The sequence below is a fragment of the Magnolia sinica genome, chromosome 4 (genome assembly GCF_029962835.1).
Source record: "Magnolia sinica isolate HGM2019 chromosome 4, MsV1, whole genome shotgun sequence".
In the NCBI taxonomy this organism is placed as follows: domain Eukaryota; kingdom Viridiplantae; phylum Streptophyta; class Magnoliopsida; order Magnoliales; family Magnoliaceae; genus Magnolia; species Magnolia sinica.
This window is the reverse complement of record NC_080576.1, coordinates 12,180,634-12,252,722: the sequence shown is the minus strand read 5'-3', so window position 1 is coordinate 12,252,722 and position 72,089 is coordinate 12,180,634. Positions and strand designations below refer to the sequence as shown.

Below are 72,089 nucleotides of genomic sequence, written 5' to 3'. Positions count from 1 at the left end.
ATTTGTTTTTTCACTTCATCTATGTCTGCATGACCTAATCAACAGATTGGATGTCAAATAAACAGAACAGTGGGCCTTAAGAGGATTCTAACGGTGGATATACAATCACTATTGTTTTCCTATGGTGTGGTCCACCTGAGATTTATATCCCTTTCATTTTTGGGATAAAGCCATAACATGATATGTAAAAATGAATAAATGACATGGATGAAACACATACATCATGGTGGGGCACATAGAGTATCGACCATCACCACCCGGCTAGTGGCAGGGGAATAGCCAATTCGTTTCCGGCCGTTTCGCATTGACACAAAAGAAAGAGGACAGGGAATGCGTCCTACTCGGTAATCTATCTGGCAGGGTTCTGTGGGGCCCAACGTGATGTAATTGTTTTATTCATGTCGTTCATTGCTTTTCTCATATTATTTTAAGTTATGATCCTAAAAATGAAGTAGGTCCACAGCTCTAATGGACCACACCAAATGAAGCTGCAGTGATAATGACACCCACCGTTGAAATCTTTTTAAGGGCCACCGTGATGTTTTTTTTACCATCCAACCTATTCAAAAGGTCATGTAGATGTGGATAAAGTGAAAACACAAATATCAGATTGATCTGAAAATTCTTCATCTCCTAAGAAGTTTTTAATGGTGGATGTTTAATCCCTAACTTGTGGTCCACTTGATCCCTGGACCTGACTCATTTTTTGGATCAAAACTTAAAATGATATGAGAAAAATGGATGGACGGGGTGGATTTTTCAAAAAACCCCACGGTAAGCCCTACATAGGTTTCTAGGGCAGGACCTTCATGCGGAGGCTTTTCGTAGGAAATATACGTGAGAGAGAGCCGGTTTCATCGGTTTTGTTTCTCCACTCACCTATAAAATCTCACTGTTCCTTTGAAACTTTCGCCATCCGATTGCTAGCATAGTGTCGGCTCTCAACCATATGGAAGGTAACATACGGTCAAGCGTATAGTACCTTTTCCTATATATATATATATATAGGGAATTTAGAACCTTTGCTTCCAATTAACACAAATTTTCTATTTCACGTGTCCTGATTGATTCATGTTATCTTATCTTCGGTGTTGTCGGCATTTCTGCATTAAATATAGTGTGTGATAATGTAGCCCAATGAGATTGCAAAAAATATAAACTTTTAGTTTATGGTAAGCAGACAGGATCGTTTGTACCGGAAATGGGTGAATTTATTTATTTTTAAATCCCCATACAAGTATGCAAGTTCTTGCATATTGGGGTAAGCAAACAATCCCACCAGAGAGTTTTTAAGCATGTCTTAGAATACAAATCCCAAGTAAACAGCCACTAAGAAATATTTGCCTTTTCTGATTCCATTGGATGCCATCTACCAAAATCCGCTTGTCTGCCTCCATATGCGCGTCTACCTAGTATTTGTCTTCTCTACTTAATGAAGCCAATCTCCTTGGCGTTGCTGCGGAAACACTGCCTGCAGCACGTAAGTCCATGCTTCCTGATCAACCCACGTGGGTTTTCACAAACTTGGCAAGTGTATGATCCAGGGCCATAGTTCTTCGAATGATAATTTCAGACATTGATGTGACCCCTCTTCCTCTCTTCAAAAACCCTATTGGAATCGTAATTTGAAAGCACAGCTGTTGAGGGTGAAAATTTGTTAATATGATCCCACACGTGACCCATGACTATGGCCCAACCTATAAGAAATTATTGCATGATGAACGGTCACATGAACACACATGGGTTATCACATGGCTAAATTATTGAAGACAGGCTCCACCCCATCAATAGCCATGCAAAAATCACTTTAATTCAATCATAACCATTGGATTAGTGGTTTGGGAAATGGATGGTCCATATTGTATGGACTGTCCATCATATAGGGCCTACATTTAATTGTCATCCCTCCCAGAACACTTTGCTCGGACGATCCTAACAGCTGGATTAGTAGTTAGGAAATTGGATTACCCATATTGAGTGTATTTGAGAGGTCAAAGCAGCGATGTGGATTGTCCATCAAGTGGGCCCCACCTTTGATTGCCCATCCTTCTCACATCGCTCCGATTGATTATTGTAATCATTTAATTATTGGATGCGGATTGTGTGGTGGTCCTGCTACCATAGACATCTGTGATGACTTCATAGACCACGTGTTGCTGCTAGAGATGGGTTCGGTTGAGTACATACTAATTCCGGTTACCTTAAAAAATAGTTTGTATGGGCTTCATCTCCAACATTGGCACATGGCCCATTCAAATCATGTCATTTCCGGTCACCACGCACCCCTAATTAGTGGTTTGGAAAATGTACAGTTCATGTTAAGTATACTAGAGTGATTTAAGTATTGATTTAAATCATCCATCACATAGGACCCATTTATGATTGGCCGTCCCTCTCAAATTACTTTAATTTGATGATTCTAATCACCTGATGAATGGTTTAGAAAATAGTCTGTAAACATCAAGTATACTAAAGATGTTTAAGCATTGACCTAGACCATCCATCATGTGGCCCAACTTTGATTGACCATCCATCTCAAATCACTTTGATCAGATGACATAACCATCCATTTGTTGGTTTAGAAAATAGGTGGTTCATCTTAAGGTGGTAAAACCAAAGAAGGAAATCTACCTCTTTTAGCACCTTTTCATGGGGAGAAGTGTGAAAATATTTTAACCATTTAAACATATGTAAATGAGTAGGAGTGAAAACCCGTTCTATCCATATAAGTGGGAGCAAACAAATATGCAAAGATCCCAGTTTCATATGTAAATGCGTTCAAACGGAAATTTTCCAAATTCAAAAAGAGATGCTTCGGTTGAGCTGCAAAAAGGTGGAGCATTAAAGACACACGGCATGCCACATTTAAAATCAATTCCAAATTTTCTATTTGAATTTTTTGCTTTTAAGGTATGGAATTAATGCATTTGTTGGGACGTTCTGTTCCACAACTGTATCATTTCTCACCTTTAAAATGGCAAGGACGTACGCATGCATCTATCTACCGTCTACAACAACCTGAACCATTCATTCTCTAGGCCCATTTTAATAGACCATTGCCTGTTGTGGTATTTTGTGACCTTCTTAAAGGAAAAGAAAAAGTTGGTTGGATGGAAATCTCTCTTTGGACGGCCCTCGGATCACCTATCACGCTATGCAAGCGCATCATAGTCATGCTCACCTGCGCACCTGTGCTCGTGCGCACTTTTGTACACGTGTCATAGGCGTCAAATCCGAACGGTCCATGTGATGCGGCATCCCATGAAACACCCAAGGGACCAATTTTCCCCGTGATCTAAAACTCTGGTTGGCCATATCAAAGATAGATGCACATTAAGAGAAGAAACTGTTTTCTTTTTCTACAGCCCACCAAAGTTTTGGATCAAAGTAAAAGTTACGTCCTGGAGGTTTCATGGGGTGATGCATCCCGTGGACCATTCAAATTTTGGACTCACATGACGTATTATGAGTTCTCAAAATATTCACACGAGTTCCGTGCGTAGTGCGCGCCGAGCATTTGGCAGCGCATCAAAGTCTGTTGTGCTTTCGGTCAAATGCGTTCTCTTCGCATCGGAAAATGACTTAGACGTGATTGGCACTTGAGATTCCGTCTAAATTTCTATTACATATGACACCGGCAGCTTTGGACACGCAAGTAACCTTCGCAACATTGGTTAACATACAGAGGATAAATCAATTAGGTTCATGAAAATCTTTTGTTGACTTTGAAGATGCTAACGTGCAGGAGGGTGCACGAGTTCTATGAATTCACCTTCCCATGGCCCACACCAATTCTTTCTAGTCCAAGGCATGCGGTTCCATTCCACCTAAAATCTTGAAATATGGGAATGAAGTAGCATTGGATTGCCTGTCACCCCGGGCACGGATTTATACCTATGCCGAAGGTTGTGTGGGATCCACAGAGATGTATGTGACAAATCCACTCCGTCCATCTGTTTTTAAAGACCACAATAATACATAAATTTAAAAATCAGGAAGATTCAAAATCAGGTGGGCCACACCAACCAAACAGTAGGAACGGAAACATCCCCTGTTGAAACCTTTCTGGATCTAACCATGATGTTTATATGCCATCCAAACCGTTCATAGGGTTATTACCACTCAGATAAAATTGGACACAAATATCATCCTGATAGAAAACTTCTGTCACTCCACACGTTCAATCCCCACTGTTTTGCGTGGTATGGCCCACATGAGTTTTGGATCTTCCTGATTTTTAGAATCCTGTTCTATTATGGTCTTCCAAAACAGATAGACGGCGAGGATTTTTCACGGATATCTCTGTATGCCCCACGCAGAAATATCTTGCACCCAGGGTCACACCATCCGACTTCCAATATTTTTAAAGTAGTTCAAATGGATCCTGTGGTTCACCGTTCATTGACTTTTCTAGAACCGTTAGGCTTGAAAGAATGCTATTCTTGCGTGATCTCAGGAAAGAAAGGGACTGAACTATGATAGCCATCCAGTCATTAGCCTGAGAAGGAAGGGGCATATAGTCGGTCCACATCAATCCCAGAATATCTCACAGATGGACGGTCAGATTTGTTGAATCAATGATGCTTCTCTCCTATGGGCCATCGATATAGTGGCCCAACAGTTACTATCATCTGACATAATGACAAGTATAGTACGAGGTGGTAGCTGCATGCAACTCCAACGTAGCAACTCAGTGATCATCACTTCTGGTAGCGGATTGCGTGGGACCCCCGGCGCTGTGCAAGGGGATGTGTGGGGCCCATAGAGATGTCCGTGAAAAATCCACTCCATCCCTCTGATTTGAAAGGCTACGCGAAATCAAATCAAATCATGTAGATCCAAAACTAATGTGGGCCATGCTACACGAAAAAGTGGGGATTGAACGTCGGCAGTGACAGAAGTTTTGTATCCGGATGATATTTGTTTCCGCAGTTTATCTGAGCGGTACTAATTCTATGAACGGTTTGGATGGCATGTAAACATCATGGTCAGCTCCAGTATCGTCGAGCTCGTGCAAGTGGCCAAGTAAGGAGGAGAGAGAGAGCGCTTGGGTGTTAAGAAATGGAAAGGTGAGAAAGGGACGAGTGGAGTAAGAAAAGGATGCGTAGGGCAAGTGGGTTTTTTATTTTGTTTATATATATATATATATATATATATATATATATATATATATATATATATATATAAAGGGACGAGTGGGGTAAGAAAAGGATGCGTTGGGCAAGTGGTTTTTTTTTGTTTTGTTTATATATATATATATATATATATACTCTGTTCGATGTTGGCTCGTTTTCAAAATGAGCTGAGTTATATAAAGTTTGACTCGCTGCAAGTCAAGCCGAGACAAACTAATCTAAATAAGCAGTTGTGTGAGCTTTGCGGACTATATCTCATCCTGTACAACCAGGACAGTTTTTAATGATCAATAATATTCGGTGTTTCCTATGGTGTGGTCTACCTTATAATTGTATCTCTTCATTTTTTAGGGCCATGCTCTAAAATAAGTGGCAAAATGGATGGATGGGTTTTGGGGTAGCATCCAACAGACGGGTTTGGATGACACTCATACATCAAGGTGGGCCCACACAGCTCAAACAACCGGTAATATTAATTATCATTTACCAGTTACGTTTGGACGTATGTGATTCTATTATGTAAAAGAACTGGTCGAGCCGAGTCCATTTCTCCGGCATCAGATAATCTAAAGTGTCCAAAATTGGTGGGCCCAACCACGAGTGAACCCTTGCGGAAAAGTCAGACCATTGGACTAAACCTTTCCGTCTTCTTTTAACTTTGAAAATGAACGTTTGACCAGGTTTACTATTAAACATCCAATTGAAGGGTAGCTGATTGCATACTTATTAAAATACATGGAGCCCACAGTCATGTATGTGTCTTATCCATGCCATCTATCCTTTTTACTAGATCATTTTAGGGTATGAACCCAAAATTAAAGCATATCCAAAGATCAAATGGACCACACTGTAGGAAAAAGTGTGAATTGAGCACCTATAATTGAAAACTTATTGAGGCCACAGGAATTTAAATCAACCTGATATTTGTGTTTTCCCTTCATCTATGTGGGGCCTAAGAAGGTTTCAATGGTGGACATCATTATCTTCACTGTTTCCCTTGGTGTGGTTCACTTGTGATTTGGATATAGTTCAATTTTGAGCTCATGCCATAAAATGACCTGGAAAAATGGATGGACGGCGTGGATAAGACACATACATCCTCTGTGGGCCCCGCAGAGTTTATACTCAGTAAGTAAAGCAATCCGCTTACCAATTGAAATCCCTCAACTCGACGGATATGCTTGTAGGCCCACCAAATTAATGATCATAATTCCTAATCATAAACCTTGCATCAAAGTGGGCCTATCGTGTTTTGCGCTTCTAGAAGTGGACCTAACCGTGAAGCGGGACGCACCGAGAGGATGAACAACACAATCACAGGTCCCACCGAAGAACTTCGGCCATTTATCTGGCGACAGAGAAGCACCCAACAATCAGATATGGAAGTTTGTTCCAACACAGATCAGACAAAGAGAAGCACCCGACAATCTGACATGGAAGTTTGTTCCAATACAGATCAGGAAATGCCAAGCACAAGCGCTACTGACACCGGAGCGGATTGAATGCGACGGAGGCCTCACCCAAGACGGTGCGATCCTCACCGATGGGCCCACTTTTGATGTATTTATTCTATATCCAGCCCGTCCACCCATTTTACCACAACATTTTATAGCATGATCCTAACAATGAATGAGATCCAAATCTCAGGTAGACCAAACTATACGAAACAGGTGATTGAACGCCCTATCATTAAAAACTTCCTAGGCCCCACCGTAATGCTTTCGTAGTGTTTATTTGACATCCAATCTGTTGATATGGTCAGATAAACCTGAATGAAGCGAAAAACAAATATTAGCTTGATCCGTAACTTTTGTTACCCGTCACGGGTCAATCACCACTTTTTCTCAGGGCATGGTCCACCTGAGAATTTGATCTAATTTATTTTTGGCTTCATGCCATCAAGTGATCTAGGAAAATGGATGGACAGCTGGGTATAGAATACACACATCAAGGTGGACCCACAGTAATGGCCGCACCTGCAACTGCTGCCTCACTCAAAACAGTGCGACCCTTACCTTGGGGCCTACCTTAATGCATGCATTGTATATTCATGTTGTCCATCTGGTTTTTCCGTATGATTTTAGAGTACGTGGCAAAAAATGAAGTAGACCCAATTCTCATGGAGCGATTGGTCATTAAAAACTTCATGTGGGCTACAAAGGTTTTGGATCAAGCTAATATATATTTGATTTATTATTATTATTTTTAAAAAAATTGGTTTCCTTTATCGAAGTATACATGACCATATTAACAGTTTGGATGGCGAGCAAGTCCTATGTCTCATTCTTGTATAAAGAATTCATCTCGTTATACATGACCACCATCCACTTCTCAACATCAATACCTTTCAATGCTTCCTGGAAGGACGACGGATCATCCTCATCCATAACGAGAGTAAATGTAGCGTTCAAATCATCTTTATATTTACCTAGGAATCCGCGACCTCTCAACGAATTTCTTTTTAGAATTGGCTACTCTACCTGCTCTTGTACTTCTAATTGCGGCTTAGGCTTTGCTTGTGTATCAACATTTTAAATCTTAATATCAATAACCAGTGATTTCTTCGATTTTTTGTGGTTGTCCCTGCGAAACAAGGAATTTTTATTAAATCTGATATCTTGACTAATTATAATTTTCCATGTGACCCGGTTATACAACTTATATCCCTTTCACTCCATTACCATAACCCACAAAGTATATTTTTTCGCTATTTGGTTTAACTTATCACTTACAACTGACGATACATGCGAGTAAGCATTATAACTAAATATACGCAATTGTGAGTAGACAACTCCACACTTCTTATGGAAACTTACAGTTTATCACTGTATATGATGACTAATTCACAAGATAGCAAGTCGTATTAACAGCTTAAATTCATAATTCCTTGCCCAAGTCAGCATTATTCAACATGCTTCGGGCTTTTCCCAAGAGAGTCTGATTCATTCGTTATGCCACATCATTCTGTTATGCAGCGTGTCTTACTGTATTGTGACTCACAATCCTCTCATCTTTACAAAATTGGTTGAATTCATTAGAAGTGAATTCACCTATATTGTCTATTCTCATGATATTCAATTTTCACCCTAACTGTTTTTCAACCATAGCCTTTCACATCTTAAATGAGGCGAAAATGTCAAATTTATACTTTATAAGGTAAATCCAGAACTTTTTAGAGTAATCATATATGAATGAGACAAAAAATGATGATCCCCCAGCAGAAACAAGAAGCGACGGGTCCCATATATCTGAATGCATATACTTCAGTACACCCTTACATATATACTTTCTAGTCTTAAAAGTTAACTGTGATGGTTTACCATATATACAATGTTCACATACATTAAAATCAACACTTTTAAAGGCATAAATTAAGCAATGATAAAAAAGTACATTCATGCCGTGCTCGCTCATGTGGCCTATGCACGCATGCCAAAATAGTGCCGATGTGGATTCTACTACAGACGTTGCAACTTCACCCAATACAGTATTCCCAATCAACTTGTAAAACTTATCTCTCCATTGTGTTTTTATTACTATAAGTATCTCCTTTAAAACTTTTAGAATACGATCAAAATCAGTGAATTAACACTAAAGTGACTCAAGTGCTCCAAGAGATATTAGATTTTTCTTTAGGCTACAAACGTATCTTATATCCGTCAAGATACGCTCCACCCATCAAACATCTTGATGCACATCAATCCGATATTAACAACCTTACAAGCAATGTCATTACCCATAAACACCTGCCCACCATCGCACTCATTGTGATTGGTGAATCAATCTCGCTGAAAAATTATGTGGTATGAGGTCCTCATCTAAAATCCACTCGTTGCCAAGATACCCGGATTTGAATGCAGTCAGAACATCACCACCATCAACTTCCTCACTGGATTCCGCTGTGTTGGCCTCTTTCAGCATATTATCTGAATTCTCTCCCTTGTGAGCTTTGGGATTCTAACAGTCTTTCATATGTCTCATCATCCCATACTTTCAACACTTCATCCTACTTTTATTCTTCGATTTGGATCTTGATCGCGAGTTACCCTTTTCCCGATCAGAATTCTTTCCCCTAGCGACCAACACATCTGTAGAAGAACCATCGCTACTGTCATTCTTTCTAAACTATTTCGCATTAAGGGCCGAGATGATAGTTTCGACGTCTACAGTCTCCCTACCGTAGAACATAATGTTTACGAGATTCTCGTAGAATGGTGAAAGATAGTTCACCATGATTAGGGCTTGATCTTCCTATTCGATCTTCACCTCTGCATTCGTCAACTTGTAAAGCAATTCATTGAATGCACTAATGTGTTCATTAACATCAGTAGGGGTGTACACAAACCGAGCTAGCTCGGTTAGCTCGCTCGACTTGACTCGAAAAAGCTTGATTTGACTCGGTTTGAAGCTGAGTTCGAGCCGAGTCGAGCTGATTTTTTGAGCTCGAAAATGAGTTTGAGCCGAGTTCGATCAGGCCCCAGCTCGACTCGACTTGACTCGGATCGAATCCAGCTTGAATCGAACTTAGATCGAACTAGTTTGGTGAATCGGTTACTTTGCCATTGATGTTGCTCACCAACTGTTTGATAAAATGACTCAACGAGATGTGGTTGGTGGCAAGGAAGGTTTGGCTAGTGGCAAGGAAGGTTTGGCTGGTGGCAAGCAAGGTATGTACATTAAACAAATACCTTTTTTCTCTCTCTCTCTCTCTCTCTTTGGTTTTTATGTTACTTAGAAGGTGTTTGATAAAACACCTGTAAAACCATTGCCTCTGTTTGTAAAACAGTGAGTTTTTGAAGTTGCAGTTCAGGTGTTTATGGAAATGCCTCAATGGAGAACTCAGCTCGATCTTGGCTCGAACTTGGCCCGAGCTGGCCCGAGCTACTGACCGAACCGAGTTGAGCTGGCCAGTCAGGCTCGAGGACCAAGCCGAGCCGAGTTCGAGCTGAGGTTAGCCAGTGTTCGAGTCGAGTCGAGTTAAGGCCAGCTCAACTCGGTTCGACTCGATGTACAGCCCTGAATATTAGACCCTTTCCGCCATCTTAAGATTATGTAACTATTTCTTAAAATATAAATGATTGCCTAGAGATTTCTTCATGTACAAATTATCTAGTTTCGTACAAATCTCTGTGGTAGTCTTTTGATTAAGGACATTATAGAAAACATTGTCCGCTATACATAATTGATTGAAGTAGTCGCTCTCTCATCAAGTTCATCCTACTCTTCATCGCTCATAGACACATGACGCTTCACCTTACTAAGGAGAGCGTGTTGCAATCCTTATTAAATTACAAGGCCTCTTATCTTCACATTCTATAGTTTAAACTTATTTCTACTGGTAAAATTCTCCGTTTCGTACTTCACATTTAATATCTTCGATAGTATATTTTAGATTCAAACATAAAACCCAACGTTAGCTCTAATACTAGTTGTTGAGGATTTGCAAAAGCAAACCCTGAATTTGAATCAAATAAGAGAGGGTAAACGCAAACAAGCTTTATAGAGAACATACAAATTTATGTGAAAAAACCCTTGTGGAAAAAAAAAAAATGGTATAAAGCGACAATGAATCCACTATAAAAAATGAATTACAAGAGATGGATGAACTTATCGATCCGAAAACCTCAAAATCTTGATCACGAAATCCTAGCTTTGCTCTCCCTTACGCTCAAAACAGTCATTACATGTTATTCACACTAATTCCTCCAATTACAAGCCCTTGTATAGAGTTACAGTCAAATTAGGAAACAAAACCCATACTTTTGTAAAATTGCACAATTCCATTGATGGGACCTTTAATAAGATCGAGTGGCATCGACAACTTGTCAATAGGATCAAAGCTCTCATCGATAGGATCGAAGAATGCCCTAAAATCTGTCTAGTGAGCATAGGGAAAAAATCAAAAATTTCTCGATGGGATCGAGCGGTTTGTTAATCCCATTGACAAATCCATGTTTAACATAGATTAAAGGTACTTGATTACAACATCCCACACCTGCGACTATCTTGCCACGAAGCTTAACTTGCTCTAAGCAACAAACGAACTCTCCAATTTATCTCGAACTGATTATAAGTGTGCTTATTAAATAATCATTAGTAAATTTATTATTTAGTAACCTTTTTTAAAAAAATTTCTATTTGATTATATTTTCTTTTTATACTGTTTTGTTGTTGAACTAAAATCACTAACACATACTTAATTGAAAGTTCTTTCAATTAATACGTAAAAAGAGCTCATATAAAGAAAGAACTCTCTTTTTTATTGACCCTCCCTTTATAATTTGCTTGGTCTATTATGGTCGGTGACTAAATAGGGACGTGGACTGCGCCCTACCCCACCCGTCTCTAGCCCTGAACGGGCAGTTCTGTGGGTGGGCCCACCATGATGTATATGTACATCCAAGCCGTCCATTCCTTTTCTCATATCATTTTAAGGCATGAGCACAAAAATGAGGTAGATCCAACGCTCAAGTGGATCACACCAAACAATAAGCTTGGTTGCATTAAATGCCAGTTGCATTAAATGCAAGAGTCATACATGGTGTGGTCCATTTGAGCGTTGGATCTGCCTCATTTTTGTGCTCATGCCTTAAAATGATATGAGAAAAGGAATGGACGGCTTGGATGTACAAATACATCATGGTGAGCCCACCCACAAAATTGCCCTTTCGGGGCACGGGCAGGGTAGGACGCAATCCGCGTCCACCAAATAGACAATGGATGTGACAAGCTCGGCCATGCAGTCTATTTCTGCTAGAGCTGGGCATCGGTCTGGATCGGATCGGATTGGGTGCAACTCGATTCGATCCAAAATCTCAATGGTCTGACCAGAACCCGATCCGATCCAGGACCGAGTCCAGGTCAACTAACTCGGACCGATCCGATGCATGGTTGGCCTGACCCGAACCGAGTTCGACTTGGTCAGGGAAATCGAGTCGGATCGGGTTGCGTACGATTCGGATCGTATGAATTTAATCCAACTGTTCATGTGGTGTGGTCCACTTCAGCCTTTAATGTATAACCTTTTTGTGCTCAAGGCCTAAAATGATATATCAAAATGGATGAATAGCTTAGATAAAATATATACATCAAAGTGGGCCCCACATGGCTATGAAAGAACTATTCGTCTACCGTATCTGTGTTTTTACCGGACTGTTGACGTGCACTGCACGAAAGTGCAGTGACGTGCTTTTCATGCAAGTGCAGCTGCGTATAGTTTGACTTTTGGATTGTCGTTAGCGAGTTCTGTGGGTTTGATCATGGGGTATGTGTTATATCCAAATCGTCCATCCATTTGGCAAGCTTGTCTTAAGGCTTGAGACGAAAAATAAGACAGATCTAACTATCAAGTGGACCACACGAATTATTTAACAGTGAAAATTATTCTCTTGCTATTTGCGGTGTGGTCCAGATGATCTTTGGATATTATTCATTTTTTGGATAATGCTCTGTAATGATCTCTAAAATATATGAACGGTGTAGATATAATAAATACTAAAATACATCACTGTGGGGCCCATATAACTTTGATCTCCTTTGAACCATTTGGTCCGTTCATACAACTCGAAGCTTGAGGAGTGTTAGTGTTCGTCTTCGCATGACACGTGCCTATGGCTATAGGTTACGGTAGCTAGTGTGTGGTACACCCTACATGGCTAAAAGAACTATTTTCTATCAGCTCTGGACTGTTATGATAGTTCAGCACCAATTAAAAAATGGTGGTGACTTTTCAATTTACTATGCCAAGGTAGCGTGGATTGTCCAAATCATTGACAGAGCTTAGACCACACATTAATTTTCTATTAACCATATACGATAGCTAATAATTGCACGGATAGGATTGATCAATCGGTGTGATGAATTTCACATGCGAGAAGGATGAATGCCCACCATTTCCAAAATATTGGTGAACTATTACCAGTGTAGCCCTTAACCAGACATGATGACTCGGTCCAATGCCCAGCTCTCGTACACCAGCAGTAGACTTTGTTGGGGCCTACCGTGAATGCATGTGGTTTATCCACGCCGTCCATTCAATTTTCCAGATCATTTTAGTGGTTGAACCCAAATTTGATGCATATTCAAAGCTCAAGTGGAGCATACCACAGGAAAAAGTAGAAGTATTGGTTTTGGATCGGATCACTCCGGATCGGCTCGGATTGGTCCGGATCGGATCCATTCGGTTCAAATTTTGGTTCGGATCGGTCCGAATTTACTAGAGTCTGAACTCGATCTGAAAACCTGTCAGATTTGAATGGCCCTACTCAATCCGTCCCGATCCAGGCCGTCGGTTCGGTTCTATTCGGGTCGAATCCAACGGATTGGGTCAGATATGCCTAGCTCTAATTTCAGCGCTTACGGTTATTGGCGTTTAGTTTGAGCTGCATCGGACAGGCACGTAGGCACAATATATACGACTCAATTTGAGCTAAACATGTGCCGAGTGATCTCATGGTAGTAAGCGAAATAGATTGGCTACTCCCTAGCCACCAGCCCGGTGGCTGATGGTCGGTGCTCTGTGGGCCCACCATGATGTATGTGTTTCATCCATTCTGTTCATCCATTTTTACAGATTATTTTGGGACCTGACCCCAAAAATGAGAGGAATATAAATATCAGGTGGATCACACCACAGGAAAACAATAGTAATTAGATATACACCATTAAAATCCTCCTATGGCCCATTGTATTGTTTATTTGACATCCAACCTGTTGATTAGGTCATACAAACCCAGATGAAGGGAAAAAACAAATATCAGCTTGATCCAAAACTTTTATGGCCCCCAAAAAGTTTTTAATGGTTGACGTTCATTTAACAATGTTTCCTATAATGTGGTCCACTTGAGATTGGGATATACTTCATTTTTGGTCTCATATCATAAAATGATCTAGAAAAATATATGGACAGCATGGATGAAACACATACATCATAGTGGGTCCCACAGAGCACCGACCACCAGCCATTGGCTGGTGGCCAGGGGAGTAGCCAATCTGTTTCTGGTTGGAAGTAGAGCTCGGCAATCTTGACCTGATTCGATGGATCTGACTAGATCCGACCCGAACTAATCCGATGGCCTGGATCGGTGCGGATTGAGTAGGGCAGTCCAGATCTGAAAGCTTTTTGGGTCGAGTTCGGATCCATACCTACCCAGACCGACCCGATCCGGAATTTGATCCGATTGGATCTGATCCGATACGACACGACCCAATTTGGAGTGGATAAACCACATGCATTTTCACGGTGGGCCCCACCAGAGTTTACTCAGTACTAGAAACAGATTTGCTGGTTTACCACACACTAGCTGTATAGCTGCTGTAGGTACATGTCGTGTGGGAAGACGAGTACTGGCGAGACGGATTGGCTACTTCCCCTGACCCCAACCCCGTGGGTGGTGGTTGGTGTTCTATGGGCCCCATCATGATGTGTGTGTTTCATCCATTCCGTTCATCCATTTTACAGATCATTTTAGGGCTTTATATATTAAAAAAAATGATAGGGATGTAAGTCTCGGGTGGACCACACCACAGGAAAACAATAATGATTGGATATCCACCATTATAATCCTCTTAAGGCCCACTGTACTGTTTATTTGACATCTAATCTATTGATTAGGTCACAAGGACCCAGATAAAGGGAAACAATAAATATCAACTTGATCAAAAACTTTTATGGTCTCCAAAACGTTTTTAATGGTCAACGTTCATTCAACACTGTTTCCTATAGTGTGATCCACTTGAGATTTCGATACACCTCATTTTTTTTCTCATAACATAAAATGATCTATAAAAATAGATGGAGGGCATGGATGAAACACATACATCATGGTGGGGCGCACAGAGCACTGACCACCAGCCATTGGCTGGTGGCAGGGGGAGTAGATCCATTTCAGTACTAGCGTCTGGCGCTCCTTGAGCTCCGAGTTGTATGAACGGTTCAAAGGAGATCAAAGTTATATGGGCCCTACAGTGATGTATTTATTATATCTACACCGTTCATATATTTTTAGAAATCATTATAGAGCATTATCCAAAAAAAGAATAATATCCAAAGATCATCTGAACCACACCACAAATAGCAGCAGAGAATGATTTTCATTGTTAAACAATTCGTATGGTCCACTTGATAGTTAGATTTATCTTATTTTTCGTCTCAAACCTTAAGACGAGCTCGCCAAATGGATGGATGGTTTGGATATAACACATATCACATGATCAGACCCACAGAACTCGGTAACGTCAATACAGAAGTCACCTTGTGCAAGCTGTGCTTGTGTGAAAAGCAAGTCACCGCGATTTCATGTAGTGTACGTCAACAGTCCGGTAAAAATATAGATACGGTGGACCGAAAATTCTCTCAGAGCCATGTGGGGCCCACCTTTATGTATATGTTTTATCTAAGCCATTCATCCATTTTGACACATCATTTTAGGCCTTGAGCACAAAAAGACGGTATATTACATGCTGAAGTGGACCACACCACATGTTAGGTCCGTATCCTAGACCGTACTATTTCGTAGGCTTCCGCGGTCCTCACGGTCAAATTCCGACAACCCTCGACCTGTATCCGACATTTACGCGTGCTCCTAGGCCAAGTCCTTTATATCGGAGTCGACCCGACTCGAAACTTATACCACAGCGACCACACCGTTGCCGCGGTTCTAAGACTGCATCTCGCGCTCAAGGTGATACCCAAGCCAGGAGATGTGGGCCCGCGTTCAGTTCAAGGAAAACGACGCACGTTGCGAATTTCGAGGGAATCTCTAGGGCACCTCACATCAATCAATCAATGTACAAGTCAAGTACATATCCTATCACACTCATCCCTCTCTCACCCAAAGTCAAAGCAACCCTTACCTCTCTCTTACACAAGTACCCTAAAGTCAATTCTCCCCATCACCCATCACTCACTCACTCATCCCTCTTTCTCTTACATCACATCCTCTCTCTCTCTCTCTCATTTCAAACTCATTTCTCCCAAGCAACCATGGGAGGTGGACGTCCAAGCTCCTCATGAGAAAGAGCTAGGTGTGGCCCACCTTCCTACCATCCAATCCCACCCTCCATAATCGATCTTAATCGTTGAAGTCCATCCATTGGAACTCTAACATGTATTGGCGGAAGAAGGAAAGGAGATCTAAAGGTGGGTGTATTTTATGATTTGAATTGTGTAATTTTGATGATTTGAGGGCCGGCATATGGTGGGACCCATCATGATGTATGCATTATATCATGGAGGAGCTCATAGTGGCGGAGCTCCTCCCATCTCCTCCGATCTCTCTCTCTTTTTCTCTATCTCTTTCTCTCTTGTGATGGATGTGGTGGCCCACTTGATCCATGCCGTGCAGCCGCATGGACCACACGCTGATGTATGTATTCTAAATCCACCCCCACACGTGGGGCCCACCTTGATTTAGTGTGGGGCGACCCACCCTTCCGTGGACCCCACCGTGATGCATGTCTTCCATCCACACTATTCAATGCTTTGAACGGTGCTGGACACCGTGAGAAGGTGTTGTGGTGACCCACTATGATGCATTAGTGTCATCCACACTGTCCAGATCATCTGGACGGTGCTGGACCAGTTTGGGATGGTGCAGCCTTAGCTGTTGTTGACTTCAGTAACTTCGTGGGCCCCTTGACGTACGTATTATATCTGGACCGTCCATCTATGTGGACCCCACTTGATGCAGTTGCTGCTGTACAGCAAATGCTGGACACTGGCAGGTGTTAAAAAATGATGATAGATAAATAAACAAATAAATAATATAATATATAATATTATATCTATATATACCATATATATATATCTGGTGGGCCCCACGTGGGACCCACTTGCAGGAGAGAAGCAGATTGGCTGATGCGTCTCACAGCAGCTAATCAGCTGCTGTTTTAAAGTCACCGTGATGTAAGGGTCTTATCCCGCTATCCATCATCTGGACAGGGGGGACCCACCCCCACACGTGGGGCCTACCTTGATGATATATCCACATCGTCCATTTGGGACGTACGTGGACCCCCTCCTGATGTTTATGTTTCATCAAGGTCGTCCACTCGTGGTGATCCAGATCATATATGCATTTCACAGGTGGGCCACACGTGTGGATCCCACCATGAGATATGTGTTATATACTTACTGTCCATCTGCTTGGCACGGTAGCCAGCTAACCCAGCAACTATTGCTACTGTTTTGATCAATCAATTATGTGGGACCCGCTGATGTATGTGTTCCATCCTCACCGTCTAGACCTTGGACGGTGGGACCCACCATGATGCATGTGTTGTATCCATACCATCCAACCATTTGAGAGATCATTTTATGGTAGGATGAATCAGATCCAAAGTTCAAGTGGACCCCACCATTTGTAAATGGGGACAGTGTCATCCACCGTTCAAACTTCTATAGGCCACAGTAGCTTCCAATCAAATTGATATTTGTTTTCACTTCATCTATCTCTATGTCAACTTATGAATAGGTTGGACCTTAAATACGTCACGGCGGGCCACATCATGATGAGACCAACCATTGATCAGGTGGACCACACCGCAAAGACCAGTGGAGATTGAACGCCCACCATTGAAACCCTTTGGGTTACAGAAGTTTTGGACCAATATGATATTTGTTTTCCTCTTTATCCAGGTCTTTGTGACCTTGTGTGTAAGACCTGTATTCTAGTCTGTACTGTTCCGTCGAATCCCGCGATCCTTCTTGTCGAATTCCGGCAACCTGTGACGTATAATCGACGTTTGCGATCAACCCTAAGTCATATGCTGTAGATTTGAGTCGGTTTAATTCAAGACTTGTACCATTACGACCACACCGTCGCCGTGTCTCTCGCATCGATCCGATACCCTGGCAGGAAGATGTGAGCTGACGTTTATTTCGAAGAAAATGCCGCGCATTTGCAATCCCAAGAGAATCTCTATAACATGTCAAATCAATCCCATCAATTAATCACATCATGTCAAGTACACATCACCTTTCACCCCATCCCCAAGCAACCACCAAGTCAACTCTCTCTTACCCTCTCTCTTACACACCCATACATGTCAAGTACAACATCACCTCACCCATCACTCACATCCATCACTCTCTCTCCTTACATCCCATCTTCCTCTCTCTCTCCCTCTCTCATTTCTTAACTCAATCCCAAGCAACAAGAGAGCTCACGTCCAAGCTCTCTTCCATGTGAGAGACTGCATGTGTGTGGCCCACTTTCCCATCCCAAATCCTCCATCATAGCCATTCACTTCTAATCTTCCACCATCAAAGTGAAGCTTAAGGAGATCGCCATTCCAACGGACCGAGAAGATCGACCTGTGGTTGCTTCTATAGGCTAGATTTTTCATGTTCTTATGATGGGTCAAGTGAGGCCTACCGATCAATGGTATGGATCTCACTTTGGACCGTAGGTGTGGCCGATGGCCTACCTTGATGCTCATGATCATTCCATGATGGGGCCATTCTCCATGGACCCCATCATGATGTTTATTTTCTTGCTTAAATAGGGTCATCTAGACCTTTCATTTTGGTGGAGAAAGGATCTCCACCATTGATTTTCAATTTGATGGGCCCACGTCAATGGGACCCACTTGATGTATGATCGATTTCAAGGGAGGGCCCATAGTGTCGGGGTCCCTCTATCATGCGTCTCTCTCTCTCTCTCTCTCTCTCTCTCTTTTCCTTTTTGTGATGAAATGGTTGTGTGGCCCGCTTGGATGCACCCCACCATGAGGCATGTGTTGGATCCAAGTCATTTGAAGGTGAGGCCCGCTTTATATGTATTGAATACACATTATCCATCATTTGGTGGCCCACCTAAGCAGGGCCCACCTTATATTTATGTATTGTGCCAAGCCGTCCAGCGTCCAGAGACGCTGGACGTGAACTGTGTATAAAAAAAAGAAGAAGAGATTCCTTTTAGATTTTGGGGTGGGCCACTCATTCAGGCCCCACCTTGATATATAAATTCAATCCATGCCGTCCATCCCATTTAGAGGATTGTTTTAGGCATTGAGCCGAAAAATGAAGTCCATCCGATCTTCTTGCGGGCCATAGCATGTAAAACATTGGTTTTTACCGTTGAAAGTCACCCCGACAATTTTTATGCGCCGAAAAACATCGGATATTGGACTCGTTGGAACGGTCTTGAGCCATAGAGAGCAATGGATGGGCTGGATTCAGTTGATACGGGTCCCATATACGAAAAACCGCAGAAAACTCGGTTTTAAAAAAAAAATTAAAAAATTACATGCAGCAGACGCTGCTGCTGTCAGAGATGCAGGCAGCGCCTGCTGCTGGCGGGCGGGCGGACGAGAGTAGATCGATGGCCCTAGCCGTGGGCCCCACCCTGATGTATATTTGCCATCAAACCCGTTCATATGGTGGGCCACCTCCATCAGTGGGCCCCCTCCAAATTTCAGCCACATCTAAGACTCAGGTGGCCCACATCATGAGAAATAGTGGGATTGAACGTCTGCCCTTGAAGCTCCTTTTCTGGGCCACAGAAGTTTTGGATCAAGACGAAATTTGTTCTCCCTTTTCACCTAGGTATGTGTGACCTTATGAACGAATCGGATGGCATATAAGTATTATGGTGGGCCCCACGTGGGCCTCACAGTGATGCATGTGCTTTATTGCCACCGTCCAGGCGGACGGTGGATCCCACGGTAATGTATGTATTTTATTCAAACCGTCCAGCCATTTTGCTGGCTGCTGGACGGATAGTGGACCCCATCAGGATGCATGTGTTGCATCCAGGCTTCCCAACCATTTGGAAAGCTCATTTTTTTGGGCATGAGCTGAAGAATGAGGCAGATTTAGGATCAAGTGGACCACATTGCAAATAGTAGTGGGGATTGAGTCCCTACCATTGAAATCCTTTGTTGTCATAAAAGTTTGGATTAATAGAAAATGTGTTTTCCTCTTAATCTAGGTTTGTGTGACCTTATGATCGGATTGGGATAGAAAATAAATGTTAGGGTGGGCTTTGGGAACCGTAATGGTGGAAAAATCACTATCTCCACTTATAGTTGGGTGTGGCCCATTTGGTATACATGGGGCCCAATTGGTGTGGTCCATTTGAGATACATAAAGCCCATGTGATAAGGCCCATGGGTTATGGCCCATTGCAATGTGCATAAGGCCCGTTGGTGAGGCCCATTAATATGGCCCATTTGATGAATGTAAGGCCCATGTGATACGGCCCATTTGATGTATCTAAGGCCCATGGGTCGAGGCCTAATGGGTTGTCCTTAGGGTCCATTGCAATGCGTGATTTCTCCATGGTTTGTGGCAGGCTATGCCTTGGGAGCAATGTTGGTTTGACGTCCACATTGCAAGTATAATGTTGGTTAAATGTCCGCATTACGACTCTCCCTAGGGCCCATTGATAGGCCGTACTTGTTGTGTGTAGGCCGTCTAGGCCCATCTGCATTATAAGGATAATTCATCACTTTATAACATGCTTAGTATAGCTCTATGATACATGCCCATACGCATCATATGTATGCTTAATATGAGAAATGTTTGATCATAGCATAAGCCATTGGGCTGAGGCATTTACAGGACTCCTTATGATACGGAGTGCCCCACATGATCGCGTGGTACACGCAGGATTGCTGCATGACTGACGGTGTGACTCATGCATTTCGCATTGTGTGTCGTGATCATTGCACGCCCTAGCGACATCAGGGCCGTGGCTCCACAGACACATCGTGGATGACCATATCGGATACCGAAAATGCTTGGTTCTAGCACTGTGGGCACTTAGGATGTCCTTGGGTGAAAGTCCCAGAACCTTTTTGGCACCAGGAGATGCTCCAATGTCTAGACCGAGTGGATACATGAGTGCCCGAGTGCCGAATACCAGTAGGCCGCGTCTCCCACTATGTCGTGGTCGGTTAGAAGGGGGTGTGGCTTTATCCGCCCGAGTGAGGGGGTTATAAGCTAGGCTGAGTTTGACCAGCTCGTAAATGAGTTCGCTATCGACGAGCCGTGTAGGTATTGGCAGACTACTGGTCAGGCGGATAGTGAGGTCTATTCCACTTGCTCGACTGTGCAACTAGGGAGGAGGTAGTCTGTGTGGAGTGTATTAGACCCCGGTGATATCCATAGAGGAACTGTACTGATATGTGTACTTGATGAGGACGGCATGCTTGCTTTGCATCTCGCATATGACATTTGGCTACATAGGCCTCGTATCGCATGGCCTTGGTATGGCCGATAGCATTCATGTCTTGCATCATATAGCTTTGGTACAACTGATAGCATTCATGGATTTACCGCATATTTTCGCCTTAATCTGATATTGTACACTTGGCGCTTGCCTTGCGCACACACTTACACCACCCTCTAAGCTTTTGTAAGCTTATGCACGACCGTTGCATGCAGGTGTCGTTGGACAGCAGCAGCGCTGAGGCAGGAGCGCGCATCTGATCATTTTGGAGCTTTTTGATCACCTTGTATTTCCCTTCCCGCTTTGTACTTAAAGTTTTTGATATAGTGGATATGTGGTGATGTGGTTTTGTGACTTGGTTATGCTTGTTGTTATGCTCCATTACAAAAAAATTTTACTCTGAAAATCCTCCTTGTAGGATCCCAGGATCGAAATCTAACATGTGAGTGCCGGGATCTGAGAATGGGGCACTACGGAGGCTGTCGGCGCCGGATTCGGCAATCGAGAATTTTGTGAGCCCGTTTTTTGAGTTTGGGGCGTGACATTGTGAACAGATTTGAAAGGAAAATAAATGTTATGGTGGGGTCCATCTTGATGTATGTGTTGTACATCCATGTTGTTCATCCGATGGGCCCATTTGGGAGGTGTAGGCCCACCTGCTTTGTGGCTCAGCATGATGTATGTGAGGCCTAGATGGAGAGGCCCATTGTGATGTATTTGAGGCCCACGGTATAGGATCCATTATGATGGAATTGCGAGCCTAGATTGAGAGGCCCGATGTGATGTATACAAGGCCTATATGATGGGGCCCACTTGTAACACCCCGTACCATTGGTACACGGGTGTTACACTTTTATTAAAAAAATCTACATCAACTTAAATCAGGTTGGATTAATTAACTGACTTGAACACGACACATGTAGGATGGAGATTCTAGTCGAAATTAAGGCCATCCATCCAGGTCTCCAGGAGCCGGGACGCGCCCTACAACATTTAAGAGGGTGAGGTTATCTGAACACTCTAAAATAAAGCATTTATGTTAATGGATACTGCTACAACACACGTATCACCAACGCCTGAGGATTTGTTAGTGACAAATCGAACCTTCATCTTAACCAATACCTTATATCAACCGTTGAAAACAAGCGTCAGGCCCACCCGACCAACAGATCACACCATATGGGCCAATAATGGCCCAAAGAAGCATGTCGCAGCCCACCTAAGGCTCACCATCAACACAAGATGGGCCAGGGTCCTTGTGTAGTGTCCCCCAATGCGAATGGTCAGTGTGGATCGTGGTACTAACATCTCAGTGGGCCCCTACACGGTGCGTGTACACCAAGAGCGTTTGTGCACGACGTGCACTGGGGCAATGAGGTCGGTCAAACGGCCTTTGACTGTGCTCCTCTTGAAAAATCAGAAAATGGTGTTTTCTCCCGCCATTTTTAAATTTGAACAGAGGATCTTCGAGCCTCTAAGTGGCCCACCCTGGCCACTTTCCGAGCCATTTGAATCATCCACTTTCTCCACAGGGCCCGACTTAACAAAACCATATAGCCTCTTGGGCCGTTGTAAACAAACAAGAAAGATAGGTCGCAATCGTCCGTTGCGTTACACATGGCGGATATCCGCAGGGTGGAACCCATCCGGGATTGCTTGGACGGCTCACGATCGGCCCGATCTCACCATCCTAACCGTCTAACTTCCAAGGAGAGGCATGCTCTCTCTATTCCGGAAAAGGCCGGCAAGGCCTGTGCTAGGAAAAGCAAAAAAAGAACATTCCCACTTCGGCAAACTGCTGCTAGTGCGATTCCAACTGTCCATGAGACCACGTGGCCTCATCCCTGCCCTTGGTTAAGGGCGTAGCGAGATAAAGGCGAAAATGCAAGCTATCTCATGAGAATGGGAGATTCTCTTGAGATATGTTGAAACTGATGCTTGGGTCCCGAGAAGTGGGCCCCACACTGATCCTGGGCCTCATCTAGACCAATTAGATGGACCGGATCATGACCATGCACGTTAGATGATGATCCGCCATTAGAGACTGGATCATCTTCCCCGTTAAAAACCCACACAAAGTGACGTGATGGCCCCCACCGAATCAGGAAAGATGCTTTTCTAGTAGGCCTTGGGGCCAGCTTCCCATCCAAGCGAGTGGATGGACCCCATGCACAACTAATCTCAGATCTCAGCCGTGCACAGTCAGGGCATTTCTAGCCGTTAATGTCCTCCCTTTCCCTCTATATAAAGAGCCCTGTAGCCTAGGGATTTGTGCCAACAAGAGAGAGAGAGAGAGTAGAGAAAGGAAAGAGAGTGGGCCGACTGTGTGGTCTCGGTTTCCACTGCTCCAACTCTGTCTGTGTGAGGCTTGGACAGAGTCGGATCAGTTGGGATTGTAGCTTCACAAGCAGATAGGAAGAGAGTGTTAGGAAGAGAGTAGAAAGTGGATACAAAGAGAGTGAAAGGTGGTACTGTCTACCCTGTTGCAGCTTAACCCAGTCGAGTCGACGGTTGCCCCATCCGGACTAGGTAACCACCTACCTTCCTCCTTTTTTCGACTGTTTACACTTCAGCACGATGGGTTGGGTTCACAAGCTGAAAACAGCCGACTAATGGCCGTATTTTTGGACTAAAAACGAACCCAGACCATGGCCGGATATAAGCTAGAAACAGCTGACTAATGGTTGTATTTCAGACTTAAAGTAAGCCGCAACACGGTCGAGCACGAGCTCTGTTTGAGCTGAATCCAGGCCAAACAGTAACCTCGCTTCAGTCCACGAATCAGGCCAAGGAATACCTCTGTTCTGGACTGAAGCCATAGCAGAAAACGGACCTTCCATCAAGCCACATAATGGCTCTGATTGGAACTGAAAGTGGACCGTCAATCAGGCCATACAGCGGCCCTGTTCTGGAGCTGAAACCGGCAAAGCAATGGTCGGGTTTCAGTCAGACAACGGACCTAAATGGTGGCCGAATGTCATGCCAAAGTCGAGTAGTGTCGAAGCTCTGTTTTATGTTGGAAATAAGCAAATCGATGGCTGTCTTCCAAACTGAGAAATCAAGCCAATCAATGACTATGGTTTGGGCCATTCTTTGACGGTGAAAATGGCTGCCACCGTGCCGCCTGTTGGACGTCGACGTGGGTTGAGAAGCAACGGCCAGGATCAGGCCGTGATTGAGCTGAAAAGCATAAGCCGGGAACAGTTTCAACAGTGTGCAGTAGATGTTGCTGTCCCCACGTAAAACGCCGGTGGGCTGCTCTACGCATGGGCCCTGTACAAATGCAGGTGGGCCTCACCCAAGGCTGGAAGGTTGCTCTGCTCATGGGCCCTGCACAAATACAGGTGGGCCTCACCCCACGTTAGTAGGCTGCCCTGACTGAGGACCTTGTGCCGACCATGGGCCCCACCAACTGCTGGTGGGTTGCGCTAATGGTGGGCCACCCTAAGTCGCACATGCTGGACCGTCCATCAAGGACGAGAGGTCTAGATATGGATCATGGGCTGGACGTCCCTCAATGACGTCCAGTGCTGGACGTTCCCTATTGAAAATAAAAAAAATGAAATAAAATGAAATATGTGTAATAGAATATATACATCACGTATATAGGTAATGGGCCCCACGTGGGACCCACGTGCTAGGAAACCCACCTGGTGTAGGTGTGGAAATCCTGACCATCTAAGATCTGAACATAATCCACCTTGCTGCATATCTAGGCCGTCCATCGGTGTGGGGACCCCACTGTGAGGTATGTGTCCTATACACACCAACCAATCATTGGATGTGGGCCCATTACAGCTAGCAACTCAGTCGTTGCACTGATGCCACCAAGTTCTGTGGACCACAGCAGCATGTGGCTGCTGTGATGACTTTAACAACTCTGTGGACCCCACCTTGATGCCTATGGTTTATCCAAACCATCCATCCAGTAGGCGAGCTCATCTTAAGGGTCTGAAAGGAAAATATGGTTGATCTAGTGATCAAGGGGACCACAACAGGGATTGAATGTCTAGTTTTAAAACCTTTGGGGTCACAAAAGCTTAAGCCGATGTAATATTTATTTTCCCACTCGGTTCAGGTCCACACGATTTCCATGGACGGATCGTATGTTGTAGGAGCCGGGCCATGATGTTCGTGCACGCTGTCCAATAGTCGGGCAAGTGCTGATGATGCTGGAAAATGTTGAAAAATACAGATTTGCATGTCCAGTACTTTGATAATGCCAATCATCATTGGCAAAGCCTTACACCCCAAAAATCACCAAGTCCTTCCTAGCCGTACTTATTTTATAGGGACACCTTCTAACGTCAGTTATTATATTGGGAATGACTCCAGGAGATTTCCCTTGTGTTGTTGGGCAGCTAGGTACTCGCGACTACTCGGATCAAGGGGCGCACTACAAATCGTCTAGTAATGATTTTCCTTCCCTTAAGCTTTCCATCCCTAAGTAGACTAGAAATAGTAGCCTTATTAGTGTAAATGGCTAGCTAGTCTAATGATAAACTGCATTTACTTGATTTATCTGTTTGACATGATAATGCTTACTATTGTTTAGATTCTTGATTTCTCTAAACTGCCCAGTGAATAACCCAACCATTTATGTCATGTATTTTATGAGAATTCAGTTAATATGTATCGATAGAAATATATGCATTGTTCTTTATTCCCTTTTCATATTATGATCTATGTTACTATGACACACATATTGCTAAAATCTCTCCATGGGAAGTTCTAGTAAAGAAGAGTCCGTGCTTGGGGTGTAACTAGATTAGTTGTGATATAAGTAGGCCCCTGACATGAAGGTTTTGGTTGTGGTGCTTGACCATGGGGTTTACCATCCATGTGTGGTTTCACCAACCGACTGTGGATGGACTTCATAATCTTTCCAAATACCGTTGGTTACTCGTTTTTGAACCATTCATGCCGACATGTTTAATTGCCACTTTTGGTAATTTCAACATTTCATTCCTAGCTGGCATTGGTGGTGGCCCCTTTATGTTGAATTAATTGACCACATGTTGGTGGGTACTACGCACACCCTAAGACGGTAGTCTCATGGGCCAGGGATTGTAGTCATGGGATACTATACTCGAGCCATCGGCCTACGCTGGACCAAGCTCTCCCCATAGTGACCGTGAGCTTATTTAAAATGGTTGAGTGTAACTGGATTAACAATGGACTAGCTAATCATGAATACATGGCACAGACCAGCATTCATTGCTATCGTACGTAATGTACGTATTGTTCTGACTGGAAGATATTTCCCAGGTTCGATGATTACATGGGTGACGAGCCCACTGTCCGCACAGATGAGCATCCTCAGAGCGATGACTGCATTCCATACATCCATGCACTTAATAAGACTGCATCTACTGTGTTTTGGATTATTTGCATATTTTTGTGTTATTTCTTGTTTAGGGCGGCGGTGTGTAATCTTGAGGGGAGATCGCACTGAGCTGACCACTTATTCATCAATGTTCAACTGTATAGAGGACGCAGGTACGAGAGCTGATGAGTATGCAGTAGATCTGGAGGCAGTGGCGGCCGAGGATGAGCCATATGACGAGGAGTCGCAGTAAGAGGCGGTAGCCTACTTTGGGCTAAATCAGTAGTTTAGCCATTTATTCTATTTTAGTACATTTGAAATTTGAAGAAACTTGAGGTTTTGTAAGTGGCCCCCAGCTGAGTGGGCTTGAATATTGTTCCTATTTTGAGATCATATCTATGCTACATTTTCATTTCCACTATATCGCACTTTGATTCATTGATTGATCGTCGTTATCAATAGCTAACTCATGGGTTCTTGGAATTCGAGTCGTGTATTTGGGTTCTGAAAATCGGGTCGTTTCACCACCTGCTTGAATCTGAGGCTCATGGGCAAGGGCCATTGTGATGTATTCATGGCCTATGGGCAAGGCCCATTGTGATATGTATTAGGCCCATTAGTGCGGCCCATTGATGCAACCCAATCGATGTATATGAAGCCCATTGGTGCGGCCTGTGGACGCGGTCCACTTGATGTATATGAGGCCCATTGGTGCGGCCGTCGACACCTTCCACTTGATGTATATGAGGCCCACTGGTTTGGCCCATGTGATATGGCCGACTCAATATATATGAGGCCCATTGGTGCGGCCCGTGGATGCGATCCACTTGATGTATTTGATGGCCCATGGGTTGAGGCCCAATGTGATGTATATAAGGGCCACAAGTGAGGCCTAATGAGACGTCTGTGGGGCCTTTGTATGGGGCTGAACATGATGTCTATGAGGTCCATTGCGATATTTAACTACTCCATGATGTATGTAACGATGATTATGGTGGGCCATGCCTTTGGAGCAATGATGGTTTAATGTCCACATTATGACCTTCCCTTAGACCCTTTATTAGGCCGAGTTAGATTGTCGAGGCTGATTCTAATTTCGATTGTCGAGGCCGATTCTAATTTCAATTGTCGAGGCCGAGTCAGATTGTCGAGGCCAATTCCGATTTCGATTGTCGAGCTCGAGTCCGATTGTCGAGGCCAATTCCGATTTCGATTGTCGAGGCCGAGTCCAATTGTCGAGGCCGATTCCGACTCTATTGTCAAGGCTGATTCTGATTGTCGAGGTCGATTCCAATTATCGGTGTCAATTGTCGATACCGATTATGAGTATGTGATAACATAGCATCATGATACATGCCCATACACATCATCTACATGTTTATTATGAGATGTGGTTGACCATCACATATGTTATTGGACAGGTTATTATGATATTTTCTGATAGGTGGAGATTGCCTCATATGAGTGCACGGTATGCGCAGGATTGATGTATGACTGAATTGTATGACTCATGCATGTTGCATTATGTGTTGTAATTATTTTTCGCCCTAGCGATATCAGGGTTGTAGCCTTCACAGGCATGTCGTGGATGACTAGATGGGACACCGAAAATGTTTGGTTCAAGCATCTAGGCACTTTGGATGTCTGTGGGTGAAAGTCCCTAAACCTCCGTGGCCAGGAGACGCCCCAACATCGAGAATGAGTGAATATATGAGCGCCCGAGTGCCGAATACCAGTAGACCGTGTCTCCCGCTGTGTCGTGGTCGGTTGAGAAGAGGTGTGGCCTTACCCCCCCGAGGGCAGGGGGCATAGCTAAGCTGAGTTTGACCAGCTCGTGATTGGGTCTGCCGTTGATGTGTTGGGTAGATATTGGCTGACTACTGGTCAGGTGGATAGTGAGGTCTCTTCCACTTGCATGGTCGCGCGTTAGTGGGGCGATTGCATGTAAAGTGTACTAGACCCTGGTGATGATCCCATAGATGTACAGTACTGATTTGTGGATTGATTGGGTAGGAGTTGTATACTTAGCATTATACTCATTCATTTGTTCATTCACTATCTACTCAGGCTGGTGGTGCGCAATTAATTGCTATTTGTACTTTCGCAATGGCCAGGACTTCGGTTGGGGTACGCGACTAACTTGAGATCAGGAGCTTACCACATTGAGTCTGTCTATCCAAATTTAGGTATGATACTGATTTGGATAGAAGTCCTTTGTGATAGGCCCTATAGCCTGCGATATCACGTACTATCATCCCGACTTCACATTGCAGCTTGGTCATTTCATTCGCACCACATATTGCATATTGCATTACATCTTCGGCATATGGCATTTTGAGTTTCTATATTTCTGCATTCATATGACTTAGATGAGGCTGATGGTATTCGTAGATCTTCAGAATTGCATATGGTATTGTGTCATCGATATTTGATATTTGACTCATTATGTTTCCGCATTGCATAACTGACCTACATTACTTTCTCAGTATATGACATTGGCTTGTTATGTCTTTTCATCGCATATCCTGGATTAGGTTAATGATATTTTTATAGGACTTGTCAATACTTCTGCTTACTCTGACATTGTATGGTTCGTAGACTTATCAGTATATCCGTTTACTCTGATATTACATTCTGAGCACGCATATACTGCTCACACACTTACACCACCCTCTAAGCTTCATATAAGCTTATGCATGATAGATGCATGCAGGTGATGCTAGAACGTAGTCGTAGCTGAGCAGGACCAGGAGCGTGCAGTCGAGCCTTGTGAAGATTTTTATTATATGCATGTATTTTTCCATTTCAGCATTGTACTCAAATGATTATATTAGTAGATATGTGATAATGATGTTGTTCTTGTGATTTGAGTATACTTGTGGTTATGCTTCTTACGAGACAAATTCATATTGAAAATCCTCCTTGTAGAATCTCAGGATCGAAAACTGACGTATAGGCGTTGGGAGCCGAGGATGGGGTGCTACGGAGGTTGTCGGCACCGGATTCGGCGATCGAAAATTTTGTGAGCCTAGTTTTCGAGTTTGGGGCGTGACACCACATGAAAAAGTTGGATTAAATTTATGCGATCCAAATCGTACCCGAACCGAGTTCGACTCGGTCAGATCCGACTCGGTTCGGGTCAGGCCAACCATACATCGGATCGGTCCGAGTCAGGTGACCCAGACTTGGTCCTAGATCGGATCAAGTTCGGGTCAAGTTATTAAGATTTCGGATCGGATTGAGTTGGATCCAATCCGATCCGATCCGATCCAAACCGATGCCCAGCTCTAGTTGGAAGCGCTCACGCTGTGTACTCTGATATATGACCACACAGATGGGAAGCTCTTATCCTACTGAGTAAACTTAGTTGAGCACACCTTGAATGTATGTAGTATATCCACGTCGTCTATTCATTTTTCCATCTAATTTAAGGGGATGAGCCCAAAATTGAAGCATATCCAAAGATAAAGTGGATCATACCACAGGAAACAGTGGGGATAATGATTTCCACTGTTGAAACCTTGTTAGGCCCCATAGTGATGTTTATTTGTCATTCAAACTGTTCATAAGATCATAAATATATGGATGAAGGGAAAAAAACAAATATAAGCTTGATCCAAAACTTCCGTGGCTCCCAAGAATTTTTCAATGGTAGACGTTTAATTCAACTGTTTCCTATGGTGTGGTTTATTTAAAAATTGTATATGCTTTGATTTTTCTCTGAAGCTCTAAAATTACCTGTTAAAATGATTGGACGGTGTGGATAAAATACATAAATCATGGTAGACCTCACGGGAGTTTTCTCAGTATGCTAAGCGTACTGAATTACTCACTACGCAATCCACTTTCCACGGATGGTTGCAGCCATCATCGCTCCAACCTATCTGGCTGGAATACGGATCCTCTGTCTGCGTCAAGCAGGAAAATCGCTTGCAATCTAATTGGACGGTATCCTTACACACCGTCATTGTTGACTGGGCGCGGATTGGCTACCGACAAGTTAAGTAGCGAGACTGCTACCGAAGTGACGTCACTAGTTCTGTGGGCCCCACCATGATGTATGTTTTGTATACACGCTATCCATCCATTTGGAGAGATCATTTTAGGGTAAGATTCAGAGAACGAGTCACGTCTTAAGCTCCAGTGGACTCCACCAGAGAAAACAGTGGGGAGAGTGACACCACTGTTAAAAACTTCTAAAGTCTACAAAAGTTTTACATCAAGCTGATATATGTGTTTTCCCTTCTTAAATGTCTTTATTAACTTTTGAACCGGTTGGATTTCGAAAAAACAACATAGTGGGCTTTAGAAAGGTTTCACTGGTGGGCATCAATCTTCCCGCTGTTTTCTTTGGTGGGTCCACTAAAGCTTTGGATCTGCATCCTTCTCTGGGTCATGCCTTAAAATAATACATCCAAATAAATGGACATTGTGGATACAACACATACATCATAGTATGGTTCACAGAACTTGGTGACGTCACTTTGCGAGTTTCACTACTCAACCTGTCAGTATCTAATTCGCGTCCTTGTTGACTGGCATAGACCAATGACGATGGAAGCGGATTGGCTGCTCCCCCTGCCATCAGCCATTTGCTGGTGGTCGGTGCTCTGTGGCCCCACCGTGATTTTTGTGTTTCATCCATTCTGTCCTTCTATTTTTATAGATCATTTTATAGCATAAAAGAAAAAAAATGAGATATATCTCAATCTCAAGTGGACCAATTTATAGGAAACAGTGTTGAATGAACGTTGACCATTAAAAACGTTTTGGGACCATAAAAGCTTTGGATCAAGTTGATATTTATTGTTTCCCTTCATCTGAATCTTTATGACCTAATCAACAGATTAGATGTCAAATAAACAGTACATTAAGCCTTAGGAGGATTTTAATGGTGGATATCCAATCATTATTTTTTTTCCTAAGATGTGGTGTACTTGATAATTGTATTCCTATCATTTTTTGCATCAAGCCCTAAAATGATATCTAAAAATAGATGAACAGAATGAATGAAAAACATACAATATGGTGAGGCCCACATAGCACCAACTAGCAGCCACGGGGTTGGTGTCACGAGGAGTAGTCAATCCTTCTCCAACGACGAGATGCTTTTGGCAAAAAGAGGATCCGGACTCGACTGGCTGGTGTACCACACACCACCAAACTAGCGTGTGGGTCTATGTCACGCGGGGGAGCGCTATGCTCCTCGAGCTCCAAGTTTTACGAATGGTTCAAAAGGGAAGCGGATTGACTGGTGTAGGGGTGCACATAGATCGGTTTGGTCCGGTTCCAGGGTGAAATCGGAACCGAACCGTTAAAACCGGTTCGGTTCTGGATCGTTTCCATGGTTCTGGGCTTTTTATAATCCAGCCCAATTGCAAGCCCATGTCCATCCATTTTATAGTCCATTTGATGAATGGTTTAGATATTGTATAAGGTGTGCAAAAATATATTTACGAAAATAATTGTTCTAGAGAAAATAATTATAAGGTGTGCAAAAATACATCGGTTCGATTCCACGATTCGGTTCCATGGTTTGGTTCTACGGATCGGATCCACGGTTTGGTTCAACGGATCGGTTCATGGTTCGGTTCAGTTCTACATACCCCCAAACCAAGAACCGAACCGATGTCACCGGTTCTTTGATTTTTGGAATCGGAACCAGAACCGGTGCACTCTAGAACCGGACCAAACCGGACCGTTTGGTCGGTTCCGGTCCGGTTCCACGGTTCTACCGGTTAAATGTGCACCCCTAGACTGGTGTATCACACACTGATGTATTGACGTCGACAAGTTCTGTGGTCTCATTATGAGGTATGTGTTATATTCAAACCATCCATCCATTTGGGGAGCTAGTCTTAGGGCCTATTTGGGAGCGTGGATTCCCCCCCTCCATATTGGAAACCCCCTGGATTGGCAATCCTCATGGTGTGTTTGGCACCCTGGAGTGTGAATCAACTTTAATTCAAAAATACCCGTGCTTGATATATTTACAGGAGTTTGAATTTAATTATTAAATCAACTTTAATATCCTTAATTAGTGAGATATATAATTTTTGACACTATGGTTGTGATAAGCCTGCTGAAATATATGTTTTGCCTGAAAATGATGAAATTCCAAGTCTCGGATGAACCGCAAGTATAAGATCATGTTTAAGTGACTAACCAATGATTTTTAATCGTTGATTAATATTAATAATGTTTGGACAGTGCAGGACAATGTTTGGACTGTTCTAATTTAAACGGACAATATTTGGACGGTGCTGATTATCATTAGTGGGCCATGTGCCCAATAGAATGATATTGTATAGTGACACACATGTTACACTTGCAACTATTGAAATGATTTTATGTGTAATCCAAGCTCTCACCATGGATTGCAAACCCCCTCAAAGAAGGGATTAGAAACCCTAGTTACTTCATGCTGCATTCAATCAAGGGGATTTGAAACCCCCCTCCAATCCGCTCTAATCCCCTCCAATCCACACTGCCAAATAACCCTCGTTTGAGCTTAAAAATAGGATAGATATTAAGATAAAGTAGACCACACTGCAAAATAAAACAATGGGAAACCCTTTTGGGGTCATAGAAGCTTCGGATCAATATGAAATTATTTCCCCTCTTCATCCATGTATTACTGACTTTCTTAACAGATTGGATGGAAAATAAACATTATGGTAGGCCCTATGAATTTTTTTAATGGTAAAAATCATTATCCTTGTTGCTATTTTTGGTGTGGTCCATTTGAACTATTGATATGATTCATTTTTTGTCTAATGATCTAAACTGATCTCAAAAAATGGATGAACGGCATGGATATAATAAAAACATCATTGTGGGCCCATATAACTTTCATCTCATTTCAACCATTCGTACAACGTGGAGCTCGTCAGCTCGAGGAGCGTCGGCGCTCGTCTTCGCACTGCACGATCTACACCAGCTATATAGCTGGTGTGTGGTACATAGCCAATCAGCTTCGGTGGTTCAGAAGACATCAAAGTGACATGGCTCTACAATGATGTATTTATTATATCCACACCGATCATCCATTTGACAATATCATTTTAGTCATTGATTACAAAAATGAGTCATATCTAACGATCAATTGGACCACACCACAAATATCAATGGGGCAATGATTCTCAACGTTAAAACATTTACAGAGCCAAACGTAACATTTATTTTCCATCCAATCCGTTTATAAGGTCACAAAGACCTAGATGAAGGGGAAAAACAAATATCATATTCATCCAAAATTTTTGTGACCCAAAAAGAGTTTCAATGGTAGACGTTCAATCCCCACTGCTTTTTACAGTGTGGTACAATCGATCTTCGTATTTGTCTTACTTTTCGTCCAGACGATCTCGCCAAATAAACGGACGATGGGATCCATAGAACTTGGTGACGTCAACACAGCCAGGTCGGTGGTGTGTGGTATACCGGCCAATCCGCTTCCTACTAACGAACAAACTTCACAAATCAAAATTTAGGGTCATCACTAGAGCCTGATTACGGTATAATAGCTTATTTGTGGTAGCAATATAAATATGATTGGTTCAATTCATCGGACAAATCTCATATGCGTGGGCCCAGTAGGTGGCGACACACGATGGAGCCTAAGTCGCGACGATCACGAAACTCTAGGCTCTCTACGAATACCTGGGTCCCACGTACTTCCCACCCACGCGAAATGGACGTCCACTGAATACTCACCAAACCACCCCATCTGCTTTATCACCTGCTCATTTGCAAAGAAGGTTATTGTACCCTTTCTCATCTATACACAAGTCTTGTTCTTCTCTCTCTCTCTCTCTCTCTCTCTCTCTCTCAATCCATCTATCTGGATTTCGATCTCGAAATGAATCAAAGCGATCAAATAGAACATGATTTTTCGCCATTCATCCGCGTGTACAAAAATGGACGGGTAGAACGCCTCCTGGGTGTAAGCAGCGTGCCCGCATCGGTGGATCCACAGACGGGCGTCGAATCCAAAGACGTCGTGATTTCGCCCGAAACAGGCTTGTCGGCTCGCCTCTACCTTCCGAAACTCTCCGACACGCTGCAAAAGATCCCGACCCTAGTCTACTACCACGGCGGAGGGTTCTGCATCGAATCGGCCTTCTCTCCCACGTACCACCGCTATCTCAATTCCCTAGTCGCCGAGGCGAACATCGTGGCGGTGTCGGTCGAGTACAGGCTCGCGCCCGAGCACCGTCTCCCGATCGCGTACGACGATTCCTGGGCCGCGCTCCAGTGGGTGGCCTCCTACGCGTCGGGTGGAGGGCCCGAGGCGTGGCTGACGGACCACGCCGATTTCGACCGTCTGATCGTGTCGGGGGACAGCGCGGGCGCCAACATTGCGCACAACCTCGCGATGCGAGCGGGGCGTGAGGGAGTGGGCCACGGCGTGAAGATCAACGGTGCGATCCTGATCCATCCCTACTTTTGGGGATCGCAGCCGGTCGGGATGGAGGTGTCCTTCCGAAAGGAAGGGAAGCCGGACCTGTGGACGTATCTATGCCCATCCACGACCGGCTTAGACGATCCGTTGGTCAATCCTGTGGCGGATGGGGCTCCGGACCTGTCGGGCTTGGGTTGCACACGTGTGCTCGTGTGCGTGGCCGAGAATGATTTTTTGAAGGAGCGTGGTTGGATCTACTATCGCGCGTTGGAGTCCAGTGGATGGAAAGGGACGTTGGAGATGTACGCGGTTGAAGAGGAGGGCCATGTGTTCCATCTGTTCAAGCCCACATGTGAGAATGCTGGGCTGATGTTGAAACGGTTAGCTGCTTTCTTTAACAAGTGATGCTACTCTTTTCGTTTTTCATGCATTTGTAAGCTTTTACTAGTTGAATGTCGGAACTGTTTCAGCCGTTGCTTTTTACACCCCCTACCGAATGGCTAGTTAGTTGGATGTGCTCTTTGTAAGCTCCCTTTACAGCATGGGAGGTCTGACCCAAGGTTGTGCTAGCTTCATTAGGCCTAAACCAGATTGGGCCTGGACCGGCCCGGCCCAACACAAAAACCCGTTCTCCTCAGAATGGACCTGGTTCAGGCCCACCTGTTAATCTGGCAGTTGATCATGCGTGTAAGATGTATTTGTTTAGGGCTGTCAACGGGCCGGGGAGGTAGGTCTCAGCCCCGATTTAAAAAAGGGAGTGAAGTCAGTAGGTGTTGAAAAATTAGGCGGTGGAATTAAGAAAGAGAAAAAACATAAAAATCCTACGCTGTCTAGAGAAAGTGATGTTGAAAAAGAAATAAATGTGGAATTTAAAAAAGATCAAAAAAGACCTACGCTGTCCGGAGAAAGTGATGTTGAAAAAGAAATAAATGTTATATGAAATTAGACAGGGAAAGGTATTAATAAAGTAACAAAATATGTTTTAAAAGTATCTAGAGAGAAAAGCTAATCATATAAGTGGGCCCAAAAAGATTTCAACAGTGGACCGTGCCCCCCTAGATTTTCTCTACATACAACTGCGGTCGATGCAAAGGGCAAAATCATCCCGAGAAAAAACAAAGCAAAAAGTGTCTTGGGGGAAGCGGTAAATTATGTGGGTTTGATCACGAGGTATGTGCTATATTCATACCGTCCATTCATTTGGCGAGCTCATCATAAATTTTGAGACGAAAAGTAAGACAAATCTAATTATCAAGTGGACCAAACTGTAAAAAGAAGTGGGGGATTAGACATGTAGAATTGAAACCCTTTTCGAGTCACAGAAGTTTTGGATCAATATGAAATTTATTTTTCCTCTTAATTCAGGTCTTTGTGACCTTATAAACAGATTGGATGGAAAATAAACATTATAGTGGGCCCTATGAATTGTTTAACGGTGAAAATCATTATCTCCGCTGCTATTTGTGGTGTGGTCCAAATGATCTTTGAATATGATTCATTTTTTTGGATAATGCTCTAAAATGATCTCTAAAAGTAGATGAACGGTGTAGATATAATAAATACATCACCCCGAGGCTATGTAACTTGGAAACCGATTGGCTACTCCCCTGACACTAGCCCAGGGCTGGTGGTCGGTACTCCCTGGGCTCCACCATGATGTATGTGTTTCATCCATGCTGTTCATCCATTTTTACGGATCATTTTATTTCTCGATCCCAAAAATGAGAGGTATATAAATCTCATGTAGACCACATCACAGGAAAACAATAGTGATTGGATATCCACCATTAAAATCCTCCTAAGGCTCACTGTACTATTTATTTGATATCCAATTTGTTGATTAGGTCATATAGACCTAAGCTTGATCCAAAACTTTTTTGACCCTCGAAAAGTTTTTAATGGTCCATGTTCATTCAACAATGTTTCATGTAATGTGGTCCACTTGAGATTAGGATATACCTCATTTTTAGTCTAATACCCTAAAATGATATAGAAAGATAGATGGATGGCATGAATGAAACAAATACATCATGGTGGGGCCCACAGAGCATCGACCACCAACCATTGGCAGGGGGAGTAGCCAGTCCGTTTCCAAGTAACTTTGATCTCCTTTCAACCGTACAACTTGAGCTCGAGAAGCATCAGTGCTCGTCTTCGCACGACACATACCTACAATAGTTATGCAGCTATGTAGCTAGTGTATTAACGCTAGCAGGTTCCGTGGGTTTGATCATGAGGTATGTGTTATATCCAAACCGTCCATCTATTTGGCGAGATCGTCGACATACCTAACTATCAAGTGGACCACACTGTAAAAACCAGTGGGGGATTGAAACTCTACCGTTGAAACCCTTTTTGGGGTCACAGAAGTTTTGGATCAATATGAAATTTGTTTTTTCTCTTCATTTGGGTATTTGTGACCTTATGAACAGATTAGATGTAAAATAAACGTTATGGTGGGCCCTACAAATTGTTTAACAGTGAAAATCATTATCTCTATTGCTATTTATGGTGTGGTCCAGATGAACTTTGGATATGATTCATTTTTTGGATAATGTTCTAAAATGATCTCTAAAAATAGATGAACAGTCTAGATATAATAAATACATCACTATGGGGGCCATGAAACTTTGATCTCCTTTAAACCGTTCGTACAACTCGGAGCTCGAGGAGTGTCAGTGTTCGTCTTCCCACAACACATACCTACAACAGCTATATAGACACCAGCCAATCCGCTTCCGTTCAAGGGAGATCAAAGTTATGTGGGCTCTACAGTGATATATTTATTATATCCACACTGTTCATCCATTTTTCAAGATCATTTTAGAGGATTACCCAAAAAATGAATCATATCCATGGATCAACTGGACCACAACACAAATAGCAGTGGGGATAATGATTTTCACCATTAAAAAATTTGTAGGGCCCACCATAACGTTTATTTTCCAATCAATCTGTTCATAAGGTCACAAAGACCTGGATGAAGAGGAAAAAAAAATCATATTGATCCAAAACTTCTGTGACCCCTAAAAGGGTTTCAATGGTAGACGTTCAATCCCCCATTGCTTTTCGCAGTGTGGTCCACTTGATAGTTAAATCTGTCTTATTTTTTGTCTCAAGCAATGGGGGATTGAACGGTTTGGATATAAGACATACCTCATGCTTAGACCCATAGAACTTGCTGACGTCAATACATCAATTATATAGCTGGTGTGTGGTACACTAGCCAATCCACTTTCGTCTTGGGGTGTATAAAATCAGTTTTTAAATGGGGGTGATTATTTAGGGGTTCCCATCAAGCTTTGCTAATATTTACAGAAAAAACCCAATTATTATCTGGAGCAAAAACAGTTTTTACTTTTCTATTCTTAACCACACCAAACAAGTTTAAAAAAGTTAACTTGTTATTTTTAAAAACTTAATTAGTTATTGGTGTATCCAAACAGCCTTTAAGTGATAAGCCTCCTCAAAGCTTAAAAATAGTAAAATCATAATATACTGAAAATAATAATTTTTAATTTTAAACTCAAAATTAACCACCAAGATGAGAATTTTAAAAAACCATTCATCTTTCAATCATATTTGACATTGGCTACGATGTAGAGCTCGTTAATAACTTCCCCCTGAGAGGTACTAAACAAATAATGAGTTTGAAAGTTATAGCCATTGCAAGTCACAATGCAAGGTGGTAGATTGAGTGAAAGATACCTCATTTCAACACTGAGGTTTTGGCATTGATTCCCTAGTGGGGGTGGCTAACAGTGAAGTGTGAACTCACAGTGGGTGTACTAACAAACTTTTTTTTAAAAAAAAAAGAAAAAAAAAAGTTAGACCTTGCATTAAACATTCTGGCCAATTTCTTTTGATTTGGGTTCTCCTTACATTGTCCTTGATTTTGTCCTGCATCACCAACCAAGGATAGTATATATGCAAAATCAAGCACTAAAATGTTGATAATGCTTTAATGCACTACAACCCTATAATTCTTCTAGGGCAAATTGCATGAAGAGAAACTAAAGAGGTGGTTTGCAGTTGGGGATGGCAGTTGCAAGGTATTCAATAATGACCCCTGTTGTTAGGCCATTACAATCAAATTAGATAAAAAAGAAAAGAAAAACAAAAACAACCTTGTAACAGTCGTTGTGGGCCATTTTTTTTTTTTTTTTTTTTTTAAAAGAAAAAAAAAATAAATTATAGCTGTGGTGGCCTGTGTGTGTATTTCTGTAAGGTTGATATGGCTCCATAAGTAACAATTACCCTTAATATAATGAATGTTACATAACTGGTTTTTACCAGAGGTAGTTGAAGCCACCTTGGATGGAGGATGCCTCAAATGGGAGTTCTTGGACGTTCAACCATCCCTACTAGGGCACGAGATTTGAGATGTGTATGCTATATTTTCATTTGAAGAGTTCAGGGTCAATCCTCTATGGGGCAACCTTTCAGATCAACAAATCTTGGGGCCATGTATATGAAATGGATGGTTATGAGAGTTGAAAACACTATTTAATGTGCATTGGCAATATTAGTCGGTGGTGACCAACTAATTAAGCTGTCCTGGTGCACTAGAATGTACAGATGAGGCCGTCTTGTGGGCCTGGCTGGATTTCAGAAGAAATCTTGTTTCATTTTAGGACCCACTAATCACAGGGCCCAATCTCCTGCACATGTGGCAAGCATCCATGAGTGGAGGATCTTCAATATATACTCTACTCTTCGTGAAGAGGACACTATCGATTGTGTCATCCAAACATAAGATCTTAACATCCATGGATATCCTTTTCCAAACGTAACTTCTGGGCTTGGGCTTGCATTAAATCATGTTTATTGGATTAAGACATTCATGTCCGCATTGATAGCTCATCAACACAAAATTAGGGATAATGTTTGAAATATCGGTATTGCATTACATATCGCATCAGTGGGATATAGATACGAATCGCTTATTGCACGGGATATATCGTTTGTATCAGATAATTTATCACACTTTTTAGAAAACATAGGGAAATATTTGAAAAATGGTTGAATTTTTTAATGAAACTTCAAGAATTATTAAAGGAATCATTAATACACATTTTAAAATCATAATATCTCAAAAAAAAGTGCATATAATAAGTTTCTTTTGTATAGGGTCCTAAGTTATGCATTGCTTTAATAAAGTAATGCAATTATATTTAAATTGAATGCATAACATTTAGATTGTATGTGATAGTCATTTCATCAAATACTCCCGAATACTTTAAAATTACTCTCAATTGATAGTTGGTTGAAGGGATTTTTTTTTAAAATATTATTTTATTTTTTTATATTAATTTTTAATTAAAATGATTTTATTTTTAAAAAATTGACAAAGACTTAACAAATCACTAGATTAGTCCTCATACATGCTTGATTTCATGTTTGAAGTGTAACATTGCAAGCAATTTGAGAGAAACTACAAAATTTTTAAATATATTTTTTTTTTTTTTCAAATAAGACGTATACTCAAAATTTGAAATTAAAGTGTATGTGATGGCCATTTCATAAGTATTCTTAAATACTTCAAAATTAGTCTCAATTGACAGCTGGTTGAAGGAAAAATTTGAAAAAACACGGAAAACATGAAAAATCAATGGATATCAAAATCAAAGCTTTAACTCTATAATTTTTCATACAAAATATGAATAACCAATAAATTTATAACCATTTGACATTGATTTAACGTAATTTCAACAAAAGAGAAAAACGATCAAAAATTGAAAATACTCACTGAATCAAACATGTGGGATATATCGGCATTACTTGTGCCTTTCGTAACGCACAGATAAGATATGAGATATTTCATGAGATATATCAGCCGCAATTGTCGATATTTAAAACATTAATCAGGGGCATTCTGAACTCTGATTAGCCAGTCCTCGTTTATTGGATCAAGACCGTTGGCTATTTTGCATTCAACTGTCTATTAAATGTCCACAGTCGTCCAAAATCGGTTATGATCCATCTAGATTAGGGCCATGGTTTCAACGGTTTAATTTAAGCTAGTTGAATGTCACGTGTACAATGCCTGTACATGGATGGTAATGGACCAGTCTGTGATTATTCCATTACTAACTGGGCCTTAGTAGAGGCTCACTCCATCTTTACAATATCACTTCATATTTTCCCGACCTGAGCCACTGGCCTCAATCTCCGGCCTACTTGCATGGCCTAACTTTCTAGCCCAGTGTAATGCGTCAGCGGCTCACCAAGTTCATTGGGTACCCAGGCAATTTCCACTCCCTTTCTAAGGGTGTCAACAGGATGTGTCCATCCCATCGACTCTTCGGCCTTCACCCACCACGAATTGGTCTTGGGCCTAGACTCGTAGATATGTCGGCTCCGGTCTTAAAGTTCAGGTCTGTTTGCTCTGGTTGAGCTCTTTGGTCCATAGGGTCCGCTTGCTGGGGGCCAAGGCCATGATAACAATGACATGTGTTAGTTGTGGATGATATGTACAACATGACATCAACATACCTTTAGGAATTTATGGGCCGGACTCTTGCTCACCAGATTCTTAATTGGGCCATGGTTGGACCTTAAGAGCTCGGCCCATTTCAAATTTAGGCCGGGTCGGGCTGATCCTGATCCAACCCCAGCCGGTTGGGACCCAATAATTTCCTAGTGCTTTCTTCAAAGCTGTCAATGGGCTGGCGAGGTCCATCACGATTTTGGGCCTGGTCCTCTTTAGTACAGGCTTGGGCTGGAAACTATGCCCGAGGATATGGCCCGGGCCGAAATCTTTGTTTAAGAGCCTGTTGGCTTGCCCTAGAAAGACCGTTTAAGATTCGAAAGGCATTTTTATCATGTATGATGGGGCATGCCTAATGAACAAACCAAATATTTCAAAAAAAGTGGTGGCCAGGATCCTGCTCGGGCCATGCACAATCATCATGGGCTGGACTCGGTCTAGCTTATTTCAACTTGTCAAAGACCCAGGCAGGGCTTAGACCTAGGTTTTAATTTTCGGGTTGGGCTTCCACAGACCGTAGCCTGGCCGAAGCACGACCACTTACTTCCCTACTTTTCATTCAATTTTTATTAACTTTCATTCAAATTTTTTAAAGGGAATTTTACAAAAAACTTCCTACTTAATATAGAGTTTACATTCTAGTACATTTTACATAGAGGTTTCCAGTAATTATGTACGTACCATCATGGGAAGTTGGGGTTGGCTGTGCCAGCAAAGGGTTGACAACTCAGGTGGGCTCCACTGTGATATAATATATGTGAAATCCACTCCGACCACGGTGTGCATATATATGTGAAATCCACTCCAACCACGGTGTGCATATATATGTGAAATCCACTCCGACCACGGTGTGCGGTACCAGGTATTAGGCTTAAAGACTAAAAATCATCCGCATTCATGATTCAGTTGGACCATACAATTAGAAACAGTATATAGGGCTATGCATACACTCCAAGCTGTTTCACTTCGTGTGGTCTACCTGAATCGTTGATGGGACTGACTTTTTGGCCCAGACTAAATTTTGGTTTGAAAGCTAATGGTTGGAGTGGGTTTCAAATAATTAATTATCACAATGGCCTATGTAAAAATCAAGGGTGATGACTCTCTACCAACCATTTCCTTTATGGCCCACCTGAATCTCATGTTAATTTGATTTTTTGGACCTGGCCTAATGTGGGATCAATGTGTATGGTTTAGGGTGGAACTCGTGTACACATAGTAGTGGGCTCCGCTGAAAATCAAGGCAAGTTGGCCATTTGGATGGGAGTATATGGAAGTAAATGATATTTGAGGTGTGTTTGGATAAAAGTAAATGCAATAAATGAAATAAAATGGAAGTATATGTACATGCAAATAAAATCACCAAGGTTTTGAAAGTAAATGGGGGTGAAATGCCTTTTTGAACTCCTTTGGTGAGTCACACGTGTAAACAAAGGTGCTACTATGCACATGTCTGCCATACATGTGTGAAACTAATGATACTTCGAAACAAAACAAATGCCAGCTATATCACTAAAATTATATTAAAAGAATGATCCAAACCGTCCAAAGGACGGCCGTCTAAATGGACGGTTAAAAAAGTTGGCAAGTTGCTTGTTCGTGATCTTTACGTTTGTGGTCTACCCGAGGCTCAAAATTTCATCATTATTGGCTAAAACATGTATTTAAATGTGCTTATTACAATCATCCTATTAAATATTGCATATGTACACTAAGTTGGGATATTCAAATTGATTTGGGATATCACAGATTCCGGTGAATATATTAAAAAATTCAAATGCATGCATTCCAATTCCTTCCATTTACTTCCATCCAAAAAGGAAATTTTGGCTTTAAATGCATTTTATTTACTCTCATCCAAATACAACTGTGTAAGATATTTACTCCTAATTCATTTACCTCCAAATCCATGTCCATTTAGTTTAATTTACAAGCTCCCAATCAAGCCCTAATTTTCCCTACCCTAAATCTGGTAAAGGAGAGGAACGCGGAACCTTATTTTTTAATGAGCCCACCATTTGTTTACATGAATTTGACTATTACTGTTAGATGGGTAATCACATACTAGGCCTAGGCCTAAGAAATCAAGCTCACGTGTGATTCAAGTGTGCCACACCGAACAAAATGGTTGGGAGAGATATCCACCCTTTATTTTATAGGGCTGATCACTATAATGTTGATATGAAATCCACTCCAATCATCAGATGCCACATTAGAAATTTAGACTTGTGGTCCAAAAATCAAACCCATTTGTGATTCAGGTGGGCAACAACAATGGAAACAGTTTGAAAGGTTAATGTTGCCCCATACACTGCTTTGAATTGTATTGTCCACTTGAATTATAGATGGAGCTGATTTTTGAGCCCTGGACCTAACATGTGGTGGAACACCAGGTGGTCAGAGTAGATTTTACCTAAACATCAAGGTTAGCCCTATCCAAGTTATCTACCCTCTTGCTTGGATGGCCCACCCAACTTCTTCACGAAATCTAATGGAAGGCACTCCAATGATAATTACTTAAATGAATGGAATAGCTCATTGATAACGATTTTGAAAAATGTATCAGAATGATAATTTTATATTAAGTAGGTATTTTTTTTTTTAAAATTTTAAATTTTATTTTATTTTTTGTAAAATTCCCTTTGATTTAACATTGCAAATACAGAACAGCTTGCAGGCAATTAGTTGTAGGGGCCCAGCTTGCATGTATGGTTCTGCAAAGCTAAGGAATAGGCCGCAGCACTCAGGCTAACCCACGCCTGGCCATTGCAGGCCCACCGATGGACTTACCTGCCCAACTCCAGTGCAAATGCGGAGAAGAAGTACGCCCACTTAGGATTAACAAAGACCATTCGATAGGAGGAACCCACCTCAGGCTGATTCCTTGCATTTGATCAGTTCAACAAACGGTACACCAGGGATAATGTTATGATCATCAGAACCGTTCATATGGTGGTTTCAATGGTAGATGGACATAATCCAAAGATCGCTTGGAATGGATGGCTTCGGATCGGGAAATCAGGCATGTGGGATCATCTGATGGGGGACAGATATTAGAGCATGGCTAATCCCATGATGTGCCCACCATGTTAAAGGCTTAAGTTGCCAGATTATGGGCCCCACTTTTGCCATTGCGGGGTTGAAAATTTTGATAGATTGGCCACTAAACAAATGGGACTTTCAGCGCCGGTAAAATCCTCTAAAAGTGCTGCTATTTCTTTTCCCGGCGCTTGTAAATGGGGGTGTTGGCAAAAGATACACCCGTGCTAGGTAATTTTTCCCAGCGCTTGTCTGATAGCCGGAAATTATATTTTTTTCAATGCGAATAAGCACCGGTAAAAGTGGTTTCTGGAGACTTTTTCTCGTAGAAAAGCGTTGTAAGATTTCTACACAAGTGCCGGTAAAAGTCTTTGTATAGATTTGAGAGACCCTAGCATGCCAGTAATTTTTTTTTATTATATATAATTCAATCGAAACTTGTATTTTTTTAATATTTGAAACAAAAAAATAATGCAATAGAAATAAAACTGAATATTAAACAAAATTTATATTACTACAATATATATATATATATATTTATTATATATAATTCAATCGAAACTTGTATTTTTTTAATATTTGAAACAAAAAAATAATGCAATAGAAATAAAACTGAATATTAAACAAAATTTATATTACTACAATATATATATATATATATATATATAATATAATATAAAACAAATCCTCTTTATAGTCTACTCCTAGCACGAGAGGCGTCAAAAGGCTAAAGTGCTTTTAGGCTTAAATTTAGGCACAATTGATTAAAATCCTGCACACAAAGAAAAAAAAGTCATTGATAAGTTATAGGGTGAAAAAAAGTCACTGACAATCTTAAGAAATGTCTATTGAAGTTCTTGAATTAGAGAGAGATAGAGAGAAAAATAAAGAAGGAAGAACAAGATCATTGTTAGACCCTTCAAATAATATGATGAGTAAGAAAATTTTATTTCCTATTCCCCAATTTCAAGCATTATAAGATTAGCATATGGTTCCTATTATAATGACAATAGGAATGAAATATAAGAAAAAGGATTCCTCCTTTACAATACCTCAGCAACATTGATAGCAAGGTTTAAAGTATCATCTGAAAACAAAGAACAATCAATAATGCTTATAAAATTAAGAACCCTCACATTTTATATATTGCAAAGTAACCCAACAGAAAAAAAAAAAAAGAAGAAGAAAGAAGACCATCTAGCAAAAGAATGACTATCTTTTTCTGATGAGTAATCATAGTTTTCTTTTTTCCACTACTATCAAATATGTTGTCAAGGCAAAGAAGCCTTAATGTCTGACCTGCAATAATACAACGACAAAAATGTTAATTCACATGACCATCATTAGAGCCTTGTCCCACCTATTTACAATCAGCTGGGAAAAAGATACTGATATATGAACAAAAGATCTAATTAAAAAAGGAAAGCAACATTCCATGGAAATTAAAATCCATTGATAGCAGATCTTTTACAAGTTTATGCTTTCACTGAATTCAACATAGAATGCATTGCATGCTCATAGAACAATTAAAATCCCATTGGCTTCTTTCCAGGGAATCAGATGCAAATATTACCAAGTCTACAGTGAAAAAGGTGACTAAGCCCACCAATCTTAGGCCCTGGAAAATGCAGGGGAAGCATCAATAATCTCTTCAAAAATAAAAATCCCTTGCACTGCCAAATGGTATGGGGGAAATCAAACAATTCAAAATTGGATCCAATAAAGCATATACATTGAAAACTAAAGAGCATAACTAAATGGAAAAAAAAGGAAAAAAAAAGAGATACAAGAAAAAAAGAAGATAACTAAATGCCTAAATAATGCCATTAACATTCCTAAACCAAAGTTTTGGTGTAGTAAGTTGGGTGATGAAGTCTCCATTAACAACTTTTTTTTTTTTCCTCATGAGCTAAGCATCACTTACCAAATTCTTAGCCCCTGAAAGGTTTCCTCTTTTGGCAAGATTAATAACAAGCTCTAGATTGTTTAATTGAAAGAGCCAACAGATATTTTTTTAATACAAACATTCAATTTGTTCCATTAGGAATAAAACTAACACAAGACTAAAGACATACTTGGCCACTAATGAAAGACACTAGTGTCACTTCATTGACAGTTGCAAGTAACACTTGCCCTCACCTATTGACAACATAGAAGCCTCCTATAGATGAAGCTTCTGCTATCAAAAATATACATCTGGACTGATTTGATTTCTGTCAATTGCTTTAGTGGTATCCAAGTCATACACAAATAGAAGCCCAAGCTTTGTGATCACATATATCTGGCTGTACTTATTGGATATCTGCATAATAAAAAGTAAAAGCTTAGAATTGATATAATATTTCTCAAACTTTGTCCACATATAATAGGTTTAAGGTTGAACCTGCATTGCCACTGGGAAATTATCAGCAAAGTTTGGAGGAAAGAAAAGATTTGCTTGTTTCTTTGTAAAACCAGGCTTACCTTATAAAGAAATCAACAAGATGAATACCAGGAAGGAACAGAAATCAAAATACCAGGAAAACTATAGTAGGATTTGAAATTAAGCAGCTCTATAATGGTTCCACAAATGCCAATAGTCATCAACACACAATTGAAGATACTGTGCAAAATTCTACTAAGCTTCCTCTGCTATTGACTTTGTGATGCTCAAGCCTTTCTCCCTCCTCTTTTACCGGGCTTGGGATCAGCAATGCAAGTAGTTGCATTGCCGGAATTTAAAAAAGGGTTTAAGATCCATTTGGTTTGATAAAAAATTATGTTCATAAAGATTGATGTAATAACCAAATGTGGCTTATGACTTACAATACTACAAATATGTACCAAGAATAACAACAACAATACTTATATAAATATAGTTGCTCTCCTTCGCTTGGCTTCCATCATCTAACATTGCTTTAAAAAACATGCTAAAAAAAGGTAAACGCCCTCCTATTAATGTTGTAAAGAAACATGTAAAGAACAAGAGTTGCATTGAGTTATAAAGAAAATTGATAAGAACAAGAGTAAATCATGTTGGCTAACTTGTTGATTTAGTTACCCACTTATTATATGCATTGGATCTTAAGTCAATCCAAATTGTAAAATTAGAGTTAAACACTTTCTATCCAAAACCAATCACACATCAATCCTAAACCCATGCACAAAACATAAAAGAGAGAGAGAGAGAGAGAGAGAGAGAGAGAGAGAGAGAGAGAGAGAGAGAGAGAGAGAGAGAGAGATCCTTTCCTTTAGCTCAATCCATCTCTCCTTAATGGTATCTCTAATGGTATCTCTAATTGACTGACTAAATCAGTCACCCATTCAAGACTGGATACATTGTAATGCTTTAATGTTCCCATTTAAATGCCCATACCAAAATTCTGGCAGCATCTCCCCATGTCTCTCCTGAAACGTTGATCTTGCATTTGATTTCCATGTTAAGTATCTACATAATGTGAGGATATTTGATATTAGAAATAAATATAAGAAACGTAACCAGAGAGAAAAAGACAGATACAACGCAGAACTAGCATGTGCATTTAAATCAGGGAACCGAAAGCATTCTAATCTATCCAACCTTAAATTGCTCAAACGTGGGATAATTTAAGAATTTTTTGCCTCTAAAAGCACACTATGTCTATGCTTGGCCACATAAAAATTCTCAAATGGAGAACTGATTGTCCTATACTTAAACAATTACATAATCAATTGCAATTGACATTCATCATCTAGCTAACTAATAACAAAATACATTTTAAACTAAAGAAACAAATTTTGTTTTGATAAATTAACCCAGTAATATCCACTACATACTAGTAACATATAAGCAATATTGGGGCACCATACTATAAGCTGCAAGAATATCATGTCCCCTTAAAAAATAAATTCTCCAAGGATAACATATATATATATATATATATATATATATATATAAAAGTTATTTATTGTCATTCTTTTATTTATTTATTTATTTTATTTTTTAAATTTATAACCATATGTTTCTTGTGCATGTTTATATCATGACCAAATTCAACTGCCTCAATGCTTTTGGGGGTATTAAAAAAATTAATCCAAGTAGGAATTTATCCATAACCCACTTATGTCAATAACACCATACATGTTCTAAAGTAAAATGCCCAAACTAACCAGCCCATACCTGAGTACTAAAGACCCAACACAACTCTCTGGACACCAAAACCCACCGACCTACAGTGTCTTTGATATCAACACCAACTTCCAGCTTCTGAAGTTACTTTCTGCATGTTCCATCCCTTCGCTTCCCAGATTGCACCCAACAGACATGATGAAACTAGAAGAGAGAGAGAGAGAGAGAGAGAGAGAGAGAGAGAGAGAGAGAGAGAGAGAGAGAGAGGCATATCTACTCGTTAAGAACCAAGGTGCTAATTGGCTCTTGGAGAAGGGGAGCTGCTGTTGGGGCTGTTGGTGGTGCTTCTTCCTCTTGCGGGCCTTCTCGGGCTACAACTTCTAGAAATCTTCCGTACTCCCTTCCATGGACTAGGTGATCCAGAATAAGATGAGTTGGACCTTCCACGCTTTGGAAGTGGTGCTCGAACCCTAAGAGGAGAGACTGATCTAGAACGTGAACGAGCAGGCCTGCGAACAGGCGAGCGGCTGCGCCGGCAGACAGGAGGTGACCTCCTTGGTGGGCTGCGAGCTCGTTTAGGGGGAGAACGTTGCCTCGGTGGAAGTGGGGAGCACTTGTGGACAGGACTGCCATGTATTCTTCGCGGTGAAGCTCGTGCAGGTGATCTATGCCTTCTGTGCATAGGAGATGGAGAGCGCCTTCTTATTGGAGATGCTGGTCTCCTCTGTGGTGGTGTCTCGCCTCGACGACTTGGAGACCCTACTTAGCGACGAACAAGAGAGTCTGCACTTCACCTTGGTGGTGAATCTAGTTGACGTCGAGGAGACTCACCTCTTTGAGAAGCAATAGGGGATCTCCTCCATGGTGGTGAAATCGGTTTTCGTCGTGGAGAAGATTCTCTCTGCCTCTGTGGTCCATCTTTTTCAGCATCAGCACCAACATTGTCCCTTTGCAGAGATTCTCTTTTTGGAGGAGCAGAAACTGCTTTTGGAGGCGGTGAAACTTTCAGGCGTTGTGGCAAAGTGAACCTTGCCCGGACAACATTGCCATCAGTTTGTGCACCTCAATCATAAGTATCATTTATCATCCAACTAACTATTAGTAGCATTTACAAAAATAGAAGATATTCAACCAACTCTATATAATAACTTGTAACTTAACCTGCTGGGAACCATCATACACCATAATGTCTAACGACAAAGTGGGTTCTGAGGAAGTTGGGCCTATAGGAAAGCATATAAATGAAGCAACAAAAATATAAATTAAGCAAGATCAATTATTTATAGAAGAGATTGATGAATAATACTTGGCAATTTTCTTGATTTTCTTAATGGAACAAACTTTGCAGTAATTACTGACACAATTGGAGGGCCGAATATAAAGCCCCTAGCCTCAACTCCTATAAGCATACCAAATTCAATATCAAATCCATTAAATGAAGTGCCTTCATAGGTATAAGCATAAAATAAGACTACAAAATAAAAACAAACAATAATGCGTCTCTCTTTTAGACTCAACGGACAGATCTGGTAGTTTCACGCTAGGACTCTTGGGTCAACGTGAAAACAGGTTCCAAAGGAGCTACTGCTCAGAGGGCATAGCTAGAGGTGTTACCTCTTCTACCAAACAGGCTGTTGTTCTAAAGAAATTTACTGAATTTTATTTAAATTTATGTTAATTAGTTCTTTTTTATAAATGCATCGGGAAGATTAGGGAACTGCTCCAGAAATCCAAACTGGCTAAATCAAACAACTATATACAACTTCATGGTATAACAAATATTGGTCTACATGGCATAACAAATATTGGTAGAGAATAATTTCAGATATCCACTCATGCAATGCCAGAAAATACAACTATAGCACAAAACGTCGACAACAAATCTGCATTGTTAAACTCAATAATGATGAATATATTGTTCAGAAAGAAAATGCAAGGTCAGAATCCAAATACTTGAAGCACTTAAAGAAACGAAAGATAGATGCAATCAGAAAGCATACTTTGTCCTTGATCAATTTGCTAGTTCTAAAAAGGCCAGCATCCTCCAAAGCTGAGAGAACTCTTTCCTGTGATAATTGGCTTTTCCTTGGTAAGTAACACATCAGACTTTCCCATGTAGTAGTATAGTTGTAATCTAAGCATTGTCTCAGCTAAAAGAATCCAGTTCCGCATTCAACTCTATTAATGATACCATTAAACATAAATTTTTTTTATATAAATTCCAACTGAACTTTGGAAGCCATTAAAATCCATTATCAAGTAAGGATTGAATAGCTTATCTTAATTAGAGTTACAGAAGTTACACAATGCATTTCAATAAACTGAAGTTACTGAATATTAATGTCTTCAATGGGAACAGCCCAGCGGATGGCCTGGCAAAAATAGGGGCGGGGAATCAAGTTCATATGCTGTTTCACTCGGTGCGGGACCTCCCGCCGGCCATTAGGGGTATGTATATATTAGACAAAATTGGCATGGGCGCAATCAGAAGTTCTGCCTCTAATTGCTAGTGGGGGCTCTCTAGGGTATTTTTTTGGGCTCAAGGCTGCTTCTGATAGGCTCCCTGGGGTATATTTTGTTTACCAGGAAGCCCGAATCTCTGTACAAATCAGTCTGATCAGTCCTTGTACCTTTCCCCATATGAAATGAAACTTTTCTTTAGAAAAAAAAAGAAAAGGAGAAAGCCCATTCCTAGTCAAAAAAAAGATGTTTTGGCATTACATTCATTATAGTAAATATATATATATATATATATATATAAATAAATATATATATATATATATATATATATAAATATATATAAATATATATATATATATATATATATATATATATATGGGAAAAGGTACTATACGCTCGACCTTACCATAGCACTCCGTAAGGTCGAGCGCTGTCAACTTGCTAGCCGTCGGATGGAGAAGTTTGAAATCAACGGTGGGCGTCAAGGCGGAATTTCCCCGTGAGAGACCGGTCGTTCCGGTTACATGGAATCCCAACCCCTGCAACCTTCTGTCTATCGCCCTCAATACCAGCCGTCTCTCTCCCTCAATCCCTGCCACGAGCGACTTCCTCGTGCAGCCCTCTCTCCGCCACCAGCAACGTTCGCCTCCACCTCTCTCTCTCTCTCTCTGTCTCTGTCTCTCTCTCTCAATCAGCACCACCAGCCGCGGCCGCCTCCACCTCTCTCTCCCTCCTTCTCTCCCTCAATCGGTACCACCAGCCGCGACCGCCTCCACCTCTCTCTCCCTCATTCCCTACCACCATGATGTTCAGCATCAGATTACAGGTAAGACCCCTACCACCACGCTGTGCAGCTTCGGATGGAGCCTTACAGGTAAGGCCTCTGTTTTTTGGTCTTTTCCCTATTTTTTTGGTATTTCATTAGGTTTTAAAGATTTATCAAAAGATAAATTACTTCTCTCTTGCAAGAAAACGGTGCATGATGTGCCAAGTAATGGTATGCAACAGTTTTCATTTAAGTCAGCTCTGTTGGTAAAATATGTCATTTTGGAGGAACCATTTTATCCTCGAGCCAGGGATATGTTTATACAAGTGGACCCATGGTTCAGGGATGAGGGATCCAGACTGTTGACCTGATGGGTGCTACCATGGATGGATCATGTTTTAAAATATCACACTGATTAGAAATTCTAACCTTCCAATCCTTTTTCTTTCTGCTGAATGTGGAGTGGCTGCATTTTTTCTCATAACCATCAATTTGCAATCATGAAGAATTTTTGGGCATCCTTGATCTTTGGTGGGGCCCATGAGATCAATGGTCTATATACCAAACCATGACCTCCACTTGTACTGTCCAGCATATCAGGACTCTGTTCACACCCGATTGGGATCAGACCACTGGCCCAACACCATTGTACAAATCTATGGCTTTCCAAATTACTGTCCAAATTACTGTCAGTTTTGAAATCGAATTTTCATATGTGGAAATTTCTTAATGTTAGAAATGTAACACCAATTTTCTTTTCCTACTTAAAAATCAACAAATTTCATGCTTCATATCAACAATTTTCTGTCTTTCTCCCCTTTTTTCAAATATGCTCATGTGTTCGCCTAACAAAACTCTTGATGTTGAGATGTGTGCTTATTTCACTATCAGGAAAAAAATTGAAATTTCTTTGAATTGGGAGTCATAAGTAAGAAATTATACCTCTTATTTTCAATAAAAGGAGAGAGGATCTGAGCCTTAATGAACACAAAGGTTGTCAATGCTCAACATTCTTACATCAGGGTTTACCACTAATGAACTAATGGACCTTGTTATAGATGGTGAATGTCACAAAAATCTTGTAAAAAATCAGAATTTTTTTTCCAGATTGGGTGATCCTAAACCCCTTGATGGTTGACTTGTAGAAAGTTGACAGAAATTTGCAACAATTCACATTTAGTGGAAAACAAGCAAAAGATTGAAAGAGAGGGATCTTTAATCTGGGATATGATTTTGGGTGTCTGCAAATTGTGAAAACTAGAATAGTCCATTCAAACATTGAAAATTCCAAAATTTGATTTTATAAGATCTTATTCTCGTCTAGATGAAATCTGATTTCTAAGAATCAAAATGGATGGTTGCGGTTAGACCTACAATCATGTTCCTTGAGTTGTGTAAATTTGATGAAGATGGTCTCTCCTCTATCCATCTCCAATAAAGGGGAGGCCACTGAGTCTTCTTCTAATCACACTCTTAACAGTTGTGATTGGAGTAAAGAGAGTTGCTCAATTAGGCAGACCACACAAATAGAAGGAGAGGAGATGAATTTCTCATATTTTTTTTTTCTTTTCTGCTGTCGTTTCCTCTCTTGGCTTTAGATGTCTAAGTAGGGTTGCATATGTGACCCTTATGACCCACCCCTGTTGGGGACAGGATCATAAATAGGAGGCTCCTAGGGTATCTCTTGGAGAACCACTTTCAGTTCTCATTCCTACAAATGTATTTGTAGGATATGCCATACATTAGCAAATGTCTGTTAACCTATCTATTACATGCACCCAACATTTCCACTATGAGTAGTGTCTACTCTTGGCTCAAAATCCCATGTGAGAACAATAGGTGGACAGCTAAAAGCTTACCATTGAATTTCCATAAAGATAAAAATACTTAAATGGTGAAATAAAAATATCCAACAATTAAAAAAAATGATGGAGAAACCTTGTGAAAACAATTTGAGGTGCCAGGAAACTTTAAAAGGCTTGATGGAGGTTTTAATTTATAAGGTGTATCTAGAAAGTCTTGGGAAAACTAGTGGATCTCATGTTAGTGTATATGAGGCTTTCATGGAATCCTAATGTAGGTGGTACACATTCCCATCCATGTGTCAGCTGCTAAGTGACTTAAGAATTAGTTAAAACCAGTGCGTGATCAAGTTAATTACATCCAAGGATAATGGACCTCATGGTTAGGAGACATGATCCAATCCTCCAATGGGAATATTCAATCGAGCCTATCACTAGTACTCATGAACAAAGTGAACATCTACAGTCCTTTGTGATGAAGGGCTTATGCAATAAGATGCTTGATAGTGCATGTGTGCGCAATCCGATCCATCCATCAGGTGGGCCCAACCATGTAAATGCCCTTGTTTGTCTCAAATTCAACTCATAACCTAGATCCAAAGAAACAATGGGCACCTGAACCCAATCAGATCCGGGTGCATGTCTTCGAGAACCAGACTCGAACTTGGGACTTGAAGCTGGTTACCCAATCCAAATTACTAACAGTTTTGTATTTTTAATTGGTGAAGCCAGTAACCTTGTTGACTTGGACAGTGGCAGAAGATTGCTAGTGGCCTTGTATTATTGTATCTAGTGCTAACACTTGTTCCCTAACCTGATATTCTAGCAAATATCCTAATCATGCTAAGCATACTTCTTGAAATTGGATCTACTTGTTGATGTTAGAAATGTAACAGAAGCAAGTTACATAGGAACCATGAGAAAGAAAAAGTTATTTGTATGATGCAAAACCATAACAGAATTCACAATTGCAATAGACTGAATTTTCTATCTCTATTGATAACACCACCAGAATCTACTTCTGGCAGCTTCTCTTACGTCAAAAGCCTTGGTTTCAGGTAACTTAGTGTCTTTTTCTAAAACTATATCATTCATCGCTTAGTGAACAATTGCAATAGACTGAATATTTCATACTTATGTGATAAGGGGACAAGCAAATCAAACATGATGCGAGGTGTCTTTAATGGAGGTTACCCAAACCTACTGTCTTGGCTCTATGATCAGATTGAGAAGCAAATATTTATCCAATTTGACATGTTGGTTTGGCTGCTACTCTCAAATTTAAGCAAATTATTCTGAGCATTTAGGTATATTGTTGGAATGGCATTACTTTCCAGTAGCTGGTAGAGATGGAGTTACATTTTCCGCACTCGCCTTTTTTTATTTCAAAATTCTCATAGCCCATAATGTTGAGCTTGCCAGATCCCACTGGTGGCGACTTAGAAAAAAGAAAGAAAGAAAGAAACAAAGAAAAGGATCAGTCTGATTTTTATATCATGTTTCAGTTTTGGTGGTGAGTGGGTGATGTTGCTAAGCTTGGCATCTTGATAGTATCTCTACTATAATCTATATACTATCAAAACGTACTGTGATAGCATTTTCTGTAGTTCTAGACGAAGGCTAGTTCATTTATTTTCTTGTGCTTGAGACCCAAATCAATATCATTTTGTGCATGTAAAAGAAAAAAAGGTTTGTTTTATCTGTTTTTTTTATTTTTTATTTTTTATTTTTTATTTTTTATTTTTTTGTAAAATTTACTTTTGTATTTTTAATTGGTGAAGCCAGTAACCTTGTTGACTTGGATAGTGGCAGAAGATTGCTAGTGGCCTTGTATTATTGTATCTAGTGTTAACACTTGTTCCCTAACCTGAGATTCTAGCAAATATCCTAATCATGCTAAGCATACTTCTTGAAATTGGATCTACTTGTTGATGTCAGAAATGTAACAGAAGCAAGTTACATAGGAACCATGAGAAAGAAAAAGTTCTCTATGATAAAGCAGTGGATCACACTTCGTTGTGTGATAGAACAAGAAGATAGATGGTTTGGATGATAAAACACATGCTTCTGGGTGGCTGACCTAGAAAGTGTTCACTTCACCTATAGCTACGGTTATAATCCGTAGCAATTAATAACGTAGCCATCGGTTTCTAAGATTAGTTACATTTGCAGCTAAAACTAGAACTAGCGCTACGGCTATACTATCAATAACTATGGCCAAAATCCGTAGCTATTGCCAATGTTAAAAATTAATACAATAGTAGTGCTTTTACCATTGCTAGTACATGACCTGATAGACCATACCCAACACCAGAGAGACAAAGGACCCTAGGGATCTGTATAAATATGCGGTCAGACATGTTCACTGTGGAAACATAACAGTGACATATCTATACAATAACAAGATAACATTTATTGTAATATATTTCCTTTAAGATCCATAAAAGCAGGATCTAAAAAGATGAAAGCTAAAACAAGGCTATGACAGTGGAGATCACTGACTCCTTTTCTAATAAAATTCAGATTGATCAAAGAAAATAAAAATGGGACTCATTTCTTCTTATGCTGCTGAATTCGCTTTTCAAGGGCAAAATGCTTCTAAAAATGGGTTGAGGTTAAGTTCGCCTTCAACTAGTTGTAGATAAAGTACAAATTCCAGCAAGCAACTTGAACCACTCTGGGGGCCATTTTCTTGATCTTGTTCATAGCAGGGAATTGCTTCATGCGACTTAGAACTGCAGAATCAAGAGGCTTATCAGGAGCTATACCATCAACCTGAACCCATGGATGGCCTGCAAGAAAACCAACTATACATTAAGCACAGGCAGAAAAAAGAAAAGGACCATCCGGTTTACTAGGAAGGAAAATTTTACAAATAATGTTTAGTTCATACTTGTATCAAATATACTATTCTAGAAGACAATATAAGTATTAAAAGCAAATCATATGTAGGGAGTGGGTTCCTTTGCCTCTAAGCACCTTCACTTATTTATCATCCACATGGTAGTATGCAAAGATCATCAATGAGATCAAGATTGTACATTCAGCAGGTCCAATAGTGAATGGGCCATAGAACAATCACCCTGAAGAGATAATCCTAACCTCGTAGTCAGTGGCGTCCAAATGATCATTGATTTAGCATATGATGTACCTGTGATTGATTTAGCTTTGTCCTTCAATATTATTCCATTCCGCTCTTTCCATATTCCCCATATGATTGTGTATGGAATTAGGGCCCAAATTCTTTTACCTTTCTCCAAAAATGGACCTGAGGTCCAGCAAGCCATGACCTCTACCAGAGACCACTGTTATCACCCAGCTGATCTTGAACTGCCTAAAGACATGGTCCCATTCACAGTGTAAGAATATGCGATCCACTAATTCCTTTCTTTGTTTGCGCATCATGCATATATTAACCATCACCATCTTTCTTTTCTTCTCTTTTCCCTTTTTCACTTTTTGTAAAAGGTAACAGAAGTAATCAGAAAGAAGAAGGATACAACTTAAGGGATAGGAAATTAAGATCAGGGTGCAAGTAGCCCTCCCATTAATCCCACCATTGTTTGGAGTATCCCTGATATTAGCCATATCTCCAGCTCTGCGATAGCGAAAACACTAGTAGTGATACCAATAACATTGGTAGCATCAGAAACTCTAAATATCAGCGATGTATCACTGAGTATCACCAATGTATCACCAATATTTTCGACTATGCAAATTCCAAGTGTCGCTTGTATTGCCAGTGTATCGCCAATATTTCCGACTATCTAAATTCCATGTGTCGCTTGTATTTCCAAAGTATCAGTGATATTTCGATAATATCACCAAAAAATCTGTTTATTAAAAAAAATCTATTTCAAAAATTTTTATGGGTGCATGATGGCAATGTTTTAAATATCAACGATATTGGTAGATATATCTTATATCTCACCTGTGCGATACGAAACGCATAGGTAGTGCCGATATATCCCACACGTTCGATACAGTGAGCATTTTCAATTTTCAATCCCTTTTTTGTTGAAATTGTGTTAAATCACTGTCAAATGGTTACAAATCCATTGGCTCTTCATGTTTTGCATGAAAAATCAAGGAGCTGGAGCTTTGATTTCGATATCCATTGGTTCTTCATGTTTTTTTCAAAATTTTCCTTCACAAAGCATTAAATTCATACTTGTATCAAATATACTATTCTAGAAGACAATATAAGTATTAAAAGCAAATCATATGTAGGGAGTGGGTTCCTTTGCCTCTAAGCACCTTCACTTATTTATCATCCACATGGTAGTATGCAAAGATCATCAATGAGATCAAGATTGTACATTCAGCAGGTCCAATAGTGAATGGGCCATAGAACAATCACCCTGAAGAGATAATCCTAACCTCGTAGTCAGTGGCGTCCAAATGATCATTGGAAGACACAACTGTACTGTACAAAAGGATAAAAATAAACAAACAAAAAGGCCTGGGTTCAATGATCAAACATCAGACAGTTCCGATTCTCCAATCAATGAAAATTTCGCTTCGAGTTCAATCAATGGTGAGGCCCCATGGGATGCCTGCCTCACCAGACCTTTTCAATGCTACTAGCTGCATCTTACAAACCCATGAGAGGTTTCCCATACATCACTACCACCACCACCATCATCCACACCATTCATATCAAATGAAAGATGGAGCTTACATGCTTGGAGGGGAGACTAGCTGTAGCTCTTTTGATAGGAGCTGCAGCCAGATCAGCTACAGCAAGGAGAATGGTCTACAATATGGTGGAGGTGAACAGATTGGGGGTGAATGACAACTATTTCTACGGTGGGTTGGATGAAACCCAGAAGATATATATTCAATGGCTTCAATGGGCCGTGGGGAGAAGTTCCATTAGAGTATGGTTATGATGAGATTAAGGAGGTGATTAGCACTATTCCATGCAGTAATGATGCAAGTGCAGTGATGTTGGAGGGTACAATCTCGAAATTTCATCAATGGGTCATGCTGTGAGCTTGAAACTTAATTTGGCAAGAACATTCCACAGGACCATCACCAGGTTCATATGGCCAAACAAATTTCCTTTGTTCCCCCACTCTTTTAATTCTACTTTTCTAACTGAACCCAATGACAGAATAAAAAAATGCAAGAAAACAAGGAACCAATGGAATAAATTTCCTATTGATACTGGATACACTACAAGCAAATTTTTTGTCATAATTTTAAGTATGAATACTTTTTTTCAGTAACTAGAAAAACAAGGCCATCAAAAAGAAATCTGAAAAAAAATAAAAAAAAAAAAAAAGTAGGCTGAATCTAGCAGTGCCAACTAATTCAATTGCATTAATTACTCAGTGAAGTGGAAACAACCAAACTAATTCAATTGGGTGAGCGTTTGCAATTCCACTTGGTTTCATAAAGGAAGTTCCAAATGCATCCTTATGAAATCAGTGTGCTTAATCGAATTGATAGAAATCTGAACTAAGCCAATTACTTAGAAAAAGGTCGTTTATTGATTGGATGAGTGTTTATCAGTTGTGTATCTAAATGCAGTCTCAGTAGAATCAGTGTTCTAAACTAAATTGATAGTGAACTAAACTCAGAAATTTAGTTACAATTCTATTGTTTATTGATTGTGTTTGTAATTCAAATCACTTGCATATCCAAAGTTCCAAACACAGCCTTAGAGAATCAGTGCACTGAATTGAATCAACACTGAACTAAACTCAGCAAATTTCATAGTATGAGCAAAAGGTTAAACAGAGATGTCGACAGCCAAACAATATATACAATTACTGATCAATTCCTTAACATAAATATCACATATAAAACTTGTTTGATTACTTGTAATAAGCATAACAGTTAGACTGCAGATCTGTTTTACATACATTGGCTTTCTAATTGAATACATGGATAAAGCTACAAACAGCTAGTGAAGTGATCATTCTAGCTGATGAACTCACAAGCGATGAATGATAGCTTTTTCTACGATGCAAGTGCAATGATGTTGGAGGGAACAAAGCCCAAGGGAGGGATATGTACAACTGACTGTAAAATCATAAATTGGATTGTTCCGGTCTATGAAAGACAAGGGAAAGCACAAAATCTTGCAATCATACCAAGTCAATTAATATTTCTCACTTATTTACTTCTATGTATGTTATTAAAAAAAAGAAAATGTTATTCAAAATTTCAACGACCTTAAAACACCGATCAACAATAGTTGAATGTTTCACTGTCCTTGAAACATGCACGCAAATATTTTATAATAAGAATATGAAAATCGAAAAAAAAAAATGCACGTCATTGCCATGAAAATGAAATCAATCCACATCGTCGACATTAAGAGTAGTGGATGCTTCAATCTTCCGTGATCTATAATAGGTATCTTCTTAGTAAACAATTTCAAGTTATTCCTACATACAAAATGACCAGAAAAATTTTCAGTTACACATCCATTGAAACTTAACTATATGCATGAAAAGGAAAAGAACCAAAAAAATGTAGTTATCAAAAGGAAAAGAACATATATTTAAGTTATTGTTTTAATAAAAGGGTTAGAATTCGTACATGTAGCCGATGGCGCAAGCTTGTAGACATTTAAGACACTATGCCTTTGGTACCGATCAATCTAATCATGTGAGATTATATAAGTACATGAAAATCGAAAGTATATATTAAGCATTCATTAATAAATGCCTTGATAGTTATTTTTTAATTACCTTGATTTAACATCCTACCACGACCCTGTACTATATTTTTTCCTCTTGGCCTACCAACTGCTTTTCCCTTTCCTCTTTCAACGTTACTGCCATAACTGTGGAGATAATGAATGTAGTTTAAAATAATGCAATGTATGTAAGAAATCAAATAAAAATACAAGAAAAAAATATATACCTGGCTTCTTCAGATGCATTATCAAGTTGGTTATATATAGGACAATTTCGTTTATCATGCCCAATAACCCATTTGTTACACCTACGACATAACTTACTATTCTCCTCCCTGCCAGATTTAAATCTTTTACTCATTCGGCCTTTAGTACTAACAACCATCGGATCAAGTACTACGTAAGAGTTCTTAGAATGTGCATTGAACAATAGATTGCTTTCACCACCCTCAACATTCTTGTCAATACTGGTTTCTTCTTCGACTCCACATTTTTTACGAACATTTGCAATCAAATCTTCTAAAGCTGATAACACAGGTTCCATTATTTCTGGAGTCCTCGTTCCTTCATTTATTAAATAGTTCATCATACGAGACATTTTATTGCGCCCCAAGATGGTTGACTCATCAATGTTTGAAGACAGAGGAGTTGAGTCACTTTTATTTTTTTCTTTCGCATTTCGTGTCCACCTTTTAAGTATATAATGAAAAGGCATTTTTATGATGGATTCTTCCTTAAACACAACTAATAAATGCCTGCAAACAATCCCACGAAATTCGAAGCTCTGACAAGTACAAGAACCGAACCGTTCATCATGGTTCCAAATAATTGTATACATTTTATCATTCCTTCTATAGTCGAATATATTATATTTACTTAATGGTCCTTCCCTTGCTACCAACTTATTAACAAGTAAAGCACTTGCCTTCACCTCTACTTGAAAGTCATAAAATACTTCTCTTGTATAAATTTTTGCCATCTCTATTTCAATATCAATTGAGGTTATTGCTACAGGTATACTATATAAAGTGTCATAATCCGATTTCAACTCATTATGCCGACGTTTTTGTAAAGCGCGATCATATCCTTCTGCAAATTCTAATAACGTTGACTTATGACTTACAAAATAATCAAAGAAGGCATTCATACCTTCACTCCGTTGTGTCGTTGACATCCCTGCATAAAATGTTTTCTTGACATAAGCTGGAATCCACATTTTACGTATCGTGTACAAATCTTGTAACCATTTATTTTCTTCAAGATTATAATCTACAATCATTTTCGACCATAATGTATCAAATTCGGCTTCCTCATCGCACATATATACACAATTTCTCCAATCAGTGTTGAATGATGGGTTCTCATTAATTACTTTACCTAACTTCTCTGGAAGCTTCTGAACAATGTGCCACATGCACAACCTATGCTTGGTATTCGAAAATACACTTGCAATTGCAGCAGCAATTGCTGGATCCTGATCTGTGATTATGGCCTTTGGAAGCTTCCCACCCATAGCTTGTAACCATTATTGAAATAACCATTCGAAATCTTCAATGGTTTCACCAAACAGAAGCCCGGCACCAAACAAGATCGATTGCTTATGGTGGTTGACTCCGACAAATGGACCAAAAGGCATATCAAATTCATTTGTCTTGTATGTTGTGTCAAAACATACAACGTCACCAAAAGCTTTATAGTCTATTTTTGAAATATTATCTGCCCAAAAACAAGATGTCAATCTACATTCATTGTCAATTTGGATTGCATAAGTAAAATTATCATCATTCCTCTGTTTATTTTGAAAGTAAAGAAGCAACTCTTGAGCACTTTTGCCATGTTTGTCACGCCTTTAAATTTTTAGAGCATTTCTTGCATCTTCATCAATAAAACCCATTTTCTCAGGTCCTCCAGCTTCATTTGTAAAAAAATTTAACACTTTAGCTACGCCAATACCTGCTTTTCTCATGTTATCCATGACAACCTTATGAGAATCTGTAAAATGTCGATGTGATCGTAAATAATGAACCTTACTTGGACTCATTAAATTGTGACTATGTGCTTCCACAAATGTCTTAACTTCCCATCTATCTGATCCATTCTTGTGAACTACAATCTTTGCCTTGCAATCACATCTTGTCATGGCTCTTGGTCTCTTTTTATGATCTGTTGCTTCTATATGCTTGCGATGTCGATACCCTTCCTTAGAACATATAAAACTTTGCATAATTGTTTTACCTGTTTTCATACTATTCCGCGTTGAACCTTTTCGTATACTAAATCCACACCATCTAGCATATTCATTGTAGAAATCATAAGCAACATTTTCAGAAATGAACACCATACCAACTATTGGTTTCACTTCCTTAGGTGCTTCTGGAATGAAATCATATGGATGTGAGATTGTTTCTTCATTATGATTTGTCTGGTGTTCATTATGATTTGTCTGGTGTTCATTATGATTTGTCTGGCGTCCATTATGATTCTCTACACCTGCATTAGGTTGTGACTCCATTTCCCCAACTACAAGTTCAAAGTAAACATAAATTCGGTTAATCAAAAGCTACGAAATAAATGTAAGGGCACAAAAATTACTATTTATAAATGAAGAAGAAAAAATATATTAAAAAAAAAAAAAACAATAACAACCCTTAGCTTAATCTAGTGAATCATATTGGCATATTCTACAAAAGTATTAAATTACTCTCTTCTATATAATTTTAGGAATTGAAATCAATGAGCATGCAAAAAAAATTTATTTAATTGTAGAAACATAATGATGAAGTAACCCTTGAATCAGCCCAATTAATCACTAATCAGGAGAAAGCAATAACTATTCTGTTTTCAAAACATAAGACTAGTGGAAACATGAGAGAGAGAGAGAGAGAGAGAGAGAGAGAGAGAGAGAGAGAGAGAGAGAGAGAGAGATGCCACTGACATATAAAACTTCCTTAGAACATATAAAACTTCCTTAGGCATGTGGCTCTTGGCCTCTTTTTATGATCTAAAAAAAAAAAAAAAAGCAATCAAGCAGGCAACCCAAATGCTAGATTGTCACATGTTGGGCTAAACTTCATTCATACCTCAAGCAGCCAACCCAAATGCCAGGTTGCCACATGTGGGGCTAGCAAACCTCTATCTTAACAATTTGGCTGTATGAGCCAAATTGTCATTGGGAGCATAATACACTTGTTGTTTGGGCAGCATGGAAAACAGAACCTGCATTAAATGGGCATTTGCTCTTCTTCTTTCTTTTCATTTTTTTAATTCTTCCACCCAGAATCACAAGTCAGATGAGAACTGTTTTGTAGCACATCTCATCACCCTTGGGAACTATGGTCACCCAAATAGATTCCACATGCCTCTCATTCAAGCATTTAAAAAAAAGAAAAAAGAAAAAGAAAAAACAGAGAGAGAGAGAGAGAAGGTAGTGGGGCATTTGATCCTATGGCAGAATATGACAGTTGATATGCAGATGCTCAAATTGTACAGGTGACATACATTAACTCAAATTAAACTGACTAAATTATCGAACCCACTGTCCCATAGTCAGTCCCAAATTCAGGTTGGTTGAATAACCTAACCTCTGATTCGTGGCCACTTGTTAGTTTAAACATCCAATAATTGTGTGATCATCAAATAACCAGAATAAGATTTTGAGCCTTCAATTTTGAGATTTGAGGGCAAGTGGCCTGATTTAGGAAAATTTTGGGAATTTTCAAATTTTCCAAAATTTCTACCAAATTACTTGCAATCTTACTCTCCAAACATGAATTGAAACATGGATGAGGCCTAATCTATTGATTTATGATGTTTTTGTGAAATTTCAGGAAAAAATTTATATATATACATTCTTCAGGATTGCAAATTCTTCATGATTGCTAATTGATGGTTATGAGAAAACATGCAGCCACTCCACATTCAGAAAAAAAAAAAAAAAAAAAAAAACCTGCATACAAATTATTCTTGTTGATGTTAATGGAACTTGGAACCCCGGCCCATGGCTGTGGAGAGTTCCGTTTGTCACAAAAGCTTGACCGCATTATTGCGGAATCACCAAAACATGTGTATTTTCATTGTCCAAACACTAGAAATATATCAAACACATGATCCAGAGCATCTCAATCTGGAGAAAAAAAAAAAAAACCAAAATACCCTTACCTGTAAGGCTCAATCCGAGGCTGCACAGCGTGGTGGTAGGGGTCTTACCTATAATCTGAGGCTGCACGGCGTGGTGGTAGGGAATGAGGGAGAGAGAGGTGGAGGCGGTCGCGGCTGGCGGTACCGATTGAGGGAGAGGAGGGAGAGAGAGGTGGAGGCGGCCGAGGCTGGTGGTACCGAGAGAGAGAGAGAGAGAGAGAGAGAGAGAGAGAGAGAGAGATTGGATGTTTAAACTAACAAGTGGCCACGAATCAGAGGTGGAGGCGAACGTTGCTGGTGGTGGGGATCGTCGGAGAGAGAGGGCTGCACGCAGACGTCGCTCATGGCAGGGATTGAGGGAGAGATGGGGCTGGTATTGAGGGCGACAGAGAGAAGGTTGCAGGGGTTGGGATTCAATGTAACCGGAACGACCGGTCTCTCACGGGGAAATTCCGCCTTGACGCCCACCGTTGATTTCAAACTTCTCCATCCGACGGCTAGCAAGTTGACAGCGCTCGACCTTACGGAGTGCTATGGTAAGGTCGAGCGTATAGTACCTTTTCCCTATATATATATATATATATATATATATATATATATATATATATATTAATGTCTTCAATGAAGAGTTTTTGGTGCCTAAATGATCTTCATGTGAGGATTTTGAACTCAACAGAAGTATCCAGCCCTCTGCTTTATGACAATGAACCTTATTTACCAGAAGGGGAAAGGGAGTAGCAACTTAAACAATATCAAAAGTAGAAGATTCATGTAACTCTATACTATACAACTATAGAAGGAAAGAAAGAAAAGATGTAAATAGAACAAAAAAATAAAAAAAATAAAAAAATCACTGAAATAATGATACAATTATGATTTGGACAACATTGCTTAATAAGATCATTTACAAAACAGAGGTTTGCTATTGCTAAACATCCTTACATTACTAACAATAGAAAAAACTTTGCTAAACCCATATGTCCATATATGGCAGTTTCTCTACGTGCCAACACATCGCCAAATGTCACATATGTCTGAGATCCAAGCTGTCCATCAGCTCAACCCACATTGTCAAGGTACTGGCCAGATAGCTATACCGGTCCACTCATCAGATGGGCAACAGTGCACAAAAGAAAAGTACCACTAACAAATTTTGGCCTTACAGCTGTACATACAAGGTTAAGAAGAAAATAGGATTTGCACTAGAACCTTATATGATTTTTATGGGTGTTTGTGTGAAGAGAATACAATATGTTGGGATTCCGGAGATAAGGTGCCCAATACAAATTGTACTGGATAATGGTCTGACAAATTGTTCATTTTGTTACAGCACAACTAGGAGATAGGCCTTGCATTGGCTAATTTTGATGTCAGCCCAATGGGTCTCACTGCAGACTAAACATGGAGTAAAAAAAAAAAAACCTCAAGATTGAACATCGTACCCATCCAATTATTGGTTTTTCTCAGTTCAATGCAGGCTGTTGCTGTATTATTTACTGTCTGGTTAAAAGCCATGAAGGGTTAATGTCACCTTGGAGGTGTTTGGAGCAGTCCATTTTTGTTAGGCTTCACGACACCAAGACACTTTGGATGTTTGAATCTTGGCTCCACCTTTGTAGACTCTTCTAAGGCCCTTGGATCATATAGTTCTCATTTGATATTTTTCTTAAAAAACTGACTTTGCTACTTGGTGCAACCAAAATTTTATGTAATGCCATTATGAAATGCAAAACCAATTATTTCTTGTTGATCAGAGTGGCTTGCTTACCCATGCTTGTCAAAATAAGAAAATCTAAGATGATGTTTTGGCACGACTCGTACACGAGGGAGTGCCATCAGTCTGTTTGGGCGCCAGTAGTGTTGCCTACAACAGAACTAGTTTCAAGTGGCAAAAAGGAATATATTTAAAATGGAACAGTTTGTCTTCAAGCAATATGTTGTATAAAGCAGCGTTCAGAGTTCTACTTATAAAGTCCTAATAATGTCTAGTGATCACAGAGAAAACAATTCCCATCTGCCCACATTTGATGGAAAACTAGAGGAGCAGAGGTGATGGTTTTAGTTTTCTAGTCCTAATAATGTCTAGTGATCACAGAGGAAACAATTCCCATCTTTTTTTGAAGTACAGGCATTTGATGGAAAACTAGAGGAGCAGAGGTGATGCATTTTGAAGTACATGGAATTTCAGAGTTCTACTTATAAAGTCCTAATAATGTCTAGTGATCGTTATCCTGCGCCTGATTTTAGTTAGCGCCGGAAAACTAGCACCCTAGAGCGTCGGCTCTACCTGCTTTTGTTGTAGTATGAGAAGGTATGAAGAGGCTAATTGCTTGATTTGATGTTTTTGTTATTACAATATAATGAACTTATAGGGAAAGGAAAAGATCTAAATCTCTAATCAAATTCTAATTATATTTAAAAGAATAAATCAAATATGACAAATAAAGAAAAAAAAATACAACATACAAGCTATAATTTCTATAATTTCTAATACTCCTTAAGTTAGTGTGTGGAGGTCCGTAACATGCAACTTGCCAAGCAGAAGATAAAAATGAACATAACCAAAAGTTTCAGGGAAGATATCCTCAAGTCGGCGATTGGTGGGCAATGTGAAAAGTAGCTTGATTGTCGTAATGAAGGCGCATGGGCTGAGGATGTTGAATGGCGGAGCTTCGAGCTCCAATCTTTGGCATGTGTAAGTGTGTTAGGTTTACAAACCCACTCTCTTCTAATGTGTGGTTGCAACCACCATGAAACAGAAAAATGAAAAATGAAAGAGAGGAAAAAAGTTGTTTTATTGCTGAACTTGGAATGAATAAAACGATTACAAGGATGCCTTTTTATAGGCTTTCACCTCATGTGAAATGACTGAAAATACCCCTCTCTAGATGGTTCCTTGGGGCAGCTAAACATAGAAAAAATCTAAGAAATAAATCTGTTGCAATCTTCACATGGTCTTGACACGGTTTTGGATTTGCAAGAATCCAAGGTTTCCAACACTCTCCTTCAAACCAAAAAACCAGCTTCATTTTGAGCATTGATTTAAGTCTCTTGAATGTGTCAGTCGGCAATGCTTTGGTGAAGATGTCTGCCACTTGTTCAGTGGTGTGACAGTATTTCAACTTTACTAATTTTTGCTTTACTTGATCTCCGAGGAAGTGATATCTTGTGTCAATGAGCTTGCTCCTATGCTGTACTGGATGTTTGGCAAGCTCGATTGCCAACTTGTTGTCCACGTATATAACAGTGAATTCCTCCTGTGGATGCTTCAGCTCCTTTAGCAGATTCCTTAGCTAGATCGCCTCACATATAGTGGATGAAGTTGCTACGTACTCAGCTTCACATGTGTGGACAGGGCGACCACACTCCGCTTCTTTGAATTCCATGTGAATGCCGTTGACCCAAGATAGAAAACATAGCCCGTGGTGCCTTTTCTTTCATCTTGGTCACCACCCCAATCACTATCAGAGTATCCATACAACATCGCCTCATCATCGTACGGATAAAAGAAACTGAATTCAATAGTCATTTTGATATACCTCAGTACTCATTTTACAGCTAGCTAGTGTGACTCTTTTGGCGTTTCCATACACCGGCTTAGAAGCCCGACACTGTAGACTATATCCAGCCTAGTGATTGTGAGGTACCTTAAGCTTTCGATTAGGCTCTTAAATAGGGTTGAGTCGACTTTTCTTCCTTCTCCATCTTTTGTGAGATTCAGGCTTGTTGTAATAGGTGTATTTACGGCTTTACAGTCGACCATCTGAAACTTCTAAGAAGTTCCTTTGTGTACTTCTTTTAGGATATATAAATGCCGCTAACTTGTTGCTTCACTTCGATGCCCAAAAAGAATGACATCAAGCTTCCATCAGTCATCTCGAACTCTCTGAACATAACCTGCTTGAATTCTTCAAACATCACTTAGCTGTTTCTAGTAAACAACAAATCTTCAATGTATAAGCAGGCTATGAGCATATCGCCATGAGTATTCTTTTTTTTATGTAAACCGCATGCTCATTTGGACATTTGGTAAAGCCAATCTCTTGAAGATAGCTGGTGATACGTGCATTCCACGCTCGTGGGGCTTGCTTCAACCCATACAGAGTTTTCTTCAGCTGATACACCTTATGTTCCTTCCCTTGTATGACAAAACCTTCAGGCTGGTTAACATAGACTTCTTCCTCGAGCACTCCATTTAAAAATGGAGATTTTACGTTTGGTTGTTAAATCGTCCAACTGTGATGTGCTACAAGGGAGATGATCATCCTCATAGTGTCAAGGCGAGCAATGGGGGCAAACATTTCTTCATAGTCTACCCCGTATTTTTGTTTGTAGCCTTTTGCTACGAGCCTTGCCTTATACCTTTGATCTTACCATTGCCATTCTGCTTGATTTTATACACCCATTTGAGACTAATGGTCTTCTGGCATTTAGGAAGTGATGTCAGCTCTCACGTGTGATTCTTCTCGATGGCATGGATTTCCTCTTCCATAGTTGTTTTCCAGCATTCTTCATTCATGGCCTCTTTGAACGTAAGAGGCTCATGATCCGCATATAGGCAGAACAAATTTACCTCCTTAGTTTTGGTGTAGATCTCATTGAGGCTTCTTATTTTGATAGGAGGCAAATGTGAATGAGAGCTAGATGAAGATGCGTTGGCTGAATTTTGATTTGATGGGATTCTTCTAGGAGAGTTGAAACATACTACTGGACTTATGCGTGCAGACGATTCAGTCGAAGGTATTGTGGGTGTCTGCTCTTGATTCTCATGTCTCTCTTCTTTGTATTCTTCAACCTCGACCTGCTTTTCTTTGGCTGAATTTTTCTCGTTCCATTTTTAAGCTTTTTCCTCACAAAACACCATATCTTTACTCACCACTAGCTTATTGGTTAGTGGGTTGTAGAGCTTGTATGCCTTTGACTCCTTGCTGTAGCCAATGAAGATAAACTTCTCGCTACGATTATCGAGCTTTTTCCTTCTTGATTCTTAAACTTAAGCATAGGTAGCACACCCGAAGATTTTAAGGTATGCTATGCTTGGCTTATAACTGCTCCATGCCTCTTGTGATGTCATAAATCTGACGCTTTTAGTGGGACACTGATTGAGCAGATATACAGTACATGCAATTGCCTCTCCCCAGAAGCTTTTCAGTAGGCCTTTCTCTTTCAACATGGTCTTTGTCATGTTGAAGATGGTGCGGTTTTTCCATTTCGTAATTCCATTCTACTGTGGCGTGTAGGCTGCAGTGTGCTGTTGCTTGATTCCTTTTTCCTTACAATAATCTCAAAATGCATTTGAGGTTTACTCCCCACCTTTGTCAGATCTTAGGACCTTGATTTTATGACCACTTTCATTTTCAACTCGAGCTTTGAAACTTTTAAAGACAGTAAAAGTGACAGACTTTTCTTTAATACAGTACACCCACAATTTTCTACTGAAATCATCGATGAAGGTAATAAAATATTTATTACCTCCAAGAGAGGGTGGATCCAATGGTCCATAAATGTCAGTGTGAACTAGTTGTAGTGGCTCCTTTGCTCTTTGGGACACTCCACTTGGAAATGAGTTCCTTTGTTGCTTACTAAGTGTGCACGCCTCATACACATGTTTTGGAGCTTCAATAACAGGCAAACCATGCACCATGCTTGATGAGGACAAGAGTTTAAGGGCATTAAAATTTAAATGGCCAAACCGAAGATGCCACTTCCATGAATCATTATTTGTGCTTCCATAAAAATATTTCTTGAGCCTTGTGTTTATATGGAGCGGAAACATTCTGTTATTCGCCATTTGGACTTACGCCACAAGTCTCCTGCGTGTATCTTTCAATGACATAACTGAGTTTTCCATGTGTAATATATACCCTTTTTCGAGGAGTTGTCCGAGACTAAGTATGTTGCTTTTCATGTTGGGTATATAATACACATTAGAGATTAATTGTGGGTCACCATTTTTCTGGTAAATTTTAATTTTATTTTTACCTCTTATTAGAGTTTTTGATGAGTCTCTAAATGTTACATCGCCATGAACTCCTTATGTGAGTTCCACAAAGAGTTTCTTGTCGGCGCACATGTGATTGCTTGCACATGTGTTAAGATACCATACATCCTGCTGATCACTGCCTTTCTCTTGTGCAATGAGAAGTGTGGAGCTTTCTTGTTCATGCTTGATGCTTTGGCATAGTTGGATCACTCGTTTTGATTCACCGGCTTGCTCCAACAATCAGATGCATAGTGGCCAAGCTTTTTGCAATTGTAGCACTGGATGTTCTTTGTACTTCCTCGTCCACGCATCGATCTGCCTCTACCATTTTCTCTTTCACAGAAATTGGTATTCTTCTGCTGGTTTTGGCCATGGCTTTGTTGGTATCACACGCTTTGCCTCTTGCGCGATGTCCACCACGTTATGAACTTCTACGTCCGCCCTTTTAATCATTCAGAGTCAATCTTGACTCAAAGCTTGTTTCACTGCCATGGAATTGGCATTTTCTGCATTTGTTGCTCATGAACTTGCAATGACCTCATCAGCTCCTCAATGGAGAGTTTTTCAATATCCTTTGATTCTTCGATCGCCACAACCACATGGTCAAACTTGGTTGTGAGGGATTGAAGTATCTTTTCAATAACCCGGATATCTTCAATCTTCTCACCATTTATTTTTTAGGTTATTGACAATTACAAGTAACCGCGAAAAATAATTGGCAATATTTTCATATTCCTTCATGTGAGTCACTTCAAACTCAGCTCTAAGGATTTGGAGTCGAACCCACATAACACGATCAACACCCTCGCCAGGGATAGGGGTTGCCTCAGCGTCAGCTACAACCTTTTGTTTCCTTGGTCTGTTCTGTCTCATATGATAGGTTTTCGCTAGATCCTTTTTCTCTATGCGGAAGCCCGAAACACTGTAAATGATGTACTGTTTCTTTTTTTTTTTTTTTGCTGAAATGAAATAGTGCCTTTAAAAAAAACACCCTTAAAGATGGTGCTAAGGCTCTCCCATGCTTGCTTACATGATGTCACTTCGGTGATCTGTTTAAAGGTGGAATCATTCAACCCTTGATAGATGAGGAAAAGAGCCTTCTTATCTTTCTTTCTTTGAACCTTGAGATTGACTTTTTGTTCGACAGTGTATGCAGCTTCTTGCTCCGTTGTAGGCTCTTCGTACTCGTCGGTGATGATCTCCCAAAGATCTTGAGATTCGAATAAGGCCTTCATTTGTATGCACCAGTTTTCATAGTTTTCCTTAGACAATTTGGGAATTTGTGGCTAGATTATGCTTGCCATCTTGGTGGTGGTGATGTTGCTATTTCTGAAACTGGTAGGAGGCCAAAAAATGGGGTGAAATTTTTGCTTGTGACTGTTGCACGTTTGGTGTTGTAGCCATTGCTGATGGTGCGGATCAGCACACGTTGTTGCTTCAATTAGATTTTTTACGTTAAAAGGGCCGCCATAGGCTTAGCAGTTTGTTGCTAATATAGGGTGGGCAAAAATGGATGGTTGATTTATGATGGATAGCTAAGGACAGCTTGTGATGCACCAGAAAAATTCAGATAACGTTCAACCTTCTTGCTGATATGATGAGAATGATCCAGAGTCGTTGGATCTAATGACTTTCT

The 72,089-nt window shown here is 40.4% G+C and overlaps 3 protein-coding genes and 1 pseudogene across 3 annotated transcripts; 1 reads left to right on the top strand and 3 right to left on the bottom strand.

Moving 5' to 3' along the window:
* Window positions 1-1,425: 1,425 nt before the first annotated feature.
* On the bottom strand, window positions 1,426-7,522 carry LOC131244030 (small ribosomal subunit protein uS14z/uS14y/uS14x-like; annotated as a pseudogene).
* Window positions 7,523-34,405: 26,883 nt separating this feature from the next.
* LOC131242452 (probable carboxylesterase 2) lies at window positions 34,406-35,520 on the top strand. The gene has a single exon (XM_058241090.1). It carries the CDS (start codon window positions 34,495-34,497, stop codon window positions 35,440-35,442), a length of 948 nt encoding a protein of 315 aa, XP_058097073.1. The 5' UTR covers window positions 34,406-34,494; the 3' UTR covers window positions 35,443-35,520.
* Window positions 35,521-48,604: 13,084 nt separating this feature from the next.
* On the bottom strand, window positions 48,605-50,825 carry LOC131244029 (serine/arginine-rich splicing factor SR45-like). The gene is given in 2 exon segments (XM_058243696.1): window positions 48,605-49,715; window positions 50,714-50,825. Coding segments are annotated over 2 exon segments (879 nt in total). The 3' UTR covers window positions 48,605-48,948.
* Window positions 50,826-62,182: 11,357 nt separating this feature from the next.
* On the bottom strand, window positions 62,183-71,688 carry LOC131244028 (protein FAR1-RELATED SEQUENCE 5-like). Its single transcript, XM_058243695.1, has 2 exons — window positions 71,484-71,688; window positions 62,183-62,853 (listed from the first exon to the last, which is right to left on the bottom strand). The coding sequence occupies exons 1-2, from the start codon at window positions 71,686-71,688 to the stop codon at window positions 62,183-62,185; spliced, it is 876 nt and encodes a 291-aa protein (XP_058099678.1).
* Between the last annotated feature and the right edge of the window lie 401 nt (window positions 71,689-72,089).

What these genes read in the sequence shown, in the direction of transcription:
- LOC131242452 (XM_058241090.1), top strand. Translation starts at nt 34,495, where the DNA reads ATGAATCAAAGCGATCAAATAGAACATGATTTTTCGCCATTCATCCGC.
- LOC131244028 (XM_058243695.1), bottom strand. Translation starts at nt 71,688, where the DNA reads ATGAAGGCCTTATTCGAATCTCAAGATCTTTGGGAGATCATCACCGAC. An exon ending in GATCACCGAAGTGACATCAT is followed by an intron (nt 62,854 to 71,483) that starts GTAAGCAAGCAT and finishes TTGAACTTGTAG; the next exon opens with TTGGGGAAATGGAGTCACAA.